This window comes from Dipteris shenzhenensis, chromosome 25, assembly GCF_047967505.1.
Source record: "Dipteris shenzhenensis isolate YYH24624 ecotype China chromosome 25, Dip_SZ_1.0, whole genome shotgun sequence".
Classification (NCBI taxonomy): Eukaryota; Viridiplantae; Streptophyta; class Polypodiopsida; order Gleicheniales; family Dipteridaceae; genus Dipteris; species Dipteris shenzhenensis.
Window position 1 is genome coordinate 18130364 of NC_141620.1, and position 72089 is coordinate 18202452.

Consider the following 72089-nt stretch of genomic DNA (forward strand, 5'->3'; position numbering starts at 1 on the left):
ACTAACCACAATTCATAGTGTTTTGGCTTTAGCTACCTAGGGAAGTTGGCCCGTGTTTCAGATGGATCTAAAATCCGCCTTTCTGAATGGAGATCTCAAGGAGGAGGTATACATGGAACAACCACCAGGTTTTGAGATCCCCGGTTCAGAAGGTAAAGTCTATAAACTGAAGAAGGCACTTTACGGGCTAAAACAAGCCCCACAAGTGTGGTACCAGCGAATTGATGCCTTCTTTTTGCAAAACGGTTGAGGAGGAGCCCATCTAGTGCAAACTTGTATATCTTTAGAGAAGGAGGCATGTGTATGATCGTGGTCCTTTATGTGGATGACCTTGTCATAATAGGAAACCATGAAGAGAAGATCTCGCAGACAAAGCATTTGCTAGCAAGAGAGTTTGAAATAACAGACCTCGGACTGATGCATTTCTATTTGGGGATTGAAGTTTGGCAAGAGCCAAAACAGATCTTCATTTCACAGCTAAAGTATGCTAGAGAGATACTGAAGGCATTTCGCATGGCTGAGTGCAAGACAGTTGGTACCCCTATGGAGGTTGACGTGAAGCTCTCAAACGAGGATTCATCACCATTGGTGGACGAAGCGAAGTACAGAAGGCTTATGGGCAGCTTGATTTACTTGTGCAGCACATGGCCAGACATCAATTTTGTGACTGGTGTACTAAGCAGGTTTTCCAATAAGCCCCGACAGAACCATTGGAGGGCAGGGATGTGGGTGCTGAAATACATCAAAGGCACACTTGATTATGGCATCACCTACACCAAGGGCAACATCTTGACCGGATTTTGTGACTCGAATTGGGCAGGAGACCTGGACAGTAGGAGATCAGTGACATGTTATTGTTTCTCACTTGGATCTGGAGTTGTGTCATGGGTCAACAAGAAGCAACCTACAATTTCTCTTTCTTCTACTAAGGCCGAGTACAAATCAGCATGCTTTTCTTCTTGTGAGGCAGTGTGGTTGAGGAGGATTTTAGGGGATATGGCAGTGCAGAATAAACCTACACAGTTATCATGTGACAATCAGAGTTGCATGGCGATTGCAAAGAACCTGGTGTTCCACGCTCGCACAAAACACATTGAGATTCAATATCACTTTATACGTGAGCTCATCATGGATGGAGAGGTTGACTTGGTGTACTGTCCGACTACAGAGAATGCTGTGGACATCTTCATGAATGCTCTTGGAAGAGACTTGTTAGAGAGGCATCTTCATCGACTTGGAATTGGACCGAAAAAGTAAGTTCACTTGCAGGTGGACATTAAGGGGGGGTGTTAGATATCAATGCTCCACTCTCGTGTAACTATGCGGGAACTAGCTAACTCTACTTGTAAGCCCCCCATATGAGGAGAAGGCATTTGAGTAGCTAGGTTATCTGGTAGGTCCTAGTTTGGACACCAGATGGGGGCCATGTGTGGCCTGATGGCTGGACGGCTTCAGATAGAGTTGGCACACCACCAACTAGGCTACATGCAAGTGCGGGAAGGCATCCCTTGGCTGACTGCACTGAGGGTAGATGGAGCATTTCCTGGGGCAGCCCACTCTTGGGTTGCAGGGCCCGTTTGGAGTCCCAAATGATCCCGGATGGCTGTGGGTTGAATGGTGACCATAGGTCAGTTGCTCTATTTTGCACACCGGTTCTATCATGTGGTCAGTGGCCTATTTCGGGATCGACCCCCAGTCGACCATTTTGGGTGGATTGGGTTAGTCACCCAATTGAGCCTACCGACTACGACTAGTGGTTATATAAGAGCGAGCCCGTGAAGCCCATTTTATCACTGGCTACAGCAAACCTGATTCCTTAGCATCAAGCCTCCGTCTTCTACTGTTTCCAGCTTGCCATCGAAGCTTCTTTCACAGGAGCGCATGGTTGGGAGGCAACGCCATCTATTGTATCAATTCTACAGTTATCAAAATTTTTGATTCTCCATACTATCTGATTTTCTCTCTTGTGTATGAGATCTTGTTATCTGTTGAGCACAGACGTATTATTTTCTTACAATTTGCTCCATCTAGCAAAAGACTTGACCGTACCACTTTCCCACTCTACCCAACCAATGTGAGTCCAATGTTCGAGCATACGATCCTCTTGATCTCAGATCTCTAGGTGCCACATAAGGGATGATGCTCAAACTCCTCTCTACATCTAGGTAGAGCATGAAGAGACCCCGTGCTAGTATCTGCCAGACCCTATGAAGGCTCCTCAACAAGGGGGAACCCTTCCCTATAAGGGGGGCCTCTAAGAAGATCCATCTATGTGAAAGATGCCACTGTCCTATGGCGCATGGGGTGTTTCTTAGAAGCTCTAGATGTAAGAGGAGCTCCCAAGCTCTCCACCTAGGGTGAGGCCATGAAGAACCAACTCACCTAGAAGGGCTCTACTCTACATCTCCGGATCTATGATACCCAAGCTTGCCAGTGCCTGCTACATGATCATCTGCCAACCGACCCGAGCTCTAGTATTAATAAAAATTAATAATAGAGTGGCTCGATGGAATGGGTGGGACAGTGGGGGAGTGGCTCGGTGGCTCAGCAGCAGCTCACCTCATAGGTAAAATTAATGAAAATTAAAAAACAAAGAGAATATTGATGCAATACACCATTGTAACAAACCTTTAATAAAATTCTTGCAAATTGGTCACACATGCCAAAAAATTGGTTTAATATTATATGTCAAGTTGTATACAAATTTTCTCTCTCCTCATCATTTATATTCTACATAGCCTTGGATCAAGAGAGTACATTGTGCCGATGCCGAGCATGTATACAAGTCACATGCCACAGGAGCGTTGCACACCGCACATGCACTTCTTACCTTTAGAGTATTCACAAGGCAGACAAGGTGAAAGTGATGATCACAAGGAAGAGCATAGTATCATGTGGCCTTGTCAAAGTGATCTTGGCGGATCGGACAACATGGCACGTCCATGATGAATTGTAATTGTTTGGGTATTGTGGATGGTTTTTGCATGGCGAGGCCAACAAAATCACGATTGATTGTTGAGACTATGACTTCTTCTTTGACATGTTGCAAGGAGGCTTGTGCATCACCCACCTATTGAGAATAATCAGTTTGCTACTATTATGCACATCTTCACGTATGCATTGTTGATATCAAGCCACTATCCGGTTTGAGATAGCACTACATGCAATCGTTCGTTGTCACATTTCATCGGCTCAAGTTCTTGCAGCACCCATCGATGCTCCATAACTGCATCTTGCAAAGTCACAGGAGAAAATGTCATGCCTCGCTTGGCACGTGCTCCCTCTCCAAATTCCTCTTTGATACTCATGAAGATATCGTCAGTTGTCATCATCGAGGCTACATGTTCAATAAGGTTACATACAAACTTATCAGTTGATGTTGGGGTGGAATTCTTCCAAAAAACCTAAATCAAATAGTCAACATGATATTTAAATATTATATTCACCTAACATTGGACTATCAATGCATGCTGGAGGTTCTACTACCATGGGTCTAGTACTTGTCACATGTGGTTGCTTGTGTACTTGAGCATTTAAGGAAAAGTCCACTTCATGGCCAAGCGAGAACTTTGTGTATAGCATCTTCACAAAGTTTAGGGGAATATTGGAGCAAGCTTTCTTTGTGAATATCATCTCCTAGATGGTGGTGGCATTCTTTTTTATGGGTTGATTATGACACTGCAAAATGGGCCATCATCCATGGCCAACAAAGGCTGAGCTCATATCCCATATACTATCAACATCCTCGTTCGAGACGAGGGCTTTTACAACTATCCACTTCAAGCCTTCAGGCTTATGGAAAGGACTGGCAAGGGCAATTGCCTTTGTGTGCTCTCTCTTCATAAGTTGCGTGGTGGCATCAGCCACATCCATCAAAATTTTATCACTTGACTAGAATGTGTGCCTTCATCTTGTGCTTGGTACTCATCCTATGACATCGATGGTTAAGAGGGTGTTCAGCTTGATAATGATTCTATTGTTGTGTTCATGAACTAGGATCATGGAAATGCTCAACCTATTAGTAATAGCAAAGATACAAGTTTAGGATGTTAGACATATGAAATTCCAACATTTTGGTTCTCACATAATTGTAAAAGATCGTTTCCTCAAAACACCAAACCATAAACCCTAAACAACCAATCATGGTAACCAACATCCATTTCAAAATAGTGTCGAATATGATTTAGGAATAATTAAAAAGTACATGATTTTTAAACAAACATTATTTGCAGGCCAACTGACAACATCGTTATGTAAATACTAAGCTATCCACCTTGTAAATTGAGATATGATAAGATGTCAAAATTTCACAATTTATAGATAAGTTTTCATATCATCGATTGGTTGGATTGTGACATTTTGATCACCATTGCGTGCATGTAGTTTCATAAGAAACAAGTCCATTGTCATCCTTTCTTGGGGTTCATCTGGCATAATCAGAGTTTACAATCCCACAATAGCTTTATTACATGCACTGGGTATAATTGATCACTTGAAAGTGCAGACCTGTAGCCCACAAGGAAGTTAGTTGTTTCTCCAAGTAACCAACCGACAGCATAGCAATCTATCATGTCTAACCATGCACCATTTGGTTGAGGGTATCCATCAGTTCTCGTGTACAGATCTGGCATTGCTTTCATTGCATTGGCAATAGTTGCACAAATGGCAAGAGCGTTCTCACAAAATAGGAATGCTCGCATTTGACTGCTCGTGGGGGCTGCATCGCCTTTCCCAGTTTGAATAATCATGATACAAAGAAGGAAGACTCATGACCATGCTATGAATACTACCTCCATTGAAGTATGGAGTGATTAACCAAATATCGCTAATATGTGTGTAACCAATGGCTCAACACACGGCCCTATGTATTACGATCATTGCCGTTTCTATCTTCGACAATTTATGTGCATGTGCAATATCGTGTGTCAACTTCTTGCTAGCATAAGATAGGGTTGGATTGAAACTTGGCACACCCTCTATCTTAACCCGATACACTTTTCCTTCCACTCCCCCACCCAATTCCTCAAGAATTGTTGATGCAACTATTGGGAAGTGTACCGTTGTAGAGCACACGTCAGCAAACTTCATGCATAGATCTATTTGTACCTTGCCATCTTGACTTCTCATTTCTATTCTTTCTTAGGACCCACTAGCAATCTAGGTATAATATTGAATAGCAACATATGATAGTCTATCGACTCCTCCTTTCTCCTTTTGGTTTTTTCTATGAATGGCATCGCATGATTCTTTCCATTCTATGAGCCACCTATCCAACTTCATCCTTGCTCCATCTGTCAAGGGCTCACTACAAGGCATAGGCCCTTCTCTGATGCTTTTTACTTTTTCTTTTCACGGGCGCAAACTTTGTTATTAAAGTCGCTAAAAGCATCGGAAAAGAACCGTCGTTATATAGCGACGATAATAAACGTTGCTATATAGTGACACTGGTAAACGTCGCTATATAGCGACGATTAACAAAACTAAAAAAAAACGATTAGTGGGGCTAAACAGTGCTTGCTATGGCCCTGTTTAGCCCCACTAATCCTTTTTTTTTTTTGGTAATTACAAAACAAAGTTTTTTTATAACAAATTTCCCTTGTGAAAAGAGTGATACAAAATCGCTCAAATGAAATGATGAAGCAATAAAACCATATACATGTCAAACATATACAACATTGTTTGTCACAAAATTACCCTTTCGAAAGGGTGATACAAAATTGCTCAAATGACCGGATATACAAAATGACATACAGGGCGAAGAAAATGCAAACTGCTACTACTATTACTACTACTACTACTACTCATCCAAATCGTCCTCGTCCTCGCCCTCATCTTGTTGGCCTATTCATTGGTCCTCGTGAGTTGCGCCTTCTCCCTGATCATCGTCACGTGCGTCTGATCCCTGGCCCCAGTGATTGCTTGCCTCCGGTGATGGGACGCTTGAGCATTGACCCTAAGAGTGAACCATATAAATCAAAAATTAGATTGGAACTTAAAGAATAAAGCAATTTAAAAAGTGAGATTACAAGTAGGAGTAGACTTATATCGTGTGAGCAGCTACCTCAACCCAATCGACAGTCGCTCCCATTTCCTCTTGCTCAATAAACCACGGCTTTGTTCCTATGCGAAATGCGTGTTGCATCTCTGCATCTGTAGGAAGATGACCCATCGTAGCTTGATGTGGATCCAATTTATGAGAGTTAGAGTTAGCTAAAGTGCATGTAATATGTAGTAAAACAAATATAACAATACATTAAATGAGAAGAAGTAGACTTACCACGGTTGCCTCGAACGCTAACCGTCCGCCTGCACCAAAGTGCTTATGCATGAGCATATGTCTACTTCTCTTATGCTCATGCATAAGCATAAGCATGAGCATATGTCTCCTTCTTTTATGCTCATGCTTATGCTTATGCATAAGAGGAGTCTTATGCATAAGCATAAGCATGAGCATAAAAGAAGGAGACATATGCTCATGCTTATGCTTATGCATGAGCATAAGAGAAGTAGACATATGCTCATGCATAAGCACTTTGGTGCAGGCGGACGGTTAGCGTTCGAGGCAACCGTGGTAAGTCTACTTCTTCTCATTTAATGTATTGTTATATTTGTTTTACTACATATTACATGCACTTTAGCTAACTCTAACTCTCATAAGTCTTATGCATAAGCATAAGCATAAGCATAAGACATATGCTCATGCTTATGCTTATGCATGAGCAGAAGAACATGAGCATGAAAGAGGGAAAAGAGAGGGAAAAGAGGAGAAGAGAGAAGAAGAGGGAAAGGAAGGAGAGATTGGAAAAGAGGAAAGAGGGAGAGAAAGAGAGAAGAAGAGGGAAAGTAAAAAGAGGAAAAAAGATACATATGCTCATGCTTATGCATGAGCATATGTCTACTTCTCTTATGCTCATGCATAAGCATAAGCATGAGCATATGTCTTCTTCTCTTATGCTCATGCTTATGCTTATGCATGAGTATAAGAACATGAGCATGAAAGAGGGAAAAGAGGGGGAAAAGACGAGAAGAGAGAAGAAGAGGGAAAGGAAGGAGAGATTGGAAAAGAGGAAAGAGGGAGAGAAAGAGAGAAGAAGAGGGAAAGTAAAAAGAGGAAAAAAGAGACATATGCTCATGCTTATGCATGAGCATACGTCTACTTCTCTTTTGCTCATGCATAAGCATAAGCATGAGCATATGTCTCTTTCTCTTATGCTTAAGCATAAGCATGAGCATAAGAGAAGGAGACATATGCTCATGCTTATGCTTATGCATGAGCATAAGAGAAGGGGGAAAGAGAGAAGAAGAGGGAAAGATAAGAGGGAAAAAGAGGAAAAGAAAGAGAGAAGAAGAGGGAAAGGAAAGAGGGAAAAAGAGGACGAAAGAGATTGAAGGAGAGAAGAAGGAAAGGAGGGAAAGAAGAGGAGAGAAGAGGGAAAGAAGAGGAAAGAGAGGGGAAGAGAGGGTTCCTATGCCCATCACTGTAGCTAGTGCTTAAGGCGCTAGCTACTTGCCAATGCAAATAACAAAAATAATAAATGGAAAAAAGAGGAAGCACTTACCTGAAATAGTACATCCTGCTCGGTGTTGTGGACTGGCCCTACAAAAGAGAGAAAACATACCATTTTTCAAATAAGATGTTAGAGGAAGGAGGAGATTACAAAAGTAACTTCTTGAAAGGAGGAGATTGAGGAGACAAGGAGAAAGAGAAGGAAGAGAAATACAAAAAAGACTAGAAGAGGCGAGTCTTCTTTCTTTCTTGAAATCTCATTTTTTGTTTTAATCCTTTGAAAACAAGCATGAAAACTAGTTCACAGGTTTAGCAATACAAGGAGAAGCACTCATAAAACTAAAGCCTACAAACAAATAACCTACATTGTTGAAACAAATTCACCTCTTAAAAAACTTCCTTTCAAGAAACCAAAGAGGGAAAAGGGTGGAGAGGGAGCACAAGAGCTAGGAGAAGGGTGAGGAGTGGAGAATAGAGTGGGAGGTTGTCGAAAACAGGTGGGAGGTCATTGGAAATAGATGGGAGGAGAGATTGCTTTGCTTACTTGAGATATTAGAGAGTGCTAAAGAAAGTGCCGCGTGTCGAGATGGGTTTCGATGTTAACCCACGGCGTCGTGATATAGCAACGCTTTTCCATCGCTATATAGTGATGTTTTTAATTAAAAGCATCACTATATAGCGACGGAACAAAGCAAAAAGTCGCTATATAGCGACGCTTTAAGTCACTTTTTGTTCTAAGTTGAAGGGAAGCTCATAGATGCTATTTTATAACTGTTAATATATTTTCTTGCAACTTATGTTGTGATTTTATAAGTGTAGATGGAAGGGACGCATCCGATGATGTGCCAATGCCTGGGAGCACAAAGTGGCTTACAGAGAGGTTATACTGTCATTGCACAAGTGAGAAGTACGACATCAATGTCATATTATCATGTGCCACTTGTGGATGTATGAGGAGGAGCCCGAACCAGTATCCACCGTTGGTGTTGCACGTGTTGATGGACCATCGGTAAGTCAAAGCTATTTAAGCTTGCAGTCTTATTGGATACCAAGAAATATAAGATCTTATATTTACATGAAATCTTAAAACAGGATGAGGAGAGTGATGAGGGTATGCATATACCTTCACACTTTGAGCAAGACTATAGTCTCCCAGATGATGATGAGGGTATGGTCAACATGATGGATTCTATTTTTAGGGGCAGTACATCCCATGTACACATGATGTTAGAGTCTGAGGTCAAAATGTGAGAGTTGTAATCAACACAATTGTACGAGGGTGCTAGGATGTCTAAACCACGTGCTTGTCTCTCAATCTTGAATCTGCAAGTAAAGTATGGGTGGTCGGATACAAGTGTCTCGGCCTTAATGAGGTTAGCTCTTGCATTAATTTGACTCATTATTTGGATATTGTTTGTTTTGAGAATCATCATTTGGATAGTGTATGCTAAATCATCATTGTTCGAAGCCTATGTACGTTTGAATTGTCATAGGTTGCTCTAGAAGATGTTGCTTGCACCAAATACCATGCCCGCATCAAGAGATGAAGCGAAAAAGATGCTAACAATGGTGGGTATGGATTATGATACCATCCATGCTTGCCGTAATGATTGTATTCTCTTTCGTCGTGAGCATGGAGATTTGGCTAGTTGTCCAAAGTGTGGGGAACAATGATATAGAGATGACTTGCAAGGTGAGCGGATACCAGTAAAGGTCTTGAGACACTTTCCCATCATTGCAAGAATACAACACATGTTCTGATGCAAATCCATAGCGGAGTTGATGACATGGCATGCATCTCATCGGTCCACTGATGACACATTGAGGATTCCCATAGATTTTGTAGCTTGAAAGCACATAGATAATCAATGGCCGGACTTTGTGAGGGAGCCACGCAACTTACATCTTCGGCTCACCATGGATGGTGTGAATCCTTTCGGGTTACGCTCGACATCTTGGTCGACATGGCCCATAGTCGTGGTGAATTACAATATCCCACCATGGCTAACAATAAAAAAGGGACACCTCATGCTTGCACTACTTGTGCCAGGAAAGTACAAGGCAAAAAATATGGACGTGTACATGGCACCTTTGATAGAGGAGTTACAGATATTATGGAGAGGAGTGTAGGTCTTTGATATTTCCAAAGCTCCTAGACCTCGGGGGGGTCACTCATCATATGTAACCCTATCACGTGAGTTCAACAGAAGGATTTTTTTTATTTCTAAAATTTACAGAAATAAATATACATAAGGGACTATTTAAAATAGTTTTGGAAAAAATTTACAGATTTGTATAGAAAAGGGGTACATTTTATTCATGAAATTTTTTACAGATAAGGGACTTTAAATATAGGCCTCGAACGCACGTGATATAGAGGGTTTATACATAGTGACCCCCCCGAGTCCTAGACATAAGAATGATATTTTGGTGAGGGGTATCTTGATGTGGACCATGCATGGCTACCCAGGATATGGAGAGTGCGCAGGTATGTGGTTGTGTCTTTACATGTATAATGAGGGATTATGCTTTTATGACTCTCTTTCGCATGCATGTCTTATACTAACACATTCATGCATGTGTGCAGGACTTGTTACAAGTGGGTACCATGCTTGTCCTATTTGTGGACTGCGTTTGAAATCGCTTGCACGCTACTCCAAACATATGAGGAAAAATGTTTATGAAGGTCTGCTCGATACCTTCTGCTCGACCATCTTGCACGTGGAGGTCAGCTTGATCCACCACCATCATATTTGAAGGCAAGTGACTGGATTCAAGCTTGGAGGGCAAATGGAGAGGAACCTCCTCCTAGTATGAAGAGGCTATCGATCTTTCACGAGCTTCCTTATTGAGGTCAGTTACAAATCAATCATCTCTTGGATCCCATACATATCTTCAAGAATGTGGGGGCTACTATTTGGGCACACTTGGTTGGTTCTAAAGACTCAAGATGAGTGCGAGAAGACTTGTGTGCTATGAATAGGATGTCTCGTTTGTGGTCCCAAGTGCATGCTTCGAGAAAAGTTGTCCTCCCAAAAGCAACGTGGATCCTCTCTACGAGGGAGGAGGCAGTGGTCAAGGTAGACATTGCCTCTTTTCAAACACTGACAGGGTACATGCATTGCTTAAAAGGAGCATTTTCAAAAGACAATAAGCATAGTGGGCTCAAGTCCCATGATTGGCACAAGGTCTTACAGGTATTCTAAGTAGAATTAGTGTACCGATAATCGTGATGCATTAGCGTAATTATGATTATGTTATATTGTTGACATGACTTCTTTGTTGCTTTGATAGTTCATCCTCCCAATTACATAAAAGGGTGCTTACAAGAAGATGTTAGAAATGCTATATTCAAGATCTGTGATATTGTGAGGTATGCTTACTACCAAATCGCATTGATTGCATTTTCTTCAATTTAAGCTAATTAATCTGTAGACTGATTATGAAAATATCTTACATGGACATGTGAAATAGGTAGATATCTCAAAAAGAGATCTCCGTATCGAGCATCGAGAAGGCTAGAGTGGAATCCATCGAAGCCGTATGCTTGCTTGAGAAGCACTTTCCCTCGAGCATTATGACAACTCAAGTCCACTTGCTTGTCCACATAGTTGATGAGGTGGCTATTGAAGGTACCGTTCATAGTCGATAAATGTTTTTTCTCGAGCAGTTTATGAAAACTTTAAAGGAATTTGTAAGACAAAGATGAGAGTGCTCTCAATGGAAGCAAGAACAGAAGAGGGAGAGAGAGAAACAGAGAGCCACACGAGTTTTGGTGGGTGCAGAACACCCTAATCTTGTTTTTCATTCATTTATATATGTGTTTGAGTATTACACATTACCGGGGTAAAGGCACAGTGACTTTTAACCCCCACAACCTCCCACTTAAAGGACAATATGCCTTTAAGGGAGAACAACCAGTGAGCATACCATCCAATGCCCATCAATACACAACAATACTCAAACCGCTGACTAGGTAGACTCTTCGTCAGCATATCTGCAAGGTTATCATCTGTATGAACCTTGACAAGCTCTATGCACTTGTCCTCAAGTACCTCCCTGATGAAATGGTACCTGACCTCAATGTGTTTGGTCTTTGCATGAAAGACCGGATTCCGTGCTAGCTGAATAGCACTCATGGAATCACTATGCAATGTTGGTACACCCATATGAATCCCCAAATCTCCCACTAGCCGATCAAGCCATATAGCCTCCTTGCAACCCTCTATGGCTACAAACATACTCAGCCTCTGTGGTAGACAAAGCAATGCACTTCTGTGCACAAGACATCCACAACACTGCACCACCTGCAAAGGTGAACACATAACCAGAAGTAGATCTCCTACTATCCACATGCACTGCATAGTCTAAATCTGTGTGCCCAAGTACACGCATGTCTCCTCTACCAAAGCATATGCACATCTCTCTGGTACCCTTCATGTACCTCATGATGCACTTAACTACCTCCCAATGGCTCTTTCCTGGATTAGCCATATACCGGCTAACAACTCCCACTACAAATGCAATGTCTGGTCTAGTAGCTATCATAGCATACATAAGACTCCCAACTGTTGATGCATAAGGAACCTTGGCCATCATGGCCCTTTCCTCATCTGATTTGGGACTATCTATATGACTCAGTTTCACATATGGAGGGAATGGAGTACTCATTGCCTTCCCCCCCTCCATATTGAAATGCTCCAATACTTTTGTAACATACTCTTTTTGTGAAAGCCAAAGGAGTTTCCTACTCCGATCATGCGAAATGTGCATACCAAGAATATGACCTGCAAGTCCCAAATCCTTCATATCAAAGGCCTCATGCAACTTGGACTTTAATGCATCTAGCTCATAAGTATTCTTGCTAGCCAATAGCATATCATCCACATATAGTGCCAAGATTGTCAAGCTATTATCCTTAGCCCTTTTAGTGTAGAGGCAGTGAAAAATTTCACTCCTTCTAAAACCCTGGGACCTAATGAAAGCATCAAACTTCTAATACCATTCTCTAGGTGCTTGCTTAAGACCATAGAGACTCTTCTTCAGCTTGCAAACTAAATGCTCTTTGCCCTTTTCTTCAAAGCCTTCCGGCTGCACCATGTAAATTTCCTCATGCAAATCCCCATGCAAGAAAGCTGTCTTGACATCAGCCCTAAAACCACTAGAAAGACTTGCATTGGAAAGCATGCATTGCAACCTTTCTTAAATGCTATGGTTCATCTTTTCTGCAATTGGATTTTGCTCTGGAGTGCAAGGGGATGTGAGCTCCCTCTTAATCCCATGTGTATCACAGAAATGCTGAAAGTCATGAGAGAGATACTCTCCACCATTGTCAGTCCATAGGCATTTAAGCGTTCTACTTGACTGATTCTCAGCCAAGGCCAGCCATTTCTGAAATACCTGGAACACATCACTCTTCCAAGCTATAGCATAAGCCCACACTTTCCTAGTTGCATCATCAATGAATGTCACATAGTATTCAGCCCCGCCTAATGACCGTGTAGGCATGGGACCACATACATCTGAATGCACCAAATCAAGCTTTTCAAACTCTTTCTTTCCCCTTCTTTTATGGGCTGATTTAGTCTGCTTCCCATAGAGACGGTGCTCACGAAATTCAAAATTAGAGAAACTCAAATGCGGTACATAACCCAAATGCCATAAGAGTTTCATTCCATTCTGGGTCATGTGCCCCAACCTACAATGCCACAAAGAAGTGCTTGGCTGCTCCGTTATTGCAACAACATGATCAAATACCCCTGATACATGTAAGGGATACAAAGTCCCACACCTGGCACCCCTGGCCAAAGGCATAGAGCCCTTCTAAATTTTCCAACTCTGAAAACCAAAAGTGGTGTGAAAACCAGCATCATGTAGTTGACCCACTGAAATAAGACTCTTGGTCAACTTAGGCACATGTCTCACATGTTTCAAAATAAATGCAGGCCCATTTGCAAAAGAAAACTTTATGTCACCTACTCCCACGATGTCACATGCATAGTCATTTCCAAGATGCACACAACCTGTCTTTCCACTGTCATAAGTGGAGAAGCATTCCCTATGGGGAGTAACATGGAATGAAGCACCAGAATCCTAAATCCAATCCTGGGAATATGCATCATCTGAAGTGGTAAGCAACTCTACAGATAAACTAGACATGAAGAGAACATCATTGTCACTATCATGTGTGTACGCATTGATCTCCTCAATCTTCACTTTTCCTCTGTCTTCCCTTGGACTCTCTTCCTTTTTTGATTTGCACCCCAATTTGCATTCTTTTTCTTATCCTTTTGCTCTCTTTTCAACTTGTAGCAATCCTTTTTCATATGGCCCTTCTTGCCATAGTGGTAACACTCAATGTTTCGTGCCCTGGATTTGCTACGAGACTTCCCTCTTTGTTGGGACTTCCCCCTGAACTGTGATTTGCCCCTTTGCACATTTAAGGCTAGATCTTGCTTGTTGCCATCCATAGACTTCCGTCTAATCTCCTCGGCCAACAAGCTACCCACAACATCATCAAATTTCAGTGCTCCACCAGGTGTAGAGTTAGTGACAGTGTTAGTGACAGCTATACAAAAGATATCCCATGAGGATGGCAATGAACATAAGAGAAATATTGCCTTAGTCTCGGCATCAAAATTCATCTTCTGATCCTGAAGCTGGCTGAAAATAATATTGAATTCATTCAAGTGAGAAGCAATGGAGACCCCTTCCTTCATCTATAGCCCAAACAACCTCTTCATGAGGTAAACTCTATTAGAGTCACTTTCCTTCTCATAAGTGGCATAAAGTTTCTTTCACAAATCTTTCGTAGTCTGCTCATTTACTACTGTGAAGTAAATTGACTCTGCAAGATGAAGTCTAATAGTAGAATTTGCTAATGCATCCAACTCATCCCAATCATCCACTGACATATTTGTAGGCTTAGCTTCAATCCCTGCCAAGCAATTAATCTACTTCTTTTGAATAAGCACATCCCTTATTTGTTCTTTCCACAAAGAAAAGGTTGTCCCATCAAACTTTTTAATGCTAAAAAACTCCTTTTCAGACATGGAAGAGGATGCCATGATGCAAATGAAGCAAAAAACCCAAATGCTAGTGCCTACAAGAGAGAATCACACCAAAAACCACATGCACCCAAATGTGTATGCCACAATAGAGTGAAATATCACCAAAACTCAAAGCTCAAAGCATCAAAAGATGCATCTGACTCATGTGCCCAAAAGAAAATGCCAACTGCAATGGCAATCCAAAATGCCAATAAGTGCCAAATGACTCAAGCATAAACACTGTCCATTGGCATATGCATTAATAATATCTCATCGAAGAGAGCATAGCACTATTAGTGCATCACTTGCAATGTGTCAAAGCTATCCCTCAGCATAATATAGCATCCATGTGCAAAGCGTCCATAAAAATAGCATCCCACAAGGCAATTTGGGCCTATCAGTGCATCCAATAAGGATTGTAATGCATCCAAATGGCCTACAAATCATCCACTGCAACCCAATGCACACCATGAATGAGCGCACATGGCTCAAACTGCAACTAGAGTGATCTACATAAGGTATGCTCAAGAAATCATGGTCCTACGGAAAAGACCGCTACTGAAAATAGAACTTGAGATGCCTCAAAACATGGGTGCCATTGCATAATCAGACTCAGCAAGAAAATCCCAGAACTCCAACATCCCAATCAATGAGTGAGAAATGGGAGTCAACTCTTATCCACTGCCCAGTGTGGCATAAATCTAAGGTTTCAAAACCTTAGAATGAAAAATGCATAATAGAGAGACGAAATTGAATACACAGAGATCTATAACTCTGAAAGTACTCCACCGAATCGCACAAGAACTGATAGGTAGGGGTTTTTGGGCGTCTAAAATGCAATGGGACAGACAGTTTTTGAAACCATGGTCTCAATCACTGGGTCCAACACACGGACTGAAAAAGGTTTTTGGAAACAAAGCTGTTTGTAAACTCCACCACAGTGTGAATGATGACAACATAGAAGTTTTAAGACCTCTTGAGTCCATAGAAACTAACAAATCTGCAAATGGTTGCTCCAAACTTGAGTTCCAACACCCGGGAAAAAAAACATGGGAACTGACAGTGAGTCAGAAATCCAATGAAATGATCCCAGATTCAAGAATGAAGGTGTTTCCAAGCTTCTGAAGTGAAGTGGACACCAAAAGCAAGCAATAGGTCCCTCTACAAGTCAATACGGAGTCTCTGTCATCGAACGGAATAGGGAAAAGCTCAAAAAATGGCTTTTTCTTTAAAAACACTTAACAAGCTCTCAAAACCACTTTGCAAAACCAAAGTGACATTTCCAAAGGTTCTTCCAAGGCTCTGCACACTCGGATGCAAGTAAAGTCACCCACAAAGCTTCCCACAGAGCTTCTCCTTCCTCCCATAGAGCTGCTAAGCTTGCAAGCATTCACACACACTCAGTTAGATCACCAGGGCTCTGATACCAGTTGAGAGTGCTCTCAACGGAAGCAAGAACGGAAGAGGGAGAGAGAGAAATAGAGAGAGTTTTGGTGGGTGCATAACACCCTAATCTTCTTTTTCATTCATTTATATATTGTTTGAGTATTGTACATTACCGGGGTAAAGGCACAGTGACCTTTAACCCCCACAAAAGAGCAAGACCAGAAGCAAGCATGGCAGAGGGATGGCTTGTGCAAGAGTCATTAGAATATATCACAGAGTTTCTTGCATCCACGGATCCCGATATGCCGCAAGCTTGGCATAACAAGGATGATGATCGCATCGTTGGCGAGGTTTCCCAAGGAAAAGGGATTGAAAGAAAGATGAGCGAAGAGCCAATGGAGAAATTCAATAAGTTTTGTATCCTCAATAGCCCTGAGATGCAGAAGTGGATTGAGAGATATGAAGTGGCCAAAGCAGAAAGAATAAATGCAAGGACAAGATTTAGAGTAATGTACAGGCAATCGCAACCATATCCACGGGAATTGGCTGTTCTCCCCACTCACATGTCACTTGATTGGCTACAACTTGCTCTACATAAAGCCGAACGTGATGAAGAGACAATAAACGACGTGAGCGAGAGTTATCATTTGGATGTATGGTGCATGTAAGTTTCTTACCTCTTGACATAATTAAGTAATTATTTGTGGCAATATACACTATAAAATAGATGCATCTTCATTGTTTTAATGATGCTCTTTTACAATACAAAAAGTACAGTGCATTATGGTCATATGGACGACATTTTTACATGGAACGCATCGATTCAAAGAGAGTCACGTATGATTGTGGAGGAATGGCTAACTTCACACAAGATAGCCGAGCAAGTGCTTTGGATACTAATCTTCTCTCCTCACAGTTGGATTATTGTGGAACCATATGCGACATCTATGAAGTTGATTTTAGGACAATTTAGTATTTTCATTGTTGATGTAAAATGGTTTAGAACTATTTACAACGGTCCCCATGCGACAGTGAGAAAAGATAGTAGTGGATTTTTTACAATAGACTCCACCAAACATTGGACCAATGAAAGTGATACTTTTGTTCTTCCCGAGCACTGTGAGCAGGTGCACACTAATGATTTAATTAATTGAAGCTTTTGTTTTTAAAGATTCATTGATACATGTACTTGAGCATAATTTCATATATATAATTGATGACATTTGGCACCCATCTTCAATATAGGTGGTTTTTCATCTGGATCGTTCAGATCCAAGATGGTGGTATGTGATCCAAGTTGCATCACGAAGTAAGCAAATTTTTAAAGATAGAGATATGGATATGGAGATGCCACTACCAATGCCGGATCCAATTGATGAATCTAGCGAAGAAGATGTAGATCACAATATGAGCCAAGAGGAAGATGCGCATAATGACATCGCACGGGAGGAAGATGGAGATCACGATATTGAGGAAGAAGACAACGATCATCAAGAATCACCACACTTTATTGAAGAAGATGATACAAGTACTTTTAGGTGAACGTACGATGCTAGAGTACGATGATGATATAGGAGATCGAGATAGACTGTTTGGCACCTTAGACTTGGCTCAAGATGAAACAATTGATGTACATGCTCTCATATTTTTATTATCTATGAGATCAAACATGTATGAAAATTTAAAAAAATTTGTCATTGGAAAAAACTAACTTTTAAGGCCTATATGAAAAAAAAACCTCTCTGGAAAACGTCGCTATAAAATAGTATATCAGTGTCGCTATATAGCGACACTAATAAGTCGCTATATAGCAACCCTTGTAATAGTCGTTATATAACGACGTTTAGCTAACGTCGCTATATAGCGATGCTATAGCGATGCTTTACGGGACCCGCTTTTCATACCGATGATTAGTGCCCCACGTGCACGAAACGTCGGTATGTAAACGTTGCAATAGGATCCGTGTGTAGTAGTGGCTCTGACTGCTTTACCATTTCCTATTGAACAACTATATTACCCAACACTCTAGGTAGGAAGTTCAAAACAACCGCTTTCTCTTCTGTCCGCTCCACCTCTCCATGCCTCATCTAGCTACATTCAAATTGATCATATATGCTCTGTTGCACTTCATCTAACTTAGACTTGGTATGAGGAATCTTTCTTATTACTCCTCACTCGGTGTAATGATATGTCGAATGCACACCTTGTGGAGAAGGTGTTGCAACTCGATTCTCCAAGTCTCTCTCTCTCTTTTTGAAAGGGTGGCTGCCATGAGGAAAGCAAAGGTATGTATCTAATTCACACAACAATCATTACGTAAGCATTCGACCGGTTTTACTACCACGACAACATATACATATTGATAACTAATGCAGAATCAATTAAGTAATTCACATGCCAAGGCCCAAATGTAATGCATTAGGTTAACACTCAACAATCATTACAAAAACTAAAGCGAAAAAATCAAGTAATCAAAACAACAATCTTTGCTATGACACGATGAAAGTTGAAATCAAATTGTACATACAAACACATAGAACACACGCAACACAATTTCTTTAGAAACAAACTTGATATGTACGTGCACATGCTAACATGAATTCCTAATAGATAATTATAGCATGGACCCTACAAGTAATAGTGGGGCTCATATAAGCGATTGAGGTGCAAGAAAAATGTAGGTAAGCCATAATTGGTCCAAGAAACCCTATCAAAGGAGGATAGGCTATTAAAGATAAAACAGGAAAACATATAATAGCAATCCCAATTCAATGACCTAAGATGATCTAGATCAACGATTGTATGATCACACATCTTGAGCTCGTTAGGAAGGGTCATCATCGAGATGAATCCAGCTAGCCAAAGTGAGCTATCATCTAGAAAATAACCGGCTCTAATGACATCTATATACAATATATATGAATATATGATAGTAGACCAAAGTGAGGTGAATCCAACCGGCTGAAGCGAGCCATCACCTGGCCTTGATTGAGGTACTACCTAATAGAGTGTCACTTGAGATGAGATGAATCAACCAGCCAAAGCGATCCATTAGCCGATCCCAAGTGATAGACATCATACATGCACACACATATAAGCAAGCAAACATAAACATCACACATATTCCTCTCTTGCTTGTTCTCTCTCTTTCCCTCTCTCGCTTTTCTTTGCTTAGCTATGGCGAGGTGAATCCCACTACAAAGCACAAACCATTTTCCAATAGAAATACCGACCTTTTTTACACTTAAAAGTTTTTTTTTAATAAACACAAAGCTCGGTATTTATGTCGCTATTAGCATCGAAAAAGAACTGTCACTATATAGTGAAACTAGTAAATGTTGTTATATAGCGACACTAGTAAAGCGCCGCTATATAGTGACGCTTAATAGAAACTTAAAAGCACATTAGTGGGGCTAAACATGGCCACAACAAGCCCTATTTTACCCCACTAATGTTTTGTTTTTAGTAATTACAAAAGAACGTTACAAAATTACCCTTTCAAAAAGGGTGATACTATAATCGCTCAAACGAGCTGATATACAGAAGCATATACATGCCGAAGTATATACAAACTACTACTAATACTACTACTACGACTACTCATCCAAATCATTGTCCTCATCCTCGTTATCATCGTGGTCGCAGTAGCCTGATCCCTAGCCCTTGTGAGCTATGCCTAATCCCTAGCCGTCGTTGAATCCATGTAAGCCAAATCCCTCGTCATCACCGCTCACCTCCACTAATGGGACGTTCAAGCTTGTACCCTAAGAGTGAAACCATATTAATTGGAAATTAGATTGGAACTTAAAGAATAAAACAATTTAAAAAGTGAGATTACAAGTAGGAGTAGACTTATACCGTGTGAGCAGCCACCTTAGCCCAATCTAATGTCGCTCCCAGCACCTCTTGCTTAATAAACCATGGCTTCGCTTCTATGTAAAGCGTGTGTCTTGCCTCTTTGTCTATGGAAAGGCGACCCATCGCATCTTGCTGTGGGCCCAATTTATGAGAGTTAGATAAAGTGCATGCAATATGTAATAAAATAAATAGAACAATAAATTAAATGAGAAGTAGACTTACCACCCATGCCTCGAACACCAACCATTTGCCTGCACCAAAGTGTGAAGTACCTACGGAGTCCAATCATCTCGTCACAACCCTCCTTTGACTATTGATTTTATTGGGATGGTCCCTGTACTCCTTCTTGAAAAACTTCAAGTTAGCTTTGTCTGCATAGCTGGGTTTAGCCTTCCCCTTTGTGATGGAAGTACGCATGGTTGACCTACAATGCTTCAAGACCCCACCCATGCACTCTCGTATCTAATCTTCATTGAACTCCCAATTTGGGGTTAGGGTATTGTCTTCTCAATTCATCGATGACTGCCTAGTTCTTTTCGCCATCCCAGTACCGCCAGTCAATAGCTATGCCACTCTTGAAGTGATGGCTCATCAACCACATCATGGTGGCCAGCACTTTTGAGCCCTTTTTATTTTCTATTATCTCTCTAGCCCTAGTGATTTCATAGGACAGGTTCTCGTGCGGGAAAGGAGGAGTCATGGGAGTGGTAGAGCTAGAGTGAGCGGTGTTACGATGAGCGCTTACGAGGCGAGGAGTAGCAAAGGGAGTGGGAGAGGGAAAGGGACCTAACTAGTACTGGGTCTCATGACCAAGTGGAGACCTGTAGTAGGGATGAGTGTGTTGACTCATCTACATCTCCTAAGTCAGCACAGCACCCTCGACCCTTCCTACTCTTCCTTCCCTTACGATGGGTATGCCTAGGTGATGACCCCTTAGTCAAAGGGGCTTGAGTAGATGGCTATCAAGTAGGTCCAACCATCGGCATAGGAGAAGAAAGAGATAAATTCCTTTGGGTTAGCAAAGAGAAGAATCTACCTCCGCATTACTCATCTGTGTGTGAAACTTGTCGGGACTCCCCACAAAGCCATGGACTGCTAGTAAAGGAGTTTCCCGAGAGGTAGTCGTACTGTTAAAAGTCCGAGAGAAGTAGTCATAGTATAGGCCCTTGAGGTGTCGCTTGAGTGGAATCAAAGTCCTCTGGGGAGTAGCGATCATGATGTCTCCTCCTATGAGGGTTTTTGTACTCATCGGATGTGCGACGTGATCCCATGTCTAATTTGGGGGGATTGGACAAACGTAGACACAAACACGAAGCCAAGAAATAAAAAACAATAGCAGGTAAGAAGTAGAAAGACAATTAATTAGTTAAGACAATTATGAAATTCAAACCCAAGAAATTATGAAAAGACAATTAATCACTTGTAAAAATTATGAAATGACATCAATGCAAAAAGGATAAATATGAAAGGATAAGTATTTACTTAAGACAATTATGAAAGAGGGGAAATTTTAGAAAAGAGAGAAAGTATATGCTTATGCTTATGCATGAGCATATGAGCTATGCTCATGGATAAGCATAAGCATAGGAAAATGCATATGCTTATAAAAAGAGAGAAAAGAGGATGAAAGAGAGGAAATAAGAGAGGGGAAAAGAAGAGAAGAAAGAGGAAGGGAGAGGGGAAAAGAGATGAGAGAGGGGAAAAAGAAGAGGGAAAAAGAGCATCAGCATAAGAGAAGGAAAAAGAAGGGAAAATAAGAAAAGAGAGAAAAAAAGAGAAAAAGCATATGCTTATGCATGAGCATATGAGCATATGCTCATGCATAAGCATAAGCATAGGCAAACGCATATGCTTATGAAAAGAGGAGAAAAGAGGATGGAAGAGAGGAAATAAGAGAGGGGCAAAGAAAAGAAAGAAGAGAAACAAAGAGGGGAAAAGAAAAGGAAAAAAGAGAGGAAAAAAGAAGAAAAGAGAGAAAAAAAGAGAAAAAGAGATAAACCATATAAATGAGCATGCATAAGCATAAGCATAGGCAAATGCATATGCTTATGAAAAGAGAGAAAAGAGGATGAAAGAGTGGAAATAAGAGCGGGGAAAAGAAGATAAGGAAGAGGAAGGAAGAGAGGAAAAGATATGAAAGGGGGGAAAGAGAAGAGGGGAAAAGAGCATAAGCATAAGAGAAAGAAAAAGAAGAGGGGAAAATAAGAAAAGACAGGAAAAAAGAGAAAAAGAGAGAAAGCACATGCTCATGCATAAGCATAAGCATAGGCAAATGCATATGCTTATGAAAAGAGGAGAAAAGAGGATGAAAGAGAGGAAATACGAGACAGGAAAAGAAGAGAAGGAAGAGAAAGAAAGAAGGGAAAAGAGAAGAAAAAAAGAGAGGAGAAAAGAAGAGACGGAAGAGAAAGAAAGAAGGGAAAAGAGAAGAACAAACGAGAGGGGAAAAGAAGAAAAGAGAGGAAAAAAAGAAAAAAGATAGAAGCATATGCTCATGCATAAGCATAAGCATAGGCAAAATGCATATGTTTATGAAAAGAGGAGAAAAGAGGATGAAAGAGAGGAAATAAGAGAGGGGAAAAGAAGAGAAGGAAGAGAAAGAAAGAGGGGGAAAGAGAAGGAAAAAAGAGAGGGGAAAAGAAAGGCGAAAAGAAAAAAAGAGAGGAAAAAAGAGAAAAAGAGAGAAAGCATATGCTTATGCTTATGCATGAGCATATGATCATATGCACATGCATAAGCATAAGCATAGGCAAATGCATATGCTTATGAAAAGAAGAGAAAAGAGGATGAAAGAGAGGACATAAAAGAGGGAAAAGAAGAAAAGGAAGAGAAAGAAAGAGGGGAAAAGAGAAGGAAAAAAGAAAAGGGAAAAGAAGAAAAGAGAGGAAAAAAGAGAAAAAGAGAGGAAGCATATGCTTATGCTTATGCATGAGCATATGAGCATAAGCATACGCAAATGCATACGCTTATGAAAAGAGAGAAAATAGGAAGAGGATGAAAGAGAGGAAGAGAGAAGAAAAAAGAGAGGGGAAAAGAAGAAAAGAGAGGAGAAAAGAGAGAAGAGAGGATGAAAGAGTGAAAGGAAAAGAGAGAAAAAAGAGAGGGAGAAAAGAGAAGAGAGAAAGCATGAGCATATAAGCATATAAGCATAAGCATGCACAATTAAAGAGAGGAAAAGAAAGAGGAGGAAGAAGAGGAAATAAGAGAGGGAGGGAAAGAGGGGGGAAAGAAGGAGGAAAAGAGGAAAAGAGGGGAAGAAGAGGGAATAGGAGAAGAGAGGGGAAGAGAGGGTTCCTATGCCCATCACTACAACTAGTGCTGAAGGCACTAGCTGCAAGCCAATGCAAATAACGGAAATAAAAATAGAAAAAAAGAGGACACTTGATTGGCTACAACTGGCTTTACATATAGCCGAACGCGATGGAGAGACAATAAATGAGCGCGAGCGAGAGTTATCATCAGGATGTATGATGCATGTAAGTTTCTTACCTCTTGATATAATTAAGTAATTATTTGTGGCAATATACGCTATAAAATAGATTCATCTCATTGTTTTAATGATGTTCTTTTGCAGTACAAAAAGTACAGTGCATTATGGTCATATGGAGACATTTTCGTGTGGCACACGTCGATTTAAAGAGAGTCACATATGATTGTGGACTCATGGCTAACTTCACACACAAAGTGCTTCGGATACCAATCTTCTCTCCTCGCAATTAGATAATTGTGGGACCATAGACGAAATCTATGAAATTTATTTTAGAAAATTTAGTATTTTCATTCTTAATGTAAAAATGGTTTAGAACTATTTACAACGATCCCCATGCGACAGTGAGGAAAGACAGTAGTGGTTTTTTTGCAATAGACTCCACCAAACTTTTGACCGATGAAAGTGATACTTTTGCTCTTTCTGAGCATTGTGAGTTGGTGCATACTAATGATTTAATTAATCAAAGCTTTCGTTTTTAAAGATCCATTAGTGCATGTACTTAAGCATAATTTCACATATATAATTGATGGCATTTGGCACCCATCATCAATATAGGTGGTTTTTCATCCGGATCATTCTGATCTAAGATGGTGGTACGTGATCCAAGTTGCACCATGAAGTAAGCAAATTTTTGAAGATAGAGATGTGGATATGGAGATGCCACTACCAATGCTGGATCCAATTGATCCAGATGGATCTGGCAAAGAAGATGAAGATCACAATATGAGGCAAGAGGAAGATATGCATAATGACATCATATGGGAGGAAGATGGAGATCACGATATGGAGGAAGAAGATAACGATCATCAAGAATAACCTGACTTTATTGAAGAATATGATCAAGTCTTAGGTGAACGTATGATGCCAGAGTACGATGATGATATAAGAGATCAACTCGGTATAGAGTTGGAGATAGACTTGTTTGGCATGCTAGACTTGGCCATCGATGTAAATGCTCTTCATTGATTTTTTTCATCTCAAACTTGGACATGAATATATGAGCTTCAAACTTGATGTACATGCTCTTGTACTTTTATTCTTTCAAAGGATCAAACATGTATGAAAAGGGAAAAATTTTTGTCATTGGAAAAAACTATCTTTAAAGGTTGGTATGGGAAAAAACATTGCCTATAAAATGTTGCTATAGGAAACTGTCTCAGTGCTGCTATATAACGACCTTCTACAAGTCTGGCAAGTGTTACTATATAGCGACACTTTTCTAAACCGAGTCTAAACCCACTTTGCTTACCAACGATTAGTGCCTCGCATGTGCTAAACATCTGTGCTTAAGTGTCAAAATGAGACACGTGCATAGTAGTGTTTGGCCGATCGAAGTGAGACATCACTCGGCCTTGATCATGATACTACCTATAGAACGTCACTCGAGGTGACATGAATCGAACTGACCGAAGCAAGTCATCATCCACCCCAAGTGATAGACATCATACATGTGCACACACACAAGTAAGCAAACTGCATAACCATCACACATATTCCTCCCTATCTTTCCTTGTCTCAGCTAGCACGAGGTGAACCCGGCCGGCCCAAGCGAGCCATCACCCGGTCTTGACTGGAAAAAAAAACAAGGCTAGAATCTCATCAGAAGGGGATGATAATACCACATGCTGTTATGATACACTATGTAGTATTTTACCGATCAATCGGTACTCGTTGACCAATTTTTATAAAAGCGTTTTTTGCATTTTGAACATCCAAAAGCGTTTTAAATCGAAGAAAACGTTCTTTTCTTTAAAAAAATGTACGAAAAAAATCCCAGGAGGTGTATCATCTTAACATGAAATTATGCTATAATTTATCTGGGTGAATGTTTAAGGTCTTGCAATTAGGTGAGTGGATCCTTAGACTTTTCTATGTTGCCAAATGCAATAGTAAGTGCATTACATAAATAGGGCCAAGAAGATTTCGTATTGTCATCAAGCTGACAAAACTATGTAGTGGCAAAGCCTTGCAAGGAGGATTTGATCTCTTCTACATTTAAAACATTGGTCCATTGACCATAGTTAGGCAGATTTGCAAAATAATCTAACCAAAGATAAATATATGCTTCCTTTAAACCTTAGAGTCATGCCTATAATTGGAATTCCTTAGACTTGAAATTTGAGAAGTTATATCCCTCCAGGTTGTTACATGGAAAAGGAATGGAGAAATTTTTAACTTTTATATTTATTCTCAAAAGATCAAATTAATAGAGATGGAGTCAAGGTTTTGAGATTGTCAACAATTGTTCGCATTGTTTTGAAGGAGACAAGGCATTTCTTTCTTGACACGAGAGGAATGAAATTTGGTAGGCTAAAGCAATAGTAGAGCAACTATACGGATGTCCAGTCTCTTACTCGAGGGTGCTCAAAAGAAAGTACAAAACAGTTTCAAAAAGCCACACAATGTCCTTGTCATTGAATCTTCCCTTTGCATTGTATCTATGAAGTACTTGATCATTTCTTGGTCACGATGATATATTGTTCAAATGCTCTCTGTGAGTATGATTTATGGCATGAAGAGTTCAAGTTGCTCTTGTATTGGATTTTGTTTTTTTTTATTTTGAAGAGTTCAAGTTGCTCTTGTATTGGATTTTGTTTTTTCTGAATTCAAATGGAGATGATAGACTGTTCAAATGCTATGCGTGTATGATTTATGGCATTAAGAATACAAGGTGCTCGTGTATTGGATGAGTCAGTATCATTTATGGCATTAAGAACACAAGTGCTCGTGTATTGGATTTTGTTGATATCTTGTGTATGTTCGATCCTGCCACGAAGTAAAAAGTTGTCCCTCTCTCATCTCACTGAAGAAAACTAGTATTGCCCAGGGCGTGACGACGTCTTTTTACCATGGCTTGCCACGGGTTGCAGACTAGTGAGAAATTACTCTCCGATATATAACCTTTAGACGTAAATGGGCTGTAAGTTGCTATGTTCAATAGATGTGTATCAGAAATGCCAATGGCATTGAAGATCACGTAAAACGATGCTTCGGAAATAAATAAGCTGCAGAAACCAACTGGACGTATGTTAGAGACTGTACCGTCAGTTGGTGCAACTTTAATCAGATCTTCCTGCACCTAGCATGCAAATATGGACTCCTATGTAAGAACATGGTGACAGTAATTATGAGCGGGTGTCTATTCACATCACCGTGAATCTATGTGAATAGACATTAGAGTCTTATTTCCAACAGGGCCGAACAGATGGTATTCCTCAGACGGCCCGACAAATGGATGTCTTCTATGGGAAATGAGAATCTCCCACAAAGCATTTCAGAGTCTGGCATGGGCTATTCCACCCGATTCGAGCTCTCTCACCGCGGACTTGAAGATTTCCAACTGCACAAGTAGAAGCAAGGGTAGATGATCTAAGAAAGAAGAACGTGATGACCAAGTAATTACATCACTTAGAACGTGAAGAATCACGATTTAAACAGCCCAGAAGGAACCAACCTTCATTCCCTGATAAGCGTCTCTGTTCCATCCCCGCGACGCTAAATCAGAGGCTGCAGCACGAATCACTACGTAAGGCAATCTCATTTCTCAGTTCTTCGTTTAGACTAAGTGAAATGAACTGAATCATTACCCTTCTTTAGTCCTGCCTCCAGCGTGCTACGGTCATCAGCGAATGCAGCGTTGACGATGCCTGCTTGTGCTGCATCGTTACCACGGTACCTGCGCCTGCCATATAGGCATGCAGAGCTGTCGAAAAAGAAGTAAAAGAACTAATCCAGCTTGTGAAGTAAACATACTTTCGTCCTTTGAGCTCGGACATTCGCGAGTCTCTTAGCTGATTCTCATACGAAACAGAGATTGGCTTCGGGAAAGTGCAACGAGAGAATATTGCGCAATCGAAGTGTGTTTTCGAGAAAGCTTACCCTGTTAGTATAACCTCCTGATAGACAGTGGGAGTAAGTTTGCAAGAGATGGTCGCAGAATTTCCAGGAGTCAAGCTCATTCCTAGGTCGATCTGCGAGGTTTTTTATAAATTTTACCAACCGAGAATGGGAAAATGCAATCGTTTGTAAGACTTTTTTCCTTTTTAGAAGGCTTGCAATACCTCGTTCATAAAGATCATTCCGTGATCAGAGCACATGTAGCGGAAATCATGGGCCAGCGCAAATAAGCATCCTGCCCCAACAGCGTGACCCCTAGTAATGGAGTACAATCGTTCAAATGCATGGTAGAGATTCAAGAACCAGACTGATTATGTTCAAAGATAAACGTTTACGAGCGAACACCGAAGGAGTGAAGATGCATATAAACTGGAAGATCATTGTCTACAAGCCATGTGACATTGTACTTAAAGACGTCTGTTAAAACCTGATTGCAGCCACAGTGGGGACGGGGAAGACGAGCACCCTTTTCAACAAATCATGGCATTGCTGGATGTAAGCCTGGAACGATAATATGAAAAGATCAGTATGTATGTCTAAAGTCGTGCAATTACACACACACACTTATGTCGTTGCTTGGCAAGTTAGCTAGCAAATTGTAGTGATTTTGAAGGAGACAAAGAGTTTTGGGAGCTCATAAATGCATCAGTTTACTCAAAATTATAATTAGCTAATACCCGTCTTCGATCAATGTCTCTCCCTGCAAATGTGACATCCATTCCGTTGGAATAAAACCTTCCCTGCTCGTCAGAGAGTCCATGTAAGACTCTTCACAAAGATAAAGTATAGTCATGAACAACAAAGAGCAATCGAATTAGGCTTTCACCTCGTTGGTAGTCACCAACGCTGCGGCGGCGGAGTTTTCAACCTGTATATAGGCCGGGGTACAGTTTTAACATTGCAATCCTGAAGTACTACGTTCCGAAAATAAATCTGCCTATATACTGTTCAACCAACAAAGGCCGCAGGCAAGCTTCCAAGGCCTAATTTCTGCCTTGTTAATATCATCGGTTACAGCAGTTTAGCTTATGTTCTAACATAGCACACCTCTTACCACGTCAAGGGCTCTCTGAATGGCTTCAAAACTCTGTGGGTCAAACCTGATCGAATCCACAGCAAAGCAATCGTAACTAGTTAGACATTATTCTGATCAGGAGTAAGCCAAACCAATCTTTAGGTGGCCGCGACTGTGGATGACGAATGATGAACTCACAGGTGTTTGCCGGAGCCTGTAAAGGTGAGGAGGTATACGTTGTGGGGTAAGAGTGTAAGCTCGACGTCGAAGAAGGAGTTTGAGGAGGGATAGGCGGTATCCATGAGGAAGTGGACAGTGGACGAAGTGAGGAGTAGAAGAAGGAGAGGCTGTTGGTGCTGTGCAGAGTTTGGCAGCAGCTCCAAGCAAATTCGGAGAGGCCGGATCCCGGAGAGGACGAGGCAAGCGATATATGAGAGAATGCAAGAGGAGCATTGGTCTTTCAATGCTGTCAGTGGCTCATCATTCGATTCATCAAATCAACAGATTCAAATTTCAGGTCACCCTCCTCGAGATCTACTCCTCGTGTCCCGAGTCCCTCCCTGACTCCTGAGGCTTCATTCATAATTTCATCTCATCACAATCAGATTGCGGTTACCGTCCTCGAGATTTACTCCTCATCTAGACGACGAAATCTCCTCGTCTATATCGCAGCTCGCCTCGAGGACCAAATGTCCTAGACATTTACTCCTCGTCAATCGGATTCTCCTCTTAACTCTCGATTTCAAGCAGCTTCTTGTAAAGAAAAAAAGGAGTTTTTGGCTTTCTCTTATTATGTCACATTTTTCCTCCATCCTTATCTTGTTGTTGATTCACCTGTCACATCGACAAGAATTTAATAGGAAAGACACTGTTCGGACATATTGAAAAAGACAAGTCATTCCAACATCCATGCTATGATTCCAAAGGAGACAATCCCCCTTATTCAATCTTGTGTTCATTAGGTGCCACCTCGAGGAAAAGATCAGGAAAGGCAATAGTTTTTATGAGGGGTTGACCAAATTAAATATAAGAATCTATCATCAATACATAAATCTCAAGAAGAATATTACTAGCTATAATCCATATAACTTATAAGTATCTATGTGCGCAATATTGCTGATGACTCTAACTCCATTTGCAAAGCAGATCCCGATCAACTGAAGTTAGCTGTTCGAAGTGCACTGTGAAGCCTCGGGCTTTAGGATACAATGGGAGACGTCAAAAGCACTCTATGTATCAAGGAAGGATCCATCAAATTAGATGAAGGATATAGGATTGCAGTGCGTCCCAAGAGGGCAGATCATCAGGCATCTAGGGGTCCCTATAGGGGTTGGAATTTCCATCAGACAAAGGTTCATGTGGTGGTAAGGTTGAGGCGTGGTGCAAGCTCCCTCTGAATATGATGGGACGGTGTACTATGGTGAAACACATAAGTGCTCTTGCTTCTTTCTATATTTTGTCAGTTTGTACATTCTATAAGTCGCATCTGCTGATGGTAGAAAAGGAACTAAGGGCATTCATCTGGAAAAAAACCAAATGGAAGTGGCTTTCTTGGGAGTTCTTATGTTCACCCAAGAAGCTAGGAGGCTTTGGCATCCTGGATCTAAAGAGAAGATCCGTTTCGTTCCTCATGAAAAGTTGGATGCAATTCTTGGAGTCTAATGAACCATGGACCGATTTCCTAGAAGATGCTATTCGTAGAGCTGCTGTTAGGCACTTCCAAGGGATGGATATGTGGAGCAAAGTTTTTTCAATGGCCCCCCTCTCTCTAAAATCCAACTTCTTGAACAGATTGGTGATTGCTTGGAAAGACGGTATTGGGCTACTAGCATGGAAAGGCAAGCCCGCAACAAATGTTGACTTCTCCCTTAGACTGTCAATATGGCGGCAAGTGGCATGACCAGGAGGGGGCTGCTATGCCATTGGAAAGGAGGCTACGGCAGTGGGGCTGTATGCCAAGGGCCTTCATACATGGGAGGATATTTGGGATCCTCTCTCAAAGGACTGGCTGACGATGCAACAGATGATTGAGAAGTTCATAATGACCCTAGAGGAAGTAAGATTAGTGGGAGAATTCATCCTCCGTATCCCACAGGACTAGCCCACCAATATGCAGCCCTTAGATGGGTCTGTTGCTGAAGAATGGGAATGGGGAGCCGCTGTCCCACTGAATAAAATGACTGTGAAGACACTTGACAAGATGATGGCTTATAAGGAAAATTGGCATCTGAGGTTGAATGAGAGCTTCGAGATGCCATCTTTTTGGAGTTCTATAACCTTTTGGGGCACCCTCCCACTCCTAGGGAGTTATACACATACATGATAGATACTCTAAACACCCCCCAGGAGTCAGCAGTACAAACTCCAAACCACCCAACCCCACACAACTGAGATTACTCCTGTGGAGTCGAGACAGCCCAACAGGCTACAGGGCCATGTCCCTTCTACCCAATCATCAGGAGTCCCTTCTCCCCTGTGGTCTAGTGTCCCTTCTCCCCAATCATCAGCACTCCCTTCTCCCTTGTGGCAGTTTGGAGTCCCTTCTACCCCCTACAGTCGGGAGGCCCTTTTGCCTCGCAGAGCTGCCAGTGTACTCCTGTGCAGTTGAGAGTCGCTTCTCCAGATACAAGTGGCCAATGTACTAGCTCGATACGATAGGGCAAGAGGTGTAGTAGCAGGGAGAGTGGTGGGGGATGCATGGCACAATGCTTTGGGGGGGGTAATGGTGGGGGTGGGGATGATGCAGATGATGCAGACGTGCCACAAGGTGATGGTACAATCTTCTATGACATCACTCAGACAAGAGGCATCTTGATGGATGCATGAGGGAAGGACATCATGGCCTTCATGCACTCTGTAATTGCTAACAACTATAGAGATTGCTTTATTCACTACAAATAGCAACCAAAAAAGCTGGCTGATGAGACCATCGCTGTTGTATGCTCTAGGTATCCCAATCCCCCCAATGTTCAGTTCATAGATAAATGGGCAAAGTCAAAGATTGTTATTATACTTGCCAATAAAAGATCTTCACTTAAGAGGCAGACACTAGCCGAGATTGCAAGGAGAGAGGGAGTCAACCACTAAGGGGCCAACCCCACACCGCTCACAAGCGTGGCATGCTGATTGAGTACTGACTAGGCCGATGATGTGGTAAAGTGATGTGGCATCAATAATGTGACACTGTTGACTATACTAATGATCGGTGCTAATGTGGCACACATGTGATGACAGGCATCATGGCCACTTGTGATGATGTGGTAGTTGTTGTGGGTGCCATGTGTCAAGATGAAAAGGTGACATGGCACAATAGATAATATTGACACATGTCAATTTTCCATGATGCTACATGTTACACTTGGAGATCCACCCATATGGTGATAAGATGCTCGAGGTCCACCCATATGGTGATGAGATGATGATAGAATCTAAGTTGTAGATTCCATCTGAAGGACATGATTTTGTCATTTTTCTGGAGTGCTAGGTGTAGAAGCTAGCTGTGGGAGTAGTTCACTATCGATTTCATGTGGTGCCGCTGCGTGGATAGAGATTTTGTCTTCGCTCATAGTTGTTCGGGTGGCATGAGTTGTAGGCTGTTGCTCATGCATCTGTGTGAATTTTGGCTATGACTGGAGACTGTGGCACTTCTAGGAATTGTAGCTAAGTTTGGTCAGCTGTTGTTAGATTTGCATGTGTTTCCTTTTCTACACTCTGAGAAGTCATTGTTGCGGATGGTGCTAGAGATGTAGTTCATTTCATGGCCATGTGCTGCTTCTACTATGTTTCATGCTACCGTCCAATGGGCTAAGCATTGATGAAGGAGCCAAGGTGCTATTGGTGATGGATTTGGAGTTACACAAATATCCATTAAAAATCCATCAAAGGCTATAGGGGCTTCATTCTAAAAATAGTAATTGGCTCGCTATTATCGAGGTCATCAGCAGAGCCGCTTTGACATTGGAGTGAGCAAGCATTGGCAACTGTTGGTCACGATTGCAAAACTCACTCTACAGTCCCATGCTCATTGCTTGATAGCCGACTGCTAGAAATGTAGACTGGGAACTATGACTTGCTTAATGGTTGTATTACTGAGATAGTTGCTATAGTCATCTTGTGTTAGGCTGGCTGGTGTAGTTTGAGGGTTGAGCCATAGTCATTGTAGCACTTGTAGAAGTCATAGGAGTCCTTATTTGTAGATGAGACTGTATGTATTGCGCCTTAGTTTCTTTGAGATGTTGAGTCATAGCTATAGCTTATGGATGTAGCTTGATGGCAAGTTTGGTGGTCTATGAAGGCTTCAATGTGGTGGTGCCTCCGTGATCTCAGGAGATGTCAAACTAGAAGCAAAAAGGTAACAAAATTTTGAATCTTGAACCTTAGTCTCCAAAATGCTAAAATCTCTCAAAGAGTCATGAAATGAATCTTTCAAGAATGAACTCAAGAGAACTCAATTTGAAAAACTCAAACTGAGATAACAGAAGCTCCAAATGATGGAATTGGAAGCTTTTCAATCCAAAACAAAGATGAGAAGCAGTTCTACCAGAAGAGCTCTACAAGAGCAAAAGATGCCTCATAAAGGAGGGCTCATTGCCTTGATAGGGTGAGGGCTTTTGTGCCTTGATGGATCAAGGGTTTTCACTCTCTCTCAAAAACTCTCATACAAGAATAGACCTTGTGGAGATTGGAGGGTGCCTCGCACAAGGAGGTCTTAATTCCTTGACAAGATGCAAGGGCTGGGAGCACTTGGTGCTCTGATATCATAATAAAGTGGGGGGGGGGGGGGGGGGGGAGAGAGAGGGCTGGGAGCACTTGGTGTTTTGATACCATAATAAAGTGGGGGGGGGGGGAGAGAGAGAGAGAAAGAGAGAGAGAGAGAAAGAGAGAGAGAGAGAGAGAGAGAGAGGGAGGGAGGGAGAGAGAGAGAGAGAGAGAGAGAGAGAGAGAGAGAGAGAGAGAGAGAGAGAGAGAGAGAGAGGAGTGAACACAATATAGCTACCTCTAAACTATTTTGAATTGAACATAAACATGAACATATGCATGAGAACCCCTTAGGGACCAATAACCCCAAGATATGGATAAAGAGTTGACAAGGACCCACATGCTAAGAGCATGCTAAGGGAGGAGCTAGAAGGGCAACAAGGGCATGAGATGACGAGAAGGAGGAAGGAAATGGATATGGAAATGGGACAACAAGACTCAAACGATGATATCAATGACAAATAGTAGGCTAGGAAGTAGGGATATGTTTTTATAGATACAAACAATTTTATATAAACAATGTAATACAAATAAAGAAATATGCATAGTGTACATGGCTAAAAACAATGTAGTACGCATATATAATGGGCAGATTAGGGCAAGGCCAAGGCCTATAATCTATCCACACACAAAAACAATGTCGAAATTTGTGTTGATACGCTCTTGGGAAACAAATCTATAAACAAAAACAATGTTGCTATTAACATCATATTTTCCATTTTTGTCACAAAATAGTGATGATTATTGTTGCTAATAATACCAAAATACCAATTCTTTCTTTTCAATGTTAATACCCACATTTTACAAAGCTTAGATCATTTTTAAAGTCTATATTTCATTAAAAAAAGAGTAAAAAAAGGGTCAATTTCTTGTAGTGTGAATGAAAGATGACAAGGGGGGGATTTGTCTTCGAATCTGTTGCACCTATTTGGTTTTGAGCTAAATTCATAGATTGAAAGTCACAATAGTTGTTTGTCAAATATGTGACAAATCTAGGCACCTATGCATATACAACAAAGGAACTTGCATATTGGGTGTATTCAAGGGGTAAAAATAAAGTCTTATATACTACCACTTCTACATTCCTCTAGGTTTATAAAAATCTAATATTTAAGACTTTATGAATCAAATAACCCATTTGATAAAAAAATCCCTTACATTGTTGAACCACATTGTGTGGTTACAAATGTTTACGTGCACCCATCTAGTCTAGAGAAATCTCATGGTATTAATGACCATTAGAATCAATATTGAAAACATAAAGGATCTCATCTATAAAGATGATATGTCATCATGCATGAAATAATAAAGTGATGATGGTTTCTTTAAAAAAAATTTGTGTTTTTGTGAGAGTATAAATTATTCTATGCTTGTTGAAATGATAAAGTGATGATGGTTTCCTTGATAAACTTTCATGTTTTTGTGTACATAAGTTCTCTCTTTCAAGCGCACATAGTACTTATATCAATTACAACTAGTAATGTTCTATTTTATATTTATGTATTAATGTTAGATTTGTATATTTGATTTTGGTCAAACCATCATAAAAATTATTGCCTTTTCTTATTTTAGCAAATATGTGACATAAATTTAGTAAAAGGGAGGACAAGAAATCACAAAAGCCAAAGATTCTTTGTTTTCTAAGATTCTAGTCTACTCAAGCTATGTTAAATTGAGTTTAAAAGGGGCAAATTTAGCAAAAGGGAGGACAAGACGTCACAAAAGCCAAAGATTCTTTGTTTTCCAAGATTCTAGAAGAGGCTATGTTAAATTGAGTTCTAGAAGGGGAACCTCAAATTTGAATTCAAACTAGAGAGTTATGGTTAAGAAGAGAGAATGCAAACCTTTAATGATAGTTAGGGAAGGGACCACGAGAGGATTTTTTATATCTTTCTTGATCAATAGAATCAATTGCAAGGAAGACTAAAAGGTTAACAAGCCTGACCTTGGCCCTTTCCTATAAGTCAATGGTATAGCTTCAGCCAAACACATCAGCAAAGCTTGTGATGTGACCACAAAGCCAAATTTCATAGGTTTTTCTAGTGGCAACAACAATCATAGTGTGTAAAAATTAGACCTTGGCCCCTTCCCATATATCAAGGGTACAGGGAGCGAAACATGTCAACATTATAGGTTTGATATAACCACAAAGCCACTTTTGCATGTGTTTCTAATGGTGGCACCAACATTATAATGCCTATTCTGTAGGTTTTACAAGTCACAAAGGTGACTCATGGTCCTTGATGCTAGTAAGGAGACAAGGGAGAAGGGGGGGAAGAGGGGGGCGCCCCTTATGGAAATGACTGGTAGCAACGTAGAGCCACCATGATGAGACACACTGAGAACTTTTATCTTTTCGAGCTCTTCATTGTGCAAGGAGGCGCCACCTTGGTGCCACATGTGGTATTTCCCAGCATGATAAGCTGCAACCATGTATGGTTTTGTTTTGTTTCAAGAGCCGGCTTTCTATGTGTGGCACGTACACCCGCCAAACATCTGATGGAGAACTCTTTCCAAGCACTGCAGGTGTGTGGTGCCACCTCAAGTGGGGACACGCACCTTGATTCATAGGATACGACCAATCAAGTCGAGAGCTGCAATGTGTCACACAAGGGCATGACCGATTGATGAGGGCAATGCCGCCAAGTGAGCAAAGTGGCCCTTGAAAGACAAATCCTCCCCTTGTCATGTCTCATGTCCCTTGTCGGCCTCTGTCCACACCTGATAACTTTGCTTGCAGAGCCAAACTCTCTAGAGGACCAACAGCAAAGCCGGCTCTCAAAACAAAACAAAGCTTCGTGTTTCTCCGTAGCTTCCCAATAACCACTCCCTCATGGAGACCGCCTATCCCTCCCCAAACTCCTCCTTCGTCGAGCTTACACTCCTACCCCATAACGTATACCTCCTCACCTTTGCAGGCTCCGGGAAACACCTGTGAGTTCACTATTCGCAGTCGCCACCTCAAGATATCTTTCGGTATTTAGCTCCCAGAATAATATGCCTAACTAGTTACTATTGTTTCGCTGTGTCCGATCAGGTTCGACCCACAGAGTTTCGAAGCCATCCAGAGAGCCTTTGACGTGGTAAGGGGTCTGCTATGTTACAGCAGAAGCTAATTAACAAGGCAGAAATTTGGCCTTGGAAGCTTGCCTGCGGCCTTTGTTGAACAATACACAGATTTCTTTTCTGAATGTAGTACTTCACGATTGCTAAGTTAAAACTGTATCCTGGCGTATACACAGGTTGAAAACTCCTCCGCTGCAGCGTTAGTGACTACAACGAGGTCAAAGCCTAATACAATTGCTCTTTATTATTAATGTCTGTTTTGTTTACGAAGAGCCTTACATGGACTCTCTGACGAGCAGGGAAGGTTTTATTCCAACGGAATGGACGTCACATTTGCAGGGAGAGACATCGATCGAAGACGGGTATCAGCTAGTTATAATTTTGAGTAAACAATGAACTTTATGAGCTCCCAAAACCCTTCGTCTCCACGAAAATCACTACGCCAACTTGCCAATCAACGACATAAAAGTAAGTGTGTGTGTGTCTGTGCGCGCGCGTGTGCGTAATTGCGATCTTTTCATATTAACGTGCCAGGCTTATATCCGTCCCCACTGTGGCTGCAATCAGGTTTAACAAATGTCCTTAAATACATTGTCGCGTGACTTGTAGGCAACTGATCTTCCATGTATATCTTTTGTCCCTTCAGTGAATTTGCTCGTAAACAATAATCTTTGAACATAACTAGACTGCCATGGATGAAACAATTGTTACTCCCTTACTATGGGTCACGCTGTTGGGGCAGGATGCTTTTTTGCGTTAGCCCATGACCTCCGGTACATGTGCTCTGATCACGGAATGATCTTCATGAACGAGGTATTGCAAGTCTTACAACGATTTCAAACAAAAGGAATAAATCTTACAAACAATTAAACCTCCCAATTATGGGTTGGTAAAAATCATAAAATACCTCGCAGATCGACCTAGGAGCGAGCTTGACTCCTGGAAATTCTGCGACCATCTCTTGCAAACTTACTCCTACTGTCTATCAGAAGGTTATACTGACAGGGTAAACTTTCTCCAAAACACGCTTTGATATCACAATATTCTCTCGTTGCACTTTCGCGAAGCCAATCTCTGATTCATATAAGAAACAGCTCACGAATTTATCTACCTCTAACTGCATGCCTGTACAGGCGGAGGTACCGTGCTAACGACGCAGCACAAGCAGGCATTGTCAACGCTGCATTCGCTGATAACCGTAGCACGCTGGAGGCAGCACTGAAGAAGGGTAAGTGTTCAATTTATTTCACCTAGCTTTCTAAACGAAGAACTGAGAAAAGAGATGCCTTACGTAGCGATTCGTGCTGCAGCCTCTGATTTAGCGTTTCGGGCATGGAACAGAGATGCATATCAGGGAATGAAGGTTTGTTGCTTCCTGTTTAAACCGCTTACTACCATAAGTGATTCTTTACGTTCTAAGTGATGTAGTGCTCATGACGTTCTTCTAATCTCTTAGACATCTACCCTTGCTTCTACCTTCTGCAATTGGAAATCTTCAAATCCGCGGTGAGAGAGCTCGAATCGGGTGGATTAGCCCATGCCAGACTCTGAGATGCTTTGTGGGAGATTCGCATTTCTCACAAGACTTCCATTTATCGGGCCCGTCTGCGTCTGCGGAATATATCTGTTTGGCCCAACCGGGCGATCTGATCAGAGTTGCATCTACCGATGGCCACAGCCAACCAGACCATATGCTTGGTCCTGGGAATATAGAGAAGCTGTACAATCTCTAGCATATACGTCCAAACTTATTAGTTCCCGAGAGAGGAAGCATCCCTTTAAGTAAACATCGATGTAGACGCGCGAGGACTCCATGGACTTGTTCTGATATACATTCGTTGCACATATATATTCTGAAGGTTGTATATCGTAGCTTTATAAGTAGAGCAAGTGTGCAATCTGTGGCAAGCGGTAATAAAGATGTCGTTGCGTCCTCGGCAATGCTTTTCTTAAATGAGAATGAGAAGAGCATTTTACTTCGTGGCTGTGAAAACATCTATGTTAAATCCTAATGTATTTTCAATTAGATTGAATAATGCGCGCCTATAGCGCTTGCAACAGCAATAACTGATTGCATCAGTTTCAACTGCAATCTCGGTCCTACAAGAACCTCAACATAATACACACACGTCTTTCTTCATCCAATTCATGGTCTCTTTTCTACTGTTGCTCTAATCTCTCTGTGCGCGCATCTTCTATCTTTCTATCTTCACTCTATTCTAGACTTCACATGGTATCAGTTACCATTCGGGACACACTTTGGTCGTCATACAAGGGTGTTGTCTGCCGATCGTCTCACCCTGAGTAGTACCAATACCTCTCCTGTCTTGTCCCATTCTGATGTCTGCAGAACAATTCGATCCTGATTCGGCAAATTTTTGGGTTGATTTGATTGTTTTTCTTCCTTACTTCGAGCTCACTTGGGAAGAAATTACAAATCTGCTGCTACACTACTCACTTGCTCTCCTTATCAAAGGAGACTTCCGCTGCTGACCATTCCTGCATGCACGATGGCTCACCCAAGTACTTCTGTTCGTCGAGTGTACGAGATAGTGCGACTCTCCAACACGAATTATCACTGGTCACTTCGTTGCATCTCTAGCACAGCTATGGCACCGCAGATTGAGTCACGTCAACTTTCGCAGGATGGCCACCCTTTCACGAAAGAAGATGGTACAAGGGCTCCCCACCGCATTCCCAGACACAGACCCATTCTGTGAATCTTGTGTCATGGGGAAACATCATCTCACAACATTCTCAGGTCTACACGGCACACGAGCCACTCACCTTCTTGAGCTTGTTCACTCAGACCGCTGCGGCCCACTCCGTGAGATAAATTTGAAGGCTTCATCAGGCATCAAAGCTCTTTAAGCCTTCATACAAAGTAGAGGAAAAATTTGGCTCGCAAAAGAACTCACTCTAAATTTTTAGCCTTCATGTATAGAATGCCAATTGAAAGGAGCAAATTGCAAAAAAGCCCTTCTATGGACACCAACCTTCAAAATTTTTTAATATGTATTATATATATTGTGTGTGTGATTTTTCTTGGGGGGCGAGGAGACTATAGGCACCAAGTTGGCAAATTTCACCATAGCTCCTCACTACTCAGTCCTGTTTCGGATGTTATGGGCTCGCCTGAGTCGTTCCAGTTTCTGTGTTTGTTGTTGTGTCGTTTGGAACAACTCAAGTGGATCGCCAATAGTCACAACACATGTAAAATGACAAAGTTCTAGAGAAGAAAAATTGTAGGCCTCTACGGCTTCATGCATAAATGCCTTCTGATGTACTGGTCCTTTCCCTGGGCCTCACCAACCTGCTTAATATATCCGGCATTTTTTCTTTGTTCCTAGAGTGAATTGAATGCCTTAAAGGCCATGAAAACTTCAACACAAAATCATGAAGTCTAATTTTATTTTAGGGCTACATTTGAAGGCCAATTTTTTATTTGGGTTTCTCCATGGAAGGCCATTCATTGTATGAGGCCTTCCAAATGAATGCTTACCTAGGCCTTCAAATTTCACCACTAGCTGAAAGGAAGACGGGCTCAAAACTCAAGACCATTTGAACTGATGGAGGAGGTGAATACTGTTCTCGATAGTTTGAATGATACCTCATCACCCATGGGATTCTCCACCAAAAGACAATTCCCGATACACCCTCACAAAATCTGATGGCTGAACGCAAGATGAGAACGCTAATGGAAGCATCAAGGTCGATGTTGTCCTATGCACAATTGCCACACATTCTGGAGCGAGGCTGTGCTGACGGCTACGTACACACAAAACATGACCACACTAAGCCACAATCCTGAAGTGACACCTCATGAAGCCTGGACGGGTAGACCGCCAGATGTTGCTCACCTGCAAATTTTTGGCTCCATCGCATTTGCCCATGTTCCTAACAAGAGCAGACGCAAACTCAACCCAAAAACCAAGCGCTACCTCTTGATTGGATATGGCCACCCACTTGGCGTGAAGGCCTATTGGCTGTTCCATCCCATGACTCACCAAGTGTTCTATTCATGCAACGTGATTTTTTGAGAACCTGGCAGTGGTGATCTCAGTGGACAAGATGAAACGTCCCCACTTGACATGCACACTCGCCATGAGGAGGAAGAGGAGGACGACATGCCTCTAGCTCTGTCACCGGTCCCACCCACAGGCCCTCCACAAGTGCAAGCCAATGCACTGCCGAGTGTACAAATTCAACGCCCATGGTCACTCAACCCAACCACTCCAATACCCAAAGTGACACGTGGTCAACAACTGCCTAATAGTCAAGGTGTAAGTCACCCCCACAAGTCATCTAACAAAGACCTTGATCTGGTGGTCGACCTGCAAGAGACTCCTTCGGACCATGAAGATGATCCGGCTTCTCCAAATTAGGACGATGATCCCATTAACCTCCACTCTAATGAAGAGGACTTTCACCCCTCTACTAACCCTCAGGCTACGTTGGAAAATGATCATGATCCCGATGTCTTCACTGATGCACCTCAAGCCCTCAATCTGGAAGTTGATGAAGCTACAAGAGTCCAAGACCATACCTTCAAGCACAGCCCTGCTTTGCGATGCTCTGCTCGCTCCACGAGAGGCCAATTTGCTTTAGGGACACAATACACTCTTTGGGTGTCATGACTCAATAAGTCCCAATGCCAAATTCAGACGTCAATGTCTTGGACCTTCAAACTGATGACCACATTCCACTCAATGTTGCGCTCCACTCAAATGAAGCTCCTTAGTGGCGCAATGCCATGGACGATGAATATGAATCCTTACTCAAAAATTAAGCATGGACTCTTTGACCCACCCAAATATTGCAAGATAGTGGGCTCCAAATGGCTCCTCAAGAAGAAATACAACGCACATGGCTCAGTTGCATGATTTAAAGCATGCTTGGTTGCAAGGGACTTCTCCCAAATTCATGGTGTTGATTATACAGAGACTTACGCCCCTGTCATCAAAATTCAATCACTGAGGCTAATCATTGCAATTGCAGCTACACAAGGTCTACATCTTCACCAAATGGACATCAAAACGGTGTTCTTGAATGGCATGCTACCCAAAGATCAACGGATCTATATGCAACAACCACTCAGGTATGAGCAGATAGTAGGACATGAGCACCAAGTCTACCTCCTTTTAAAGAGTCTGTATGGCCCGAAGCAAGCCCCCCAAGTGTGGTACCAATGCCTAAACTGTTTCTCCTCGACCTGGGCTTCAAACAAATGATAACCGATTCAAGTGTTTACATCAAAAGATCTGGAAGTCCTTCTACATTCTTGGTCTTTATGTCGATGATCCCTTACTAGCGTGCAATAATCTTGACTTCTTGCTTTAAACTAAACTGTAGCTTGCTTATGAATTTGAAATGATTGACAATGGCATTGCCCAGTACTGTCTCACTATCCAGATCAAGCACAATCCTATCAATGGCCCTATCACACTCCTGCAACAATGATACATTCTAGAGATTCTAAAACGTTACTACATGCTTGACGTAAAACCTCAGCACACACCAATGGAGCTCAACTTGAAGCTATCAAAGAAAATGTCCCCACAAGATGAGACAACCCGTGAAGCAATGAGCCTTGTAACATATCGTCAAGCTATGGGATCTATTTGGCGCCTTGTCACATGTACTCAACCTAATATAGCTTTTTTGTTTTTAGGCAGAAAAAGTTTTTGTTATATTAGGATATCATCATCATCATAAGTATTTACATGTTCTTTGGTAAAGAACAGCCAGCCCCCATGCGGAGAGTTTCATCAAAACAATTCTCATAAAAACATAAACAATAGCAACAAAATCAAAAGAGAGGGACATAGGAGTCCTCAATGTCATCTGTATTGTCATCATTGAAGTAATTAGAGTAATTGAAACTCTCTAAATCTCTAAAGCTATTAGTGTCATCTGCCTAGGCTGCACAAGGTGAATCAGGTTCCTTTTTTACCTATGTGGAGGGTAGCTGATTAAGAAACTCAGTGATCTCAATAGGGACTTCAAAGGGCGTGGATTTATCAATCCCAAAGCAACTTTGAGTGTGTTCTTGTAAGTCAGCGTTGAAGATGGCAACCTCTGCTTGGAAACTGTGGATCAGTCCTATGATTTTCTTCTAGTCCTGTTCAACCAGTTAACAAACAGTAAGTCAACTTGCAAAATAACCTGATTAAATTGAAGATTATTCCTGGTTACCCATATAAACCAAAGTGCATGTGCTTTCAGGGGTGACCAGGTGTCCTGTTTTGTCCTTGAAGAGTCTCCAAGCAAGATGGCCTTCCAATTCACTGGCTCCCCTATCTCATGTTGGACTATTTTCCATACCTTTCTAGCCACTGGACAAGCCACAAAGAGATGGAAGATATCTTCATTAGTAGAGGGACAATTCATACATTTACCATTACTCTTCCCAATCCTGCATCCTCTGATATTGGTCCACATAGCTTTATGCAATATGAGCCACATTTGAGCAGATAGTTTGTCTAGAATCGAAGGAGACCAGATGGCATAGAACTTGAATCCTAAATTTCCATTTCTCTTTGGAGTCATGAAGTTTCCACTTGTCATCATTAAGAACCCTACAGAGATCACCCATGTCCCTACTTGGTGTGGGTATGGGGAAGAAAGAGGAACTTTCCACCCAGTTGAACTCCCTACTGTACACAAGGAAAGATCCCTACTTCCGCTGTTGGCTGCCAGTCCAAAGTTGTAATCCACTCATAACAAGTGACTGGCTTTTGTTGTTTAGACTGAACTCTCTCCTAATCTCTACCGAAGTTTTCCACCTTAGTTTAGATCTATTCGTCCCCAGCTTTGCAAACCCTTTTTAAATAGAAGAGCTGCCTTGGCTATCTCTTCATTAGAAAGAATAGCTTCTTTGAAAATAACAGAAATTCAAATTGAGTCCAAGGTCCTAAAGGCACCTTTACCTAAAAAGACAATTTGGCTTTTAATCCCTTCAAAAGCTGTCCAAAGAGAGACCCAAAGCTGGCTGCCCTTAGGTTTGCAGGGTTCTGGGTTACAAATAGCTCATAGCATTGGGTAGTTTTTCCACTTGAGAACTCTGAGGTGTCTTAGGGAGCTGACATTCCTAAGGAGAAGTTGAGCCCAGTCTTCAATAGGGTTTAGGATTGCCTTTAAAATCCAGGTTGAGGAGAGTTTCAAAGCAGCCTGATAACTCCTAATCCACCCTCCTACTTGGGTTTGATACAGAAGTCCCACCTGACCTTGGGTATCTTGCCTCCCCACAGAAAAGATCTGCAAATTTTTATGAATATGTTAATTCCAACTTTGCAGGGGGACCAAGCTATGAGGTAGAAGATATAATAGGATAAATGAAATGGTTAAGAACATTTCTTCTTCTTGCCAGACTAGCCTGAAATCCTCTCCATTTCTCCATCTTGTTTTGGAATCTTTTCATGAACCAATCCCCCCTTTTCTTGAGGGAAATATCAAACCCGATATGGATACCTAGCAGCCTGAAGACTGAGCCATGCTTGACCCTCTGGCATCCCATCCCTTCCAACACTTGCTGTTCATCACCTTTGAGAGTTGCATATCCAGTTTTAGAGTGATTGATTTTGGACCTAGAGACTTTGCAAAAAATATCTAAAGATGGCCACCTTGATATATTGTGACTCATTCTTGAGGGTTAACTTTGTATCATTAGCAAACTGCTGAAAGCAGAGGTAAGGTGCTTGCCTGAGGGTAGCTCAATACCTTTCAACTTGTTTTCTTGGATTTCTTGATGGAGAAGCCATCCCAGTTAGTTTTTGTTGCAATTGCAAAGAGTAAAGGGGCAATAGGGCACCCCTGTCTTATAGATCTTTTAAGCTCAAATGGCTGGTTCATGATCCCATTAACACAAATCTTTGCTGTAGCATTTATGAGGAGGAGTTTGATAAAAGAAATGCAAAGGGGTCCAAGACCCATATTAGACAGAGCTTGGATGATGCACTCCCATTCAAGTCTATCATAAGCCCCGTCAAATTCAACCTTCAAGAAGCATATGTCCTATTTTGTTTCTCTGGCATACTCACATCCCTCCCAAATGTTGATGATAGCTTCAAGTAAATGTCTGCCCTCCTTTATGAAGCCCTTCTGCTTTGGTAGGATCAACTTGGCCATTTTGTTTTTAATCCTCAAGGCCAGAGCTTTAGCAAAGATTTTATAGCTACAGTTGAGCATAGTAAGAGGTCTCTAGTTCCTTAGCTTAGTCTTATCTCCTTCCTTAGGAATAAGTTTTATAACGCCACCATCGATATGTGTAGGCAGGAACCCACTTTCAACACTTTCTTGCCATAAGAGAAGGAGGTATGGGCCAACAGTGGACCAGAATCTTTTGTAGAATTCAATTGGTAGTCTATCCTCTCTTGGTATTTTGCCATCAGACATCACCTTGACAGCTTCAAACAGATTCCTCTATAGTCAGAGGTTTCTCCAGGTACTTGTTATCAAAGCTGAGAACAGTGCTTTTTCTAGCTTCCTTGCAAAATTCTCTGGCTTTAATCACTTCATCGTCTACTTGAATGGTGGAGGACAATAGAGTCTGAAAATGAAGCTAAATGAGGTCAATGTTCTCCTCATTAGAAAGGGCCAAAGAGTTGTCAGCTTTTCTAAGAAGGGGTACCTCTTCATTAGACCTTTTCCTTCTTATACTTTTAAAGTATTCGTTGGTAGGTCTGTCAACTTTGCTAGTCCACCAATCTCTAAAGTATCCCTTAGAGTCATTTAGAAGAATCTACTCTTGAATCCTAAACTCGTTTCTTTTGAGCACCAAGTCAACATGTGCCTGAGTGTCTCCCTATCTAGCTAGTAATCATACTTTGAATGCTATCAATCCTCTTTGCTCTAATTTTATCTCTATCCTTTCTAACTTTTTTGAGGAACTTTTGAATCTAGTCAACTGCAGTATACCAAGATTCAATGGCAGAAGGAGACTCAGTGAAAGCCTTGAGCCAAATAAGTTTAACACCTTCTTGAACACTCCTTAAGTCAAAAAATTTGGGATCAGCCTTAAACCATGATGTGGTTTTTTGGCCCAAGCCAAAGTCACACTTGAGCAAGATTGGCTTGTGTTCTGAAAGAAAGAAAGAGGAAAAGACCTGAGTCTGGCAAGAGCTAGTTTGGCTAACTAGATCTTGTGAGACATATATCCTGTCCAGTTTGGCCTCTCTTCTGTTGTCCCCCACTTAACTGTTTGACCATGTGAAGGTGTCCTTCATCCCCATGTCAACTAGACTAAGCTCTTCTTTCAAGTCCTCCCAGAAGGTCAGTTCTCTGCCTCTGATGACTGTTCCTTTACCCATCCATCTATCCTTGGAGCTTTCCACCATGTTCAAGTCACCAGGCATAAAACATTTATTTCCTACCAATAGGAGTGATTCCTAGCCAACCATTCTTTCCTGTGAACTATTAGAAGCATAAAGTGATACCACTGTGAATGTTTGCCCATCAACCATAATCCATCTTTCTATGTATCCACTTCCCTTTATCCTGGGGGAGCAAGGGTTTGATAGAGTTTATCTTTTGGAGAACGGTTTTTTCTGTAGAAACTGAATTGGGGATCCCTTTTTTAGCTTGTTTACTACTGGTGGGTATAGGATCCTTGGGCTTAGCTTGTAGAGGAGTGTGGGGTAGAAGAGATGCATCATGGCACAAAGAGTGAGAGCACAAGTGAGGCAAAATCCATTGTTATTAGAATGAAGGAATGACCTTCATTTTATAGAAAGAGAGGATGGTGTAGGCACCTCCCCTATATCACAGTGGCAATCATCCCCTACATTAGTGGGACTAGCCTAAATCAAAGGAACCTCCCATGTGGGGGCCTTTGGCTTACATCATCACTTAGGTCACACACTAGACACATCATAGCACTTGATGTGCCTCCACACACACACACACACACACACATGTGACTCCCCTAGATGCACACATGCACCATAGAGCAAGCCCTTGATCACACTTATCCCAACATACCCCCCCTCAAGGGTTTGCCTCTTGCAATGTAAAGGATACATCTAGTCTCATAGTTTCTCATGCCATCTCATGGTGGTCAAACATGGCCATCTCCTGGTGGTCAAGGATAAATCTATGTCTAGGTTCTCATGCTAGCAAAGGTGCCCAAGGGTCAAGGTTCACAAAAATGGGATAGACCAAACACATATCACATGGCCTACATCATGTGGTGACCAGAGGTGATTTACAAAAGACAAAACATATGACATTCTTTTTGGTGTACTACTCCAAGTAGAGAACCTCAAATTTTGACCAAGTGATGATAAACAAAAATTCAAAGACAAGTTGTTCAAAAGGCAAAGTCCTTGTCTTCTACCACAAAGTTGGATGCTTCTTTTGCTAATGGAGTTCTGTCTTCAACCATATTTGACATAGTCCTCTATTTCTCATTGCAAAACTTTTCAGAGTGATTATTCTTTCCACAATATGAGCAAGGGTTGATTCTATAACAATCCTTCTCAAGGTGATTGTTTTTCCCACAGTGTTTACAAGCCTTGTACTTGCTCTTTGAAAACCTCACTGCAAGTGCCTCTGTATGCATTTTGCCCACTCTTGAATTGTTCTTCTGTTCCTCTTCTTGTAAAACACTAATGATGCCTTCTAATGAGGGTTCAGGTAGATTCTTCAAAGTAGTAACCACATAGTCAAAATCCTAAGGCATGCTCTTTAAAAGCACTGCCATAGCATCATCCTTAGTGACAAGGGAATTAATTGAAGCTAGTTGTGTCATAATACTTCTCATAGTGTTGAGATGGGCAACAACATTATCTCCCTCCATTCTAAGTTCAAAGAACTTAGTTTTTAGATTTAATTTGAAAGTATGAGAGCTAGCACCAAATAATATCTCTAACTTGTGCCATGCTTCACAAGGGGATTCCAAATTTGAGATGTGGTGTACATAGTCATCACCCAAACCTAATGCAATGATGGCATAGGCTTTCTCAATTCTCTTTGCATCTGTAGGTGTAGAAGTAGAGTCAGTGGCTTTTCCTTTACCTTTTGTTGTAGTTGATTCACCTTCCTGAGAGGTTTGAGTTCCTTCTTTGACTAAGTCCCATAGATTCTCCTTCATAAGCATAAAATTTATCTTCATCTGCCAAGTACGGAATCCTTGGCCATTGAACTTGTCAATTTTATAAGTAGCCATGAGAGGGTCTTACCTTTATCAGGCAATGTCTACTCTCTTACAAAATGAGTAATCTTGTGGAACAAAGAAATCTCCCTCACCATACAAATGTAGATTGCTAGAGATAAATTCAAAGAATCCTAATTGTTTAGCATACTCATACCCTGTTGGCTTCTCCCAGAGTTTCTTGGCTAGGGTCTTCTTCACTTTGAATTTTGTCCTTCTTGTAGTCTTCTGCAAGTATTAATCATTTGAAGATCCCTCAGAGCTTGGCATTTTGACACAAGATCAGTTCTAACTGAATTTCAAATTGAAAATACATTCCTTGAATTGAACTTTGGCATTACTTCAATCCTCAAGCATCAACATAGCATTTGCTCTAGCATTAAATTTTCAAAAAACTATCAAAAATTCAGGACAGTGCTCCAAAGATGAAGCTGGAAAATGCTTTAGATCACTTCAAATGAGAAAGAATCCAAAAGCCCAAAGATTATTCACCAAAAGCCCAAAGATTATTCACATAATAATGAAACTTTCTAGCACTTAACCATGTTCGATGGTTCAGAGTAGAAGTAGATATCACTGTTACCCCCAAATTGAGCAGTCTGAAATTGGAGGGTGCAATTGAAGTAGAAGAGAAGAGCTTTGAAAGAATTTTAAAAGCAAATGGAAGCTCTTACTAAGGACTACTTCCAATAGAGAGGATTATCAAAAAAATGTGCAACATTGCTCATGATAGTAGTGCCTTCTCTGACTGGTCTTTTGCTTATTTCTCCTTATTCCCACAAGCATTTGAGCTCAAAATCCATGAGCAAAAAGCTCATAGTGTCTCCCATTTGTGACTAAGAGGAATTGGCAAAATATTGTGCCAGTAGGCAAAATTGCTTGAAAGTTTGTCCAGTAGATATCATGTCCACACTTGCTATAGAGTGCATCTCTCCCTAATTTCTTGTGTCAAAGGTGTGCCTAAGTAGAGGAAACTTTAGCTCAGAGGGCTCTAGGAATGGTCCCTTAATGGAGGAGAATAGAGCTACGCAAAATTTGGAGAGAAAGAGGGTAGAAATGAAGAAGATGATGGAGCATGCTAGATCCAACGTAGGTCAGTGGTGCCTAAACCAGCCCAGTGGTTGTTTGTGATTGAGCTTTGGGATAGTTTACTTGTTTCATTTCTTAAACCAAGCTTATAAATAATGTGATTGTCCTAAACCAGCCCGATGGTTGGAACATCATGCAACCATAGGCTAGTTCATCTCAATCGCTAGTTATGTGGTTGTTCTAAACCAATGTGGTTGAACATACATTAGTTGTTGTCTAGCCCAGTGGCGTGGTTGAATAGAAATTAACATCAATATATTTTGCAATAGAATAGCAATATATATTATTATTTTACTAAACCAGCTCGGTGGTTGGAACATCATGCAACCATGGCTGCTTCAGCTCAATCACCAATTATGTGATTGTCTTGAACCAGTGTGGTTGAACAGACATTAGTTATTGACCAACCCGATGGTTGAAGTTATTATGTTTCTTAGTACGAATTAAATTTGTTAAATTTAATCTCTTGCTATTCAGGCGATATACCACTATTTCTAGATTGGGATGGCTTGGACTTAACATGATTGTCCTAAACCAACTCAGTGTTGGTTCAAGACAAATAGTAAGCAATTACCATACATAAATTGTGATTGAAATTGTGAAATTCAAAAATATATTGTTATTTTCTAATTGTGAAATTCAAAAATGAAAAGCAATGTTCTTGTTATTGTCTAATATGTGAAGTTGAGATTGTCAACCTAAACTAGCCCAGTGGTTGAACTTGTGACAATGTCCTAAACCATCCCGGTGTTTGAAATTGTGACTATGCTAATTGTGTCCCAAACCAGCCTAGTGGTTGACTATCCTAAATGTGTCCTAATCCAACCCAGTGATTGAAATTGTGACTATCCTAAACTAGCCCGGTAGTTGAAATTGTGACTATCCTAAACCAGTGCGGTGGTTGAAAATTTTTTTGCTTCATTATATACTTTAATTAGACTGTGTTTTGTCTGGTTTTAGTAGTGCAAAAAGGGGGCTCACTATATTGTTGTTCCATTTAAAAGAGGGCTCATTGTTATATTATTCCCGCATGTTGGATCAACAGAAGGAGTTGTATCTCAAATTTATGGATCAAAATCTAAACATTTCAATTGGGTAGAGGAGCTTTGAGAATTGTAGGCCCTCGTACGTTAGGAGACTCAAATACCAAAAATTTTTTTGTTGCAAAACACACATAGACTTTGACCTAGCCCAACAAGCTATGAATGACTTGAGATCTGGACGTGTTGGAGCATTGCTCCATGGGGATCGATGCCCATGCCTCCTCGATGAATGCAGTCTGTAGGCCACCTAGATCCTCATCATGTGTTGCAAGGGAGAGCATGTTTTGTAGCCTAAGGTCTCTATGAGAGTGTGAGTGGCATCGCATTGAATACATTTGTGGCACATGCAAGAATATTGCAGTCTAAAACTAAATAAGAAGACATTTCCCATCTATCCAAATGAAATGAGGGAAGACACCCATGTTGCTCTAAAATGGAGGAGAATTAAAAATATCAATGTTGAAGGATTCAATAAAAATAGATAGCTACTATCATGTAAGAGCACTCAACCAATGGATCTTATAGGTCATGTTCTTCAATCCATCCCAAAATATGTGCTTCACAATTTCACGCCCAGCTAGCAAGATAAACAGGTCTAGGCCATGTCTTGCCAATTTTCCCCATGACACTATTGTCTCTATTATAGATTTTGCTAAAGATTATTCATTTCAAGAACAAGGTGAGATACAAAGTGCTCACTAGTACAACAAGCAAATAACAATTCTTGTGCATATCACGTACAGTCATTTTCTTGATTATTCTATGCCTGATGCCAATCTGCTTGCTAACTCACAGGATTCCAGGTCAGTGCAATGCATATACCATTTCTACATTTTAGATGATAGGGAACATGACACCTTATTTGTCTCTTATTTGTACAGCATGCTTTTCTACTCCATTGGGATTGGTTGAAAAAGGAAAATCCCCATGCAGAAAATATAAAACATGGGGTGTGGTCAGATGGTGCTGCATCTCAATTTAAATCAACCCATGGATTCTACTTTGTCTCAAGGTTTGAATCCCTGATCTGCTGTCTAGACATGATGTGGAATTTCTTTGGTTCTAGCCATGGCAAGTGAAAACACGATGGATTTCGTGTTGTCATTAATCAAGCTTTGTTTAAACCCCAATTAACATGCCCTCAATAAAAACTCAATATGCCCATGATGCTATAACATGGCTTATAGCCAACCTCTCCACAGGCGCGAATTCAACATACAGTAAACAAGCCTTAAGAATAGTGTAGTATGCAAAGTGTTCCATGAAGTGAAATTAGATGAAGTCCAAAGGAGAAGTTGGTACGATTGCAAGAAAACTAAACAAATTTGTGGTCTGCACAGTATATGGGGCTTACAAACAACTGATTAAAACAAGAAAACTTCCTTGTTTCTACAGTGCATGCATCATAGGGGATCATGATGATTGTGTGAACATTGTAACCGTGAAGACATGGGAGCGAGTTTAAGTTTTCCCTCTACTTTCAAAAGGAGTGACAAACAATGGAGAGACAAACGACGCACCACAGTTTGGAGATAGTTTCTATAACCTCACTAACTATCTAGAAGAGGGGGATAACTTTGGCGCAGTTGTCACTACCTCTAGGGAGAATGAGGAAGATGACCCATACTTTCTATTACAGTGCACCAAACCTAAGCACAAGGTTGAGGAAGCATTTAAGGATAATTGGGGAACAACCTATGAGAATTGGGATGTAGTAATCAGAGCTTTTTGGTACAAAAAAACATCCAAGAGAGGCCGCAATTACAAACTGCTACATAAGGGTCCACAAACATTTGTGTCCTCTCATCTAGTAAGAGCTATTAAGTTCCAGATGCAAGAGAGATGCAACGTGTGTCACAATAAAAGAAGGGAAAGAGTGTCTTCAAATTGGATTTAGACATGCATGAGCACATCTTGGGGTGTCTTGGAGTAGTGGATGAGGATGATTGAGATAGTACTAAGAAAATGTAGTCTCATTACAAGGAAACAATATTCTACTTATCCTATAAAAGGGAATATGTATTTGAGACTATGCTTCTTTTAGTAAATCCCAAACTAACCACCACACTTGTTTTTGTAAATCCCAAATGATAAATCCCCTGCTTGTTTTTAGTATATCCCAAACAACCACCGTGCTGGTTTTATTAAATTGTTTTTGTAAATCCCAAACGATAAATCCCATGCTTGTTTTTAGTATATCCCAAACAACCACTGCACTAGTTTTATTAAATCCCATAGTTACTTGTTTTTAGTATATCCCAAATAACCACTGCGCTGGTTTTATTAAATCCCATAACAAATTCACACATCCACAAATCCATTCATCTTGTAATAATAGAAGCAAACCATCGCATTGATGGCTATTAATATCCTAGTGTGCAACCAACCACTGCTTTGGCGACCACTTATCATGCACTACCACCGTTCTATCTTAAAACTCATTCCACAGTGCTATACTAAAACAATCCCCTTTAGGCTAGTTATCTTTAACTATCAGTTTTCAACCACCGAGCTACTTAAAACGTTTAAGGTACTAACATGGAAGCAGGTTGACATAAATGCCTACAAGATTTTTACTTTTTCAAAAATACAAGGACATTTCTAGGGCTCAAGGAAATCCCAAACTCCCAACTATCTTATCAGCCTCTCTATAGCAAGCATCTCCCAACTCTTTAGGTAAATTTGATGAACTATAGAAGACCCGGTTCACACACTCAGATCATCAACTGCTTTCTTGACTCTGTTGACTTGTACGCCCATAGTAACTCCTCCTTTGGCTTGGGGTCCTCTTCATCTTGGTGCTTGCACTCTATACAACTTCATGCCTCCATCATATCCTGCCAAAAGAAACCTACATCATGAGCTTGACAAGTAGGGTGGGCCTAAGATTCCACCATGATGTCCTACAATTAACATAGATGGAACCCCTGGCTCTAGCCACCACGGAGGCTTGAACTTTATAATATATAAGATCCGTGGCATTTGGAATTTTACTATGTTGCTCTCATCTGCCCCCTGGTCTGCTACTTTGCTCCACACCCCTCATCTAGCTCTTTTCCGTCCCTACTCTACTTTTGTCCATGCTCCCTCCTCCAACTCTCATCACTCATCTGCTCCCCTACTCATCTAATACTCACCCACTCATCTTCACCATGCCTACTACCACCCCCCCTCAATGCAATGTGATCCCAATGTTATCTACCTCCTCATATAAGGTGATTACATTACATGCACTTGGAGTAGAAATGCTAGCACTAGTGGAGACACTTCGCTCCCACCACAGTGGATTCGCCCCATATCTGCATGTCACCACCTTAGATGGTATGCTCCCTCACCTTTGGCCTCTTTATGGCTATGCTATATAGGTTCCCCCTAGACATCGATGAAGGCTTTAGTATTTTCATAGCAGAGTACTCTCGACTTGTTGGGGGGGCCATAATCTAAGTCCTAGCAATGTGCATGGTCTTTAGCCTCTCCATTGTCTCCTCCTTTGGCAATAAGCTAGGCTGGCAAAATACTGAGTTGTACAAATTTCCTCTTGCTCAGACGAGGCTCATAACCACTCAACAATAATGGCTGGATGTAATCTTTTGGCCTTTAAGCCTCTCAATGATCTCTTGGCTCACTGAATGTAATCTTTTGGTCTGTAAGGCTCTCAACAATTGCTGAGTTTTTATTACATTTATGTAATCTCTCTTTTTTTAATTTGAGGCTCTCAGTATGCACTACTGTTAGCTTTTATATTTGAATGGTTATGGTCGCTACCTGTAATCTTTTGGCCCTTAAGGCTCTCAGTAAATGATGAGTTTTTATAAATGTAAGATCCTATATTCAATTTTTGCTCAATATAAGTTGTTAACTTTTATATAACCTGTTATTGGATGTAGATGTACATACAGTGTAATCTCTTTTGCTCAATTTTCACTCAATGAATTTTAGTTGATTTGCTAGATGGCACCTCCGGGCCTCCAGTCACCGCGGTGACTCGAAACACTTTTGCCCTCATTTATATTTATTGCAACAAGGACTAAAATTTCCTTGGTTTATGACCAAAATAGCATTAAAATAGCTCCAATGACTCACCATTGTGGTTGCATGGAGATACATCTAGAAAAATACAATTAAACTTTTAGAAAATGCAATTGTTGATATGGCCCTTGAGGGGTCCCCTCTAGGGGGGCAAGGGCCATATCGACATGCATTATACAATATCCAAGATGCCACTGGACAAATGGCATGTCGATATGGCCCTTGCCCCTAGAGGGACCCCTCAACAAGGGCCATATCATCAATTGCATTTTGCTTGGTTGCACAAGGAAATACATTTTCCTTAGTACACAAATATGTAGCTCCAAGAACTGGCATGGTGGCTACCATAGATCTCCTTCTATTTGCCAATGTGCTGGTAACACATAAAAATAGGTATTGGAGCTATAACTCCAAGAACCATCGTGGTGGTCGCTCCAAGACAACCTTGAATTTTGGGCGATGACAGGTCATTAGGTTAGAGACTTTGCTACTCAGACAATGTAGAATGATAGATTGCATCTCATTATTATGTCTCATGATAGATTGTGTTTCATTATTATGCCACCAAAAACCAGCACAGTGGTCTCTCCAAGCCAACCTATTATTTGCATGGACGGACTATTTGTAGTTGGATGTATGCCATATGTAAGTTTCTTACCTTTCTACTTAATTTGGGTATTTGTGATCACAATCGCTACAAAATGCATCCTCATTGTTTTAATCATGTTTTTTTGTCGTATAAAAAGTACAATGCATTATCATGTTTACATGGACAGCATTTTGGTGTGAAATGCATCTATTCAAGGAGAGTCACCTATGATTGTGGAGTCATGGCTAACTTGTACAAGATAGCCAAGCAAGTGCTTCTTATACCAATCTTCTCTCCCTGTAGTTACATTATTGTGGGACCATACGTGACATCTATGAAGCTGATTTCAGACGATTTAATATTTTCATTCTTGATGTCAAATGGTTTAGAACTATCTACAATGGTCCCAATGCTATTATCAAGAGAGACAGCAGTGGTTTCTTTGCCATTGACTCCACCAGACCTTGGATCGATGAAAGTGATACGTGGGTTCTTTCTGTGGGGGTGGGGGGGGAAGCACTTGGCCATGTCCGCGGGGGAAGGGGGCTGGAAGGGGCAGATGGGGCAAGGCAACAATGTAGCCACGGAGCAGTGCGGCAGCTCAGCAGTAAGCTAATGTTCCTCCTGCTCAAAAGATCAAGTCTTAGGTAGACATACAATAAGGGATGATGATATAGGTGGTCAATTGTATGTAAACCTTGAAATAGACTTATGTGGCATGTAAGACTTGGCTCAAGACAAAGCCGTTGATGTAAATGCTACTAATTGATTGTTTTGACATTGTCAAGACTTCTTGTCTTTGTCCCTCACATTTTATAGTGACGTTTTGTACATTTGTATGTTAAGTTCACCATCAATATAAGAGTGCTTTGATCTCAATTTTTGTGTACATACTCTTATATTTTTTATCTTTTAAATGTATCGATGATTTTTGTGTTGAGTGTTTACGCTCAACATCATGTGATCATGTGTGCATAGCACCATCACGTGATCATATGTGCATAGCACTAACCCAATAGAGTGCTATAAAGGAAAGGGTTAGATCCCATAACCCTAACCCTAAATGGGTTTGTATATATTCTATTTTTTCAACTAAATCTAGTGTACAGTTAATCATCTCTAGCTGTGCCCTCTCTCCTCATCTCCACTCTTCTCCTCTCCCCTCTTCATATTTTGTCATGGTATTAGAGCATGGTTGTACCTTCCACTAAGGCGCCATCATTGTGAGAGTGTGAGATTGAAAGATTGAGAGGTAGTCTTTTATTCCATTCACTTCCATTGAGTGAAGGATTTTCGTTCATTGAAAGAGAGAAATTTCCTTCTCATTGAGAAGAATTTCCATCTACGGAGAGAGAGATTTCTATTATGAGATAGATATATTCATTGAGAGTTTCTTTTTTCATTCCATTGAGTGAGAGAGTTCATTTGGAGGGATGGTTGGTATAGATCTAGATCAGAGTAGACTAGATCACCATAGAGGGGACGCTTTGAATTTCCCCATGTTATGAATCTAAGCCATGCCCAAAATTCCCAACTAGTACCTACTCAGAGTCAATCCATACGCTCACATACGGTTTCACATCATTACATTACCTGAAACCTTATGTTCATCAGTCCAATGAGAGCAGACTCTAGAGAGTATAGAGGCATTGCAGATTGTTTTAGTGGGCAGATAGCACTTGATTTCACACATACATGCCACCATTATAAAGCCTATTCGGCTATCTCACGGCATTGTGCACATCATTTCAGCCTTGTAAAGCCTCTTGGCTATTCCCGGCATCATTTGCCACAAGCCTTTTGTAATATAGATCAGATTTTATATATTGCAGTTCTATCTTCATTGATGGTTTAGAGATTTCACTTGGCACGGTCAGTGTATTTGCAATTGATTCATACAGAGATTTTCACGACACTTTTGAGTACATTTCTTGCACCATGTCTACGACTAGCAACCTCAATCTAGAGGCATCTGCTAAGTTAGACAACTCCAATTACGGTACATGGAAATATCGAATGGAGACCATTCTTGTACTTCAAGACAAATGGGAGTATGTTGATGGGTCTACACCTAGACCATTGGATGACCCAACCACCAATAGCTCTACTCCACCTATTGTCACAACACTAGCAATGGGATCTACAGCTACATAAATAGTTTTTGCACCAGTAGCAGATCCCACCATTGCCCAAGCACAGGCAAAATGGGATAAGAAAGACAAGTATGCCTATCATCTGATCAAGTAGAATGTGAAAGATGTCATGCTAGGATAGCTCAACACAATTAAGACATCAAAAGAAGCATGGGATATGTTTGTAGCTCTCTATGAGTCCAAGAACACATCCAGGATTCTCACACTCAAAAACCAGATCAACCAGAGTTTCCACAATAGCAGCAAAACTGGTCATGCTTATGTACCCCAGATAAAAGACTAGAACAATCAACTTGTAGTAGTAGACAGACTATGAACCCCACAGAAATGGTTCAAGTCATCCTGAATGGAATGGGAGAGGGATACGAGAATCTAGTCCAGAGTATTGCCATCTAACAGCAAATTTTGACACTGGAAGAACTTCAGTCAGTCCTTCTTGGTGAAGAACTCAGTTTTCATGCAATTCAAGCACGTAAAGGTCATTCTAATGATCAGGCATTCACAACTTCAGACAAAAATAGAGGTAGACCAGAGAAGTGGTCATCATCAGCAACAAAATCAAAGTCAGCATCAACATCAGCATCAGCATCATGAACAGCATCAAAATCAGCACAAAGAGGAAATCATTCCAACTGAGGAAGATTTCAAGGACGAGGAAATTCATCCACCAATGTGTCAAACATCCAGTGCAACTACTGTCACAAGTTTGGACACTATGAAACACAGGTAGACCAGAGAAGTCATCATCAATAACAAAATCAAAGTCAGCATCAACATCATCTTGAACAACATCAAAATCAACAAAGAGGAAATCATTCCAACTGAGGAAGATTTCAAGGATAAGGGAATTCATCCACCAATGTGTCAAACATCCAGTGCAACTACTGTCACAAGTTTGGACACTATGAAAGAGATTGTTGCAATATGACCAAAGCAGTCAATCTAGCAATAATCAAGGGAATTACTGTGGAAAAGGAAATCATCGTGGTGGACATTCTAGTCACAGTCATTTTGCAAATGAACATGGGAATATGTTCCTTGCAAATGAGGAAATGCAGCAAACTGATACAGTGTACCTAGACTCTGATTTGAGGATTTCAACTCTACTATAAGTCGACCAAGTGGAATAGGATCCTTGGTACATCGACAGTGGTGCATCATCTCACATGACAAATCATCAGGAATGGTTCACAAAAATGAAGCCATTAGAAGGTCAGAAAAATGTCATCTACACAGCAAACAATACACCGAATCCAGTTCAAGGGACAGGTGTAACCCCTATGAACAATTTCACTAGTACGAAAGGATTGGTGAAAGATGTGCTCTATGTTCCGAAGCTCAACAAGAACCTTTTGTCAATAGGTCAAATGACAGAACATAATTATCGAGTCATCTTCGATGGAGATGAATGCACTATCACAGATAAATCCAAAAGATGTCAGCTAGTAGCAAAAGGTGTCAAGGAAGGACGCTTATACAAAATGCTAGCTACAGTACCAGATAAGCATGCCATGTTAGCTCAACCAAAACAGTTGCCACTATCTGCAAAATGGCACAAGACATATGGTCATGTCAACTTCAAGTACTAGTTAGATCTCAAGAATTAGAATATGGCAATTGGGATTCCAAAGCAATAGTTTCTTGGAAAAGTTTGCGAAGCATGCTACTTCGGCAAACTAAAGCGAACCAACTTTGTCAGAAGTACCTCTCGTGCATGAGGTATTCTTGATTTAATTCATACAGATGTATGGGGTTATGCCCAAACCCGCAGCATCAATGGTTCACTTTATTACTTGACTTTCATCGATGACTACAGCAGATATTGTTGGGTCTACTTTTTGAAAGAGAAATCTGAAGTGTTTTCTAGATTTCAAGCCATGGTAGAAAACTAGTCAGGTAGAAAGATCAAGGTCATGAGATCAAATCGAGGAGGTGAATACATGTCTTCAGCATTCATGAACATTTGTAGAAGTCACGACATACGAAGACAATTCACATGTGCAGATACTCCTCAGTAGAATGCAAGAGCTAAAAGGAAGAATGGGACTTTAGCAGATAGTGCTAGAGCAATGCTTAGTGAGAAGCATCTTCCGAATTAGTATTGGGCAGAAGCAATAGCTATAGCAAACTAATTGCTTAATTGGCTTCCTAGTGAACCAATACAGGGTATGACTCCTTATGAAGCATTCACTAGACATAAGCCACACATTGGGCATCTCTGCATATTTGGTTGCATAGCATATGCCCACATACGTGATGATCATCGCAAGAAATTGGATGTGAAGTCATGCAAATGCATCATGGTTGGCTACAGTGAAGAAAGCAAAGCATACAAGTTGTATGATCCCATCAACCGCAAAGTCATTATCTCTAGAGATGTAATCTTTGATGAGGAATCAGAATGGAAAACCTCACCTACACAGCAGATGGAAGCATCAACTTCACAATCATCTATAGAACAGGTTGATGAAGAAGAGCAAGAATTGCCAACAACACCCCAAGCATAGCCACAACACCTCCAGCCAAATTGACATATGCTCAAAAAGGCAAAGCAATTCAAGTGGAAACCACCAACTATGCTCTTATGAGTACCATCATGGCTATAGAAGAGCCAATGTACTTCGAAGATGCAGTAGACAAGCTAGAATGGCAAACTGCTATGAATGAAGAAATGGATGCTTTGTCTACTAATAATACTTGGGAATTATGCAACCTTCCACTAGGAAAGAAGGCCATAGCAAACAAATGAAGTGAAGTACAATCCAAATGGAAGTATTCAAAGATACAAACCCAGACTAGTTGCAAAAGGATTTGCACAGTAATATGGTCAGGACTATGATGAGACTTATGCTCCAATAGCAAAGATGTATTCCATATGGTTCTTGATATCACTAGCAACACTCAGTAGATGGAATGTGTATCAGCTTGATGTTATGAATGCATTTCTCAATGGTTATCTAGATGAGGAAGTCTACATGCAACAACCAGCAGGTTATGTCGAACCAAGAAAAGAGAATAAGTTTTGCCATCTCAAGAAAAGTCTCTACAGCTTAAAGCAAGCACCCAAAAGTTGGTACAGCTGAAATTGATAAGTATTTTGCTAATCTGGGATACATGAAATCCAATGTAGATCATATTCTCTACTACAAAGTTCAAGGGGAAGACATTACTATTGCACTTTTGTGCGTAGATAATCTGATTGTGACAGGAAGCAAGGATAGCTTCATCAGAAAGCTAAAACAAGACTTATCTGCAGAGTTCGACATGAAAGATCCTGGACTTATGCACTATTGTCTTGGAATTGAATTTTGGAGAGATTCAAATAGCACATTCATGAGTCAACTCAAGTATGTTGACAATCTCGTGAAGAAGTTTCATATGGCACATTGCAAGATTGCAGCCACTCCCATGGAACAGAGTTTGAAACTTACTAAAGATTTAGAAAAGCCTACAATCAATGACAGATACTACAAGCAGCTTGTAGGATCTCTTATATATCTGACGATCACATGACCAAATATTTGTTATGCAGTAAGCTCACTGGCACAATTTATGGCAAATCCAAAACAGTCTCACTGGAATGCAGCCAAAAGAGTCTTGAGATACATCAGAGATACAAAACAATTTGGGATAGAATACAGAGGAAGTCATCCACTGATGCATGGATATTGTGATAGTGACTATGCCAGAGATCATGAGACCAGGAGACCGACATAGGGATATGCATTTTTCCTTGGTCAAGGTGCTATATCATGGTTGTCAAACAAACAGCCAACTGTTTCTTTGTCTTCGACTGAAGAATAATATAGAGCACTCTCTACAGGTGCATGTGAGGCTATATGGCTCAGAAGACTATCGTCAGAAATAGATTACTTTTGATGAGTCAAAGCCAACAACAATATACTATGATAATCAATTGGCTCAAGCATTGGCCAAGAATCCAATATATCAAAGCACATTAATGTCAGAGAGCACTTCATCAGAGAAAGAGTGTTACTTGGTGACATCACACTGCAACATTGTGATAGCAAAAAGAATGTTGCAGACATCTTTACCAAACCACTCGGTAAAGAGATTTTCGAGAAACATTGATTAGCTCTTGGTTTGACATAGAGGAAGGGCATTCCCATTAAAGGGGTGTGATGGAATGTAATGCTCATTCCTTCTTCGATTCCCCAAAATCATCATCTTGAGGGAAGGCCTACTTCATGATGTTGATCATGAGGGAATGTACTGAGAGTTCATGCTCAACATCATGTGATCATGTGTGCATAGCACCATCACGTGATCATATGTGCATAGCACTAACCCAATAGAGTGCTATAAAGGAAAGGGTTAGATCCCCTAACCCTAACCCTAAATAGGTTTGTATATATTCTATTTTTTCAACTAAATCTAGTGTACAATTAGTCATTTGTGGTGTGCTCTCTAGCTATGCCCTCTCTCCTCATCTCCACTCTTCTCCTCTCCCCTCTTCATATTTTGTCATTTTGTGCCCGTGCCCATGAAGCATCAGTAGATAGTGTCAGAAAGAGACCTATGTCTTGTAGTGACATAACCAAGATGATCTAGATTAGCTTTGCCAATCACACGTCTGGTTGGGAAGGGTTGTTATCGAGATAAACCAACCGGTGAAAGTGGGCCATCGTCTAGATAAAACATGGCTCTACTGACATCTATATATATAAATAATACATAAATAGATATGATATATAAGAAGATTCAGGGGGGGCACCAATTAGAAGATGCAAGTCATCACACAGCTTCGATCTTTATTATGCTATTACAAATTGAGAGTGCTCTCAACGGAAGCAAGAACGGAAGAGGGAGAGAGAGAAATAGAGAGCCACACAAGTTTTGGTGGGTGCAGAACCACCCTAATCTTCTTTTTCATTCATTTATATATGTGTTTGAGTATTGTACATGACCGGGGTAAAGGCACCGTGACCTTTAACCCCCACAACCTCCCACTTAAAGGACAATGTGCCTTTGAGGGAGAATAACTAGTGAGCATACTATCCAATGCCCATCAATACACGATAATTTACTCAAACCACTGACTAGTTAGACTCTTCGTCAGCATATCTGCGCTTGTCCTCAAGTACCTCCCTAATGAAATGGTATCTGACCTCAATGTGTTTAGTCTTTGCATGAAAGACCGGATTTCGTGCTAGCTGAATAGCACTCATGGAATCACTATGCAATGTCGGTACACCTGTATGAATCCCCAAATCTCCCACTAGCTGATCAAGCCATATAGCCTCCTTGCAACCCTCTGTGGCTGCAACATACTCAGCCTCTATGGTAGACAAAGCAACGCACTTCTGTGCGCGAGACATCCATGGCACTACACCACCTACAAAGGTGAACAATAACCAAAAGTGGATCTCCTACTATCCACATGCCCTGCATAGTCTGAATCTGTGTACCCAAGTATACGCATGTCTCCTCTACCAAGGCAGATGCACATCTCCTTGGTACCCTTCATGTACCTCATGATGCACTTAACTGCCTCCCAATGCCTCTTTCCTGGATTAGCCATATACCAGCTAACAACTCCCACTGCAAATGCAATGTCTGGTCTAGCAGCTATCATAGCATACATAAGACTCCCAACTACTGATGCATAAGGAACTTTGGCCATCGTGGCCCTTTCCTCATCTGATTCGGGACTATCTGTATGACTCAGTTTCACATATGGAGGCAATGGAGTACTTACTGCCTTCCCCCCCTCCATATTGAAACGCTACAATACTTTTGTAACATACTCTTTTTGTGAAAGCCAAAGGAGTTTCCTACTCCGATCACGCATGATGTGCATACCAAGAATATGACCTACAAATCCCAAATCCTTCATATCAAAGGCCTCATGCAACTTGGCCTTTAATGCATCTAGCTCATAAGTATTCTTGCTAGCCAATAGCATATCATCCACATATAGTCCCAAGATTATCAGGCTATTATCCTTAGCCCTTTTAGTGTAGAGGCAGTGATCAATTTCACTCCTTCTAAAACCTTGGGGAACAACTAGTGAGCATACTATCCAATGCCCATCAATACACGATAATACTCAAACCACTGACTAGGTAGATTCTTCGTCAGCATATCTGCGCTTGTCCTCAAGTACCTCCTTGATGAATGGTACCTAACCTCAATGTGTTTGGTCTTTGCATGAAAGACCAGATTCTGTGTTAGTTGAATAGAACTCATGGAATCACTATGCAATGTTGGTACACCTATATGAATCCCCAAATCTCCCACTAGCCGATCAAGCCATATAGCCTCCTTGCAACCCTCTGTGGCTGCAACATACTCAGCCTCTGTGGTAGACAAAGCAATGCACTTCTGTGCCCAAGACATCCACAATACTGCACCACCTGCAAAGGTGAACACATAACCAGAAGTGGATCTCCTACTATCCACATGCCCTGCATAGTCTGAATCTTTGTGCCCAAGTACACGCATGTCTCCTCTACCAAAGCAGATGCACATCTCCCTGGTACCCTTCATGTACCTCATGATGCACTTAACTGCCTCCCAATGCCTCTTTCCTGGATTAGCCATATACCGGTTAACAACTCCCACTGCAAATGCAATGTCTGGTCTAGTAGCTATCATAGCATACATAAGACTCCCAATTGGTGATGCATAAGGAACCTTGGACATCATGGCCCTTTCCTCATTTGATTTGGGACTATCTGTATGACTCAGTTTCACATATGGAGGGAATAAAGTACTCATTGCCTTCCCCCCCTCCATATTGAAACGTTGCAATACTTTTGTAACATACTCTTTTTGTGAAAGCCAAAGGAGTTTCGTACTCTGATCACACGTGATGTGCATACCAAGAATATGACCTACAAGTCCCAAATCCTTCATATCAAAGGCCTCATGCAACTTGGCCTTTAATGCATCTAGCTCATAATTATTCTTGCTAGCCAATAGCATATCATCCACATATAGTGCCAGGATTGTCAGGCTATTATCCTTAGCCCTTTTAGTGTAGAGGCAGTGATAAATTTCACTCCTTCTAAAACCCAAGGACCGAATGAAAGCATCAAACTTCTGATATCATTCTCTAGGTTCTTGCTTAAGACCATAGAGACTCTTCTTCAGCATTGCAAACTAAATGCTCTTTGCCCTTTTCTTCAAAGCCTTCTGGCTACACCATGTAAATTTCCTCATGCAAATCCCCATGCAAGAAAGTTGTCTTGACATCCATCTGCATAAGCTCCATATTCTCTGATGCCACTAGTCCAAGCATGCATCTAAGTGTGGTCATCTTCACAACTGGAGAGAATATCTCATCAAAGTCCACACCCTTCTCTTGCTTGAACCCTTTAGCGACCAAACGAGCCTTGTACCTAAGCATATCATCACCTGTGACCTTCATTTGGAAGACCCATTTACATGGCAATGCTTTCTTTCCATGTGGCAAAGAAACCAAGTCCCAAGTCTTATTCTTCATAAGTGAACTCATCTCTGATTGCATAGCATACTCCCATTTGCATTGATCCTCACGCATCATAGCCTCTCTATAGCAAGAAGGCTCCCTGCAATCAGTAAGCATCACATAGTCTACCCCTGGAATAAACCTATTAGGTGGTCTAGACACTCTAGATGATCTTCTCAAGGGCATTTCAGCTTGTTGTCCCACCTTCATATCAGCCACATTTGGCTCATCATTTCCACCAATAGATGATCCATCATCTACCCTTGTACCTGTGGGAGTACTTGGTGGTACCATTTCTTGCACATTTGGTGCATCGACAGCTTGCTGTCTATCAACATATGAAGGTGGATTCACATCCTGGAAAGTGATTCTCCTCATTTCCACATCCCTCATGGGTGCCTTATGCATCTTCTTCTCATTGAATACTACATCATGGCTACGTATGATCTTCTTTGCTTCTGGATCCCAGAGACGATAGCCCATCTCTCCACTTTCACCATAACCCAAAAAGATGCATTTCCTAGACTTAGGATCTAGCTTTTTTCGAAGCTCTTTTGGCACATGTGCATATGCCTCACACCCAAATATACACAAATGAGAGCAAGAGGGCTTCTTGCCACTCCATGCCTCTTCAGGAATACCACCATCCAAACTCTTACTAGGTGATCTATTGATCACATGCACTACAGTCTTCATTGCCTCAGCCCAAAAACCACCAAAAAGACTTGCATTGGAAAGCATGCATTGCAACCTTTCTTGAATGGTATGGTTCATCTTTTTTGCAACTGGATTTTGCTCTGGAGTACGAGGGGATGTGAGCTCCCTCTTAATCCCACATGTATCATGGAAATGCTGAAAGTCATGAGAGAGATACTCTCCACCATTGTCAGTCCGTAGGCATTTAAGTGTTCTACCTAACTGATTCTCAACCAAGGCCAGCCATTTCTGAAATACCTGGAACACATCACTCTTCCGAGATATAGCATAAGCCCACACTTTCCTAGTTGCATCATCAATGAATGTCACATAGTATTCAGCCCCGCCTAATGACCGTGTAGGCTTGGGACTGCATACGTCTGAATGCACCAAATCAAGCTTTTCAAACTCTTTCTTTCCCCTTCTTTTATGGGCTGATTTATTCTGCTTTCCATAGAGACAGTGCTCACAAAATTCAAAATCAGAGAAACTCAAATGCGGTACATAACCCAAACAGCATAAGAGTTTCATTCCATTCTGGCTCATGTGCCCCAACCTGTAATGCCACAAAGAAGTGCTTGGCTGCTCGGTTATTGCAACAACATGATCAAATACCCCTGATACATGTAATGGATACAAAGTCCCACACTTGGCACCCCTAGCCAAAAGCATAGAGCCCTTCTGAATTTTCCAAGTCTGAAAGCCAAAAGTGGTGTGAAAACCAGTATCATCTAGCTGACCCACTGAAATAAGACTCTTGGTCAGCTTAGGCACATGTCTCACATGTTTCAAAACAAATGCAGACCCATTTGCAAAAGAAAACTTTATGTCACCTACTCCCACTATGTCACATGCATAGTCATTTCCAAGATGCACACAACTTGTCTTTCCACTGTCATAAGTGGAGAACCATTCCCTATGGGGAGTAACATGGAATGAAGCACCAGAATCCAAAATCCAATCCTGGGAATATGCATCATCTGAAGTGGTAAGCAATTTTGCAAATAAACTAGACATGAAGAGAACGTCATTGTCACTATCATGTGTGACTGCGTTGATCTCCTTGATCTTCACTTTTCCTTTGTCCTCCCTTAGACTCTCTTCCTTCTTATTTGCACCCCAATTTGCATTCTTTTTCTTATCCTTTTGCTCTCTTTTCAGCTTGTGGCAATCCTTTTTCATATGGCCCTTCTTGCCATAGTGGTAACACTCAATGTTCCGTGCCCTGGATTTGCTACGAGACTTCCCTCTTTCTTGGGACTTCCCCCTAAACTGTGATTTGCCCCTTTGCACATTTAAGGCTGCATCCTGCTTGTTGCCACCGTCCATAGACTTTCATCTAATCTCCTCGGCCAACAAGCTACCCACAACATCATCAAATTTCAGTACTCCACCAGGTGCAGAGTTACTGACGAAAGGTATCCCACGAGGATGGCAATAAACATAAGAGAAATATTGCCTTAGTCTCCACATCAAAATTCATCTTCTGAGCCTGAAGCTGGCTGAAAATAATATTGAATTCATTCAAGTGAGAAGCAATGGAGACCCCTTCCTTCATCTGCAGCTCAAACAATCTCTTCATGAGGTAAACTTTATTAGAGGCAATTTCCTTTTCATAAGTGGCACATAGTTTCTTCCATAAATCTTCCGTAGTCTGCTCGTTTTACTACTGTGAAATAAACTGACTCTGCAAGATGAAGTCTAATAGTAGATTTTGCTAATGCATCCAACTCATTCCAATCATCCTCAAACATATTTGTAGGCTTAGCTTCAATCCCTGCCAAGGGTTTAATCTGCTTCTTTTGAATAAACACATCCCTTATTTGTTCTTTTCACAAAGAAAAGTTTGCCCCATCAAACTTTTTAATGCTGAAAAACTCCTTTTCAGACATGGAAGAGGATGCCATGATGTAAATAAAGCAAAATCCCAAATGCTAGTGCCTGCAAGAGAGAATCACACCAAATACTAGGTGCACCCAAATGTGTATGCCACAATAGATTGAAATATCACCAAAACTCAAAAGCATCAAAAGATGCAGCTGACTCATGTGCATATACTATGCATCCATATGAGCAAATCTGGCCCAAAAGAAAATGCCAACTACAATGGCAATCCAAAATGCCAATAAGCGCCAAATGACTCAAGCATAAACACCGTCCACTGGCATATGCATTAAAACTATCTCATCCAAGAGAGCATAGCACTATCAGTGCATCACCTGCAATGTGTCAAAGCTGTCCCTTAGCATAAAATAGCATCCATGTGCAAAGCATCCATAAAAAATAGCATCCCATAAGGCAATTTGGGCCTATCAGCACATCCAATAAGGACCGCAATGCATCCAAATGGCCTATAAATCATCCACTACAACCCAATGCACACCACGAATGAGCGCACACTGCTCAAACTACAACCAGAGTGATCTACATAAGGTATGCTCAAGAAATCATAGTCCCACGGTAATGACTGCTACTGAAAATAGAACCTGAGATGCCTCAAAACATGAGCGCCATTGCATAATCGGACTCAGCAAGAAAATCTATAAATATCTCTCTTCTGCCGGAACTCCGAAATCCCAACCGATGAGTGAGAAATGGGAGTCAACACTTATCCATTGCCATGTGGCATAAGTCTAAGGTTTCAAAACCTTAGAATGAAAAATGCATAACAGAGAGATAAAATCATAACTCTAAAAATCCTCCACCAAATCATGCAGGAATTGATAGGTAGGGGTTTTTGGGCATCCGAAATGCAATGGGACAGACGGTTTTGGAAACCGTGGTCTCAATCACGGGGTCCAACACACAGACTGAAAAACGTTTTTGGAAATAGAGCTATTTGTAAACTCCACCAGAGTGCGAATGATGAGCAACATAGAAGTTTTAGGACTCCTGAGTCCACCGGAACTGACAGATCTACAAATGATTGCTCCAAACTTGAATTCCAACACCCGGGCAGAAAAACACAGAAACTAACACAGTGAGTCAGAAATCCAATGAAATGATCCCAGATTCAAGAATGAAGGTGTTTCCAAGCTCCTGAAGTAAAGTGGACATTAAGCGCAAGCAATAGCTGCCTCTACAAGTCAATACGGAGTCTCTGTCATCGAACAAAATAGGGAAAAGCTCAAAAAACGACTTTTTCTTTGAAAACACTTAACAAGCTCTCAAAAACCACTTCGCAAAACCAAAGTGACTTTTCCAAAGGTTCTTCCAAGGTCTCTACACACTCGGATGCAAGTAAAGTCACCCACAAAGCTTCCCACAGAGCTTCTCCTTCCTCTCACAGAGCTGCTGAGCTTCTAAGCATTCACGCACACTTAGCTAGATCACCCGGGCTCTGATACTAGTTGAGAGTGCTCTCAATGGAAGCAAGAACGGAAGAGGGAGAGAGAGAAACAGAGAGCCACACAAGTTTTGGTGGGTGCAGAACCACCCTAATCTTCTTTTTCATTCATTTATATATGTGTTTGAGTATTGTAGATAACCGGGGTAAAGGCACAGTGACCTTTAACCCCCACATAAATGTCAATCGAGGTGAGGCAATTTTGACCAGCAAAAGTGGGTCGTCTCCTAGCCTGACTGATACACAAAAATGCATCTCTCTGTCTCTCTCTCTCTCTCTCTCTCTCTCTCTCTCTCTCTCTCTCTCTCTCTCACTCACTCTCCCTCTCCCTCTCTCACTCTCCCTCTCTCTCTCTCTCTCTCTCTCCCTCTCTCCCTCTCTCTCTCTCTCTCTCTCTCTCTCTCTCTAACATCCTACATTCTGTCGGGGCGTGGTGATTCCAACCAACCAAGGTGGGCCATCACCTGGCCTAACTGACTAACACAAAAGGAAAGAAACTCACCGATAGATAGAAGTGATAGGTGCACAAGTGATTTGTTTGGAAAGAATGCAAACGCAATGGGGGTGGGGGAAGGACCCTTTTATAACCTATCTCAGAGACACCACACGGTACGAGCACAGTACCTAGTATGACCATGCGGTGTCTCAATGGCCATGATTGAAAACCCTAGCAAATTGGATAGTCCTTGATGCCACGAGTGGTGCCCTAAAAATTTCCATGCAGTACAGGTACAGCATCGTGCAGTATGGGTACGGCACCATGCAGTGTCTCAAGGCGCACTAAAAAGCACCACGCGATATGGGCTAGGCACCATGCGAGGTTCTTCATACTGCACGGTGTGATGTTACACCATGCAGTATGAGTATGTTCCCAATCATCAAGTCACCCTTGACCGGTGGAAAAAAATGTGTTTTTTTTGGGTTTAAGGCATTAAAATGCGCTTTTAAATCAAAAAGTACGTATTTTATTTTGTTAACATTGTAAATCCAATTTGGTAGTGTTCTTGACTCTTGCCATTGAAATGTGAGTTGTGCTTCAAAAAGTTTTATATAGCCCTTTTAAAATAGGGTTTGCCCCCCCACTCACACACTTCCAAAGCACACATTCCCTCCTCCACCTCTGCCCTCGCCCTCAACCCCCCTTCCAGCATGCCTGCCTAGGCGCCCCAACCCTTGGACATAGCTCCATGTGTGAGTAGCAAATTGTTGTCAATTCATGCACTTTATTCACTGTAGAGTACTATACAACACCGTAGCTTTGGATTATATTAGTATAGAATTAAGGTGAAAACATGTAGTTTATTCATTGTAGAGCAGTATACTATTAGACCATAGCTTTGGTTTATCTTTGGACCCATTTTCTCCCTTGTTTAACTCTACTTCGCAACCAACATAGGACTCATGGACGCCCTATGGATGCCTTCCAAGCACAATGCCTTCTATTATTTGATACAATTTGAACTACTTTCACGAGTTCAGTTGTCTTTTTCTTTTCAAACCTTAGAGTCCTACCTAGTAAAAATGTATAAAACATATCAAATATCTCATGTAATGCATTGCTATGAGTGACACCACCACCATGCCTTGAGTTCTTGAAGGTGCCTTAGCTCAATAGTGTGACTTCTCCATGCTTTGTGTATTCCAAATGGATAAAGGGCCCCAATTCAGTACAAACCATGGTTCGTGTGCATAGAGAATATACTGCAAACACGATGAACATCATTTGGCTACCAACATTTTCTCCATCTCAGCACATGAAAAGATCCCGTCCATGCCTTCATCACATGAAAAGAAACACTCACTTGGGCTCAATGGTGAATTTCTTGGATTGCAGTGGCCTTTGATGGAATTCTAAATACTACCCATTATAGTTTGGAGACAGAAATCTTCTTTGTAAACCTCTTTTTATCTTCATCTTATTCCATTGGTCATGGCATTAATGTATTGGTAAATGTCTATAATTTTGTCAAAGGACAACATGCAACACAAGCAACTTACCATAGTGGCTAGGATGTGGTTTCTTTTCATGTGCTAGGATTGGGGATTTTAGACCACCAAGACCATTAATGAATGGGGAATAAGGCAATAAAATTTCTCCAGAGGCTAACAAAGAAGTAGAATCCTATTTTTTAATCCAAGAAGGGTGAGGGCAAAGGCAAAAGTATCAAAGAATAGAAAGAAAATAAGGAGATATCCCAAGGTAAAGGTGATGAAGATTGAGATGCCAACAAGTGAACCTTCAACCTTGTTCAAAGGCTTTAGGAGAGTGGAAATGGAAGCTTCTAGAAAGGATAGTGTATTGTCTAAGGGAGAGGACTTAGAGAAATTTCAAACTACTTAGCACCTGCAATGCTGGTTCCCACTATCATATGCTAGTTAGCACTTGCAATTGCAAGTAATCAATGTTATCTATTGCAAATGCTAGCTAGCATTGCAGTTTCTAACTAGCATTGCAATGTTAACTAGCATTGCAAGTGCTCGCATTGCACAAGAGCTAGCTCTTGTATTTTCAACGAGTTGGAATAAAGTGAGCCATCTTAATCAATTGATCCACTATTACCCACACAGAGTCATTCCCCCTCTGTGTCCTAGGTAAATCCAACAATAAAATCCATGGAGATACTTTCTCATTTGCCAAATGGAATTTCCAATGGATGGATGAGGCCTCCTACCTTAAGGCATTCAAAATTATTGACTTGGCATTCTTGGCACTTCAATACATGGTCTTGGAAATTCTTATCTATTCCAGGCCAAAAGATTTGTATTTTCAAGTACGCATAGATCTTCTAATTTTACCCTTGTAGAGCAGGTAGCCATTTTTATTAGCATATTTTTCCACTTGAGTCCTTTATCACCAACCTGTAGCATGTCATCATTTCCTCGATTAGTAGGATCTCTCCTCATAATTACGTTTCATATTTCAAAAAAGTGAGGATCAAACTCACAGATTCCTTTTAAGGACTCTACGAAATCATTTTGGAATTGAGTATAACTCAAATAATTAAGAATTGGAAATCGATTTCTAGAATCTACTACCATATTGAACTTCCCTCTTGATATGTTAATTGGATATCAAACTATTGCATTATTTCAACCCACAAAGCTTTTCTTCCTTTAAGATATGGCTAATTGCCAATCATTTAATTCTTTGTTGATAAAAAATGGTCTCAAATTTGGCACCATATAAATAGTGCCTCCATTTCTTCAAAGCATAAATTATAGCATATAGTTCTTTCTCATATGGCAAGTAATTCCATTGGGCACCTTTTGCTTTCAAAAACCACTGGTTGACCCTTTTGTGAATAACTACTTTTAACTTCTTATAACTTCTTAAAGCTATTCTTTTGAGGTTCACACCACATAAAGGTACTTCCCTTCCCCTTACGTTGATTGGTCATTGAAAGAGCTTAGCCTAATCTCTTATAAAGTCTACATTAACCTAAGAACATCTATAATTCTAGTAGGTTTGTAGGACATGGCCATTTCAATATGGCCTTTACCTTTTAAGGATCCATACTAATCCCTTCTTGGGATATAAGCACTTCACCTCTTTTGCAAAGTTCACACTAGGATTCGTTTTCACTAAGAGAGTTATCTCGAAGCATTTGGAACACTTTCCTCAAGCGTTTCTCTTGCTTTACTATAAACAAAGATATCAACTAAGAATACTACAGAAGATTTTTCTAAATATGGGCTCATCAGTGCAGAGAAGAAGCAAGTTAGAAGCTATTACCTCAAAAAGATGAAGGCAACGTGTTGCAAGAAAGTTATTGTAATACAAGTGAGAGTAATCTCAACAGAAGTGAAATGGAAGAGGGTGAGAGAGAGGGAGAGAGCGAGAAGAGAGAGCCACACAAGTTTTGGTGGGTGCAAAACAGCCTAATCTTCAATGTCATTCATATATATATGTGTGTGTGTGTGTATTTGAGTATTGTGGCATAACCAAGGTTAAGGTAGAGTGGCCTTTAACCTCCACGACCTCCCATTTAAAGGCCAATGTGCCTTTTAATGGAGAACAACCAATGGACACACTATCCAATGCCCATCAATACACAACGATACTCAAACCACTGACTAGGTAGACTCTTCGTCACCATATATGTAGGGTTATCATTTGTTTGAACCTTGACAAGCTCTATGAGCTTATCCTCAAGTACCTCCTTGATGAAATGGTACCTGATCTCAATGTGTTTGGTCTTTGCATAAAAGACCGGATTCCATGCTAGCTGAATAGCACTTATGGATATCACTATGCAACACCTGTATGAATCCCCAAATTTCCCACCAACCGATCAAACCATATAGCCTCCTTGCAACCCTTTGTGGTGGCTACAACATACTCAACCTTAGATAAAGCAATGCACTTTTGTGCGCGAGACATCCATGACACTGCACCACCGACAAAGGTGAACACATAACCAAAAGTGGGTCTCCTGCTATCCACATTCCTTGCATAGTCTAAACCTGTGTACCCAAGTACATGCATCTCTCCTCTGTCAAAGTAGATTCACATCTT

At 41.1% G+C, this 72089-nt stretch overlaps 2 protein-coding genes across 2 annotated transcripts; one reads left to right on the plus strand and one right to left on the minus strand.

Moving 5' to 3' along the window:
• Nucleotides 1-26535: 26535 nt before the first annotated feature.
• On the minus strand, nt 26536-28504 carry LOC147885539 (enoyl-CoA delta isomerase 2, peroxisomal-like). The gene is made up of 10 exons (XM_087396136.1): nt 28401-28504; nt 28242-28287; nt 28014-28055; nt 27865-27927; nt 27615-27688; nt 27352-27442; nt 27170-27261; nt 26878-26972; nt 26745-26797; nt 26536-26630 (listed from the first exon to the last, which is right to left on the minus strand). Exons 1-10 carry the CDS (start codon nt 28502-28504, stop codon nt 26565-26567), a joined length of 726 nt encoding a protein of 241 aa, XP_087252262.1. The 3' UTR covers nt 26536-26564.
• Nucleotides 28505-35782: 7278 nt separating this feature from the next.
• On the plus strand, nt 35783-37577 carry LOC147885540 (enoyl-CoA delta isomerase 2, peroxisomal-like). The gene is made up of 10 exons (XM_087396137.1): nt 35783-35894; nt 35998-36043; nt 36203-36243; nt 36326-36388; nt 36561-36593; nt 36749-36839; nt 36941-37032; nt 37160-37254; nt 37337-37387; nt 37510-37577. The coding sequence occupies exons 1-10, from the start codon at nt 35794-35796 to the stop codon at nt 37575-37577; spliced, it is 681 nt and encodes a 226-aa protein (XP_087252263.1). The 5' UTR covers nt 35783-35793.
• The last annotated feature ends 34512 nt before the right edge of the window (nt 37578-72089 follow it).

What these genes read in the sequence shown, in the direction of transcription:
- LOC147885539 (XM_087396136.1), bottom strand. Translation starts at nt 28,504, where the DNA reads ATGGATACCGCCTATCCCTCCTCAAACTCCTTCTTCGACGTCGAGCTT. An exon ending in GAGACATTGATCGAAGACGG is followed by an intron (nt 27,689 to 27,864) that starts GTATTAGCTAAT and finishes TTATCGTTCCAG; the next exon opens with GCTTACATCCAGCAATGCCA. An exon ending in GAATGATCTTTATGAACGAG is followed by an intron (nt 27,262 to 27,351) that starts GTATTGCAAGCC and finishes AAAACCTCGCAG; the next exon opens with ATCGACCTAGGAATGAGCTT.
- LOC147885540 (XM_087396137.1), top strand. Translation starts at nt 35,794, where the DNA reads ATGGAGACCGCCTATCCCTCCCCAAACTCCTCCTTCGTCGAGCTTACA. An exon ending in GAATGATCTTCATGAACGAG is followed by an intron (nt 36,840 to 36,940) that starts GTATTGCAAGTC and finishes AATACCTCGCAG; the next exon opens with ATCGACCTAGGAGCGAGCTT. An exon ending in CAGAAGGTTATACTGACAGG is followed by an intron (nt 37,033 to 37,159) that starts GTAAACTTTCTC and finishes ATGCCTGTACAG; the next exon opens with GCGGAGGTACCGTGCTAACG.